At 49.7% G+C, this 59,520-nt stretch overlaps 4 protein-coding genes across 4 annotated transcripts; 2 read left to right on the top strand and 2 right to left on the bottom strand.

Moving 5' to 3' along the window:
• Positions 1-17,419: 17,419 nt before the first annotated feature.
• On the top strand, positions 17,420-20,415 carry ZNF784 (zinc finger protein 784; the record flags this gene model as incomplete). The annotated part of the gene is made up of 2 exons (XM_080702981.1): positions 17,420-17,506; positions 19,528-20,415. Exons 1-2 carry the CDS (start codon positions 17,429-17,431, stop codon positions 20,413-20,415), a joined length of 966 nt encoding a protein of 321 aa, XP_080559107.1. The 5' UTR covers positions 17,420-17,428.
• Positions 20,416-26,501: 6,086 nt separating this feature from the next.
• Positions 26,502-29,666, bottom strand: ZNF865 (zinc finger protein 865; the record flags this gene model as incomplete). The annotated part of the gene is made up of 1 exon (XM_080703759.1): positions 26,502-29,666. The coding sequence occupies one exon, from the start codon at positions 29,664-29,666 to the stop codon at positions 26,502-26,504; it is 3,165 nt and encodes a 1,054-aa protein (XP_080559885.1).
• A 12,649-nt stretch (positions 29,667-42,315) lies between these two features.
• Positions 42,316-43,134, bottom strand: ZNF524 (zinc finger protein 524; the record flags this gene model as incomplete). The annotated part of the gene is made up of 1 exon (XM_080704534.1): positions 42,316-43,134. Exon 1 carries the CDS (start codon positions 43,099-43,101, stop codon positions 42,316-42,318), a length of 786 nt encoding a protein of 261 aa, XP_080560660.1. The 5' UTR covers positions 43,102-43,134.
• A 2,481-nt stretch (positions 43,135-45,615) lies between these two features.
• Positions 45,616-59,106, top strand: FIZ1 (FLT3 interacting zinc finger 1; the record flags this gene model as incomplete). The annotated part of the gene is made up of 3 exons (XM_080702378.1): positions 45,616-45,695; positions 49,747-50,100; positions 57,910-59,106. The coding sequence occupies exons 2-3, from the start codon at positions 49,783-49,785 to the stop codon at positions 59,104-59,106; spliced, it is 1,515 nt and encodes a 504-aa protein (XP_080558504.1). The 5' UTR covers positions 45,616-45,695; positions 49,747-49,782.
• Between the last annotated feature and the right edge of the window lie 414 nt (positions 59,107-59,520).

Raw genomic sequence — 59,520 nt, 5'->3', positions numbered from 1 at the left:
TCTTGGGTTCAATCTTCAGTACCGCAAAGAAGAAGAAAAATAACAGGAAAGGTTTCCCAGAGGTAAAGTCCGAGTTTTGTCTTGAGAGACACATGAATTCCAGGCAAAGTGAACTGTGGCCATAGGGGCATAGAAAAGTGTCCATCCCTCAGAGTAACTGAGCATCATGTGGCCAGTAAGGGATGGTGCTGGCTAGAGACATCCACAGGTACTTGACCTTCCTGCTGTTGGTACTAGGGCATCGTGTTGGGGGGCACACAGAGACACGGATGCTCCAGGACAGTGGAAGGATTATTCTGGAACCAGTGTCCTAAAGGCAGGACAGGAGAAAAACTGGGGGCTGGAGTAAGGCAAGAGTCATTAAGTAGCTTTCTAGAGGAAATGCCCCCCCCCACACACACACACATGGGTCACATAGGAAAGGTTACTCTGGGTAGCAGGAATAGCCCAAGATTTAACAATCACAGGTGTGAAGGTGTGAGGGTATTCAGGGAGGTGTGACATATTGCATTTGGCCAACAGCAAGTGGTGAGCGATGAGTTGAGAGAACTTGGCTGGCCCTGCCTCAGGAAGACCCTCAGATTCCAGGCTGAGAGGGTACAGGGGTATTATAGCTCAGTGGCAGAAGCTTGTTTACTATGCTGGAAGCCCTGAGTTCAATCACTAGGACCAACAACAACAGTAACAAATCCAAGCTGAAGAGTTTAATTTTTCCTCTCGATCTAGGAAGGAGCTATGGATTTTCAGTCAGGAAACAGGAAACTGAGTATTTTGGCAGGGGGATTGAAACCAGGGCCAATTTTTTTTTTTTTTTTTGTATTGGGGAATGAACCCAAGGGAATTTTACCTCTGAGCTATACCCCAGCCCTATTTTTATTCTTCACGCCTCTCCCCCTCCCTTCTCTCTCTCTCCTTCCCTCCCCCACCCCTCTCTCTCGCTTGTGGTACCGGGGATGGAACCCAGGGGCATTCTACCTCCGAGCTACACCCCCAGCCCGATTTTTTATTCTTTAATTTTGAAACAGTGTCTCACTGAGTTGCAAAAGGCCTCACTAAGTAGGTAAGACTGTTGTGAACTGCAATACTCCTGTCTCAGTCTCCCAAATGCTAGGATTACAAGTGTGTGCCACCACATCCAGTTTTTATTCTTTATTTTGAAACAGGGTCTCAATAAGTTGCAAAGGGCCTCACTAAGTAGCTGAGGCTGACAGCCAACCAGGATCCTCCTGTCTCAGCCTCCCAAATGCAGGAATTACAAGTGTGCACCACACTCGGCCTTAATTGGAATTTTATTTTATTTATTTTTTTATTTTATTTATTTATTTTTTTGGTGGTACTGGGGTTCCTGGAAGCCCTTCTACCTCCGGGCTACACTCCCAGACCTCTTTTTACATTTTTACATTTGGAAACAGGGTCTCCTAAGCCAGCGAGCGCGGGTGGCTTCGAACCTGCGCGATCCTCCTGTCTCTGCCTCCCAAGCGCAGGGATTACAAGCGTGCGCCACCACGCCCGGCCTTAATTGGAATTTTAAAATTGTGTGTGTGTGTGTGTGTGCGTGCGTGTGTGTGTGTGTGTGTGCGCGCGCGCACATGCATGCATGGGGCTATTGAATTGGGAACTGAGAATCAGGAGGACACTGGTGCTATAACCCAGAAGAAAAAGAATAAGGTCTGAATTAGAGGGGTGTTGAAGTTTGTGAGAGCTCAAGATGATTATTTGGGGGAATTCCTAGATTGCTTTTTTTGGTGGTACTGGGGATGGAACCCAGAGGCTTTCAACCTCCGGGCTATACTCCCAGACCTATTTCATATTTTATTTGGAAACAGGGTCTCACTAAGTTGCTGAGAGCCTCACTAAGTACCTGAAGCTGGCTTCGAACCTGTGCGATCCTCCTGTCTCAGCCTCCCAAGCACAGGGATTACAAGCATGTGCCACCACACCTGGCTACTAGATTGCTTTTTTCAAATGCAAAACTGCCTGATTTTAATGCCATGACGAATTTCAGAGCTGCAGAAAGGACTTCAACGTGTTCAAATAATAATAGTGTTCCATACTGAATGTGCTAACACACTGTGGCTTGATACTTTCATACATGATCTTTTTTCCCTGAGTGGTAACAGAAAATAATTTCTGTCTTACAAGTGACAACAGGAGGTGCAGAGAGAGTTCACAACTCAAAGGCATGTCCCTTTCTCCCTCCTGCCTTGCTCAAATTGAAAGAAAACTGGGCTCTTTTTCTGCCAAACCATCCAGTTTTATTAAGGCATTTCAATATATTATCCAAGTGTACAATCTCACATGGCAGGATATTCATGTTATTTTAACCCCTGCCTTAACTCCTGATGAATGGGAATGCATATTAAAGGCTGCCCGAGAATGGGCCAACCAGGCCCATTTGACTAACCCTGCCCTCCCTACTGGAGTGGCTGTGGTACCTTCTGGAAATCCCCACTGGGATGACTGGCCAGCCTGAAATGGTGGGGGTGAGGGATTAAAAAAGAGAGACCATATGGTCCTTTGCCTTCTTGACGGTTTGGGCTGCTTCCCATACTGTGGTTAACTACGATAAACTTAAGGAAATCACCCAAGGTCCAGATGAAAATCCAGCCATTCTCTTATCAGCTTCAGGAGGCTTTCACCCTCTATCCTCGCTTCGATCCATCTACTGAGGTGGGATCTGTGGTGTTGGCAACCCATTTCATTGGTTAATTGGCCCCTGACATTTGGAAAAAATTTTAAAAGGCAGAGTACAGCCCTCAGACCCCTGTTTGAGATTTGGTGAACATGGCATTTAAAGGTTTTAATTCCCAAGAGGAACAGGCTGAAGTGGAGTGTACAATCAGGCTCCACCAAAAGGCATATTTGCAAGCCCGTGCCTTGGTAGCAGCCTGGCGGCCAGTGATGGAGGCTCAATCTTCTGGATGATGAGCGCCACCTACGGGTGAAGGACAGCAACGACAACTACCTCCAGAAGCCTGCTTCAGGTGTGGCAAGCAAGGAAACTGGAATAAGCACTGCCCTCAGCCACGCCCACCAACCAGACCATGCCCAGCCTGTGGCCAGTAGGGCCACTGCAAAAGTGATTGCCCTTGGAAAAGTGATGAGCCCCAGGTGCCTCAACACAGGGAGACCACCCTTCCAGACCAGGCCCCGCCACTGGCCCTACTCGGCCTGGCAGAAGACTGACAGCTCCCAAACTCATCAGCCCGATCATCCTCGCCAAGCCCAGGGTATCTCTCAATGTAATGGGTAAGCCAATCTTCTCTTTGGTCAATATGGAGGCTACCTACTCAGTCCTTCCATCCTTTTCAGGTCTCAGTTTTCCTTCTCCAATCTTGGTACAGGGGATCGGCGGTAAGCCCTCCTGCCTGTGGCTAGTGATACAGAACAAAATTGTCCATCCCAAGGCTCAGGTCAAAGTGGTTGTTAACCTAATACATAATTTCCTACACATTGGGCCTACGGCACTTAAACATTTCCTAAACCCCTTGTTTTATCTCCCTTCCTGCAATAGCTGATTAGTAAAGTCAGTGCCCGCTGTTCTATTTGCACCACCATTTCTTCCCAAGGAGGCCCATGTCCCTCTTTTCCTACTCACCAAATGAGAGGACATTTGCCAGGACAGGGGCTGGCCAATTGATTTCACTCATATGCCCTCTCACACAGCAAAAACTAAAACATCTTCTTGCCATGGTGGACACCCTAACAGGTTGGGTAGAGACTTTCCCCTCAAAGTAGGAGAAAGCCAGCGTGGTGGCCAGTGCTCTATGCTCAGACACCAAAATTAGGTTTGGACTCCCTAATTCCTTACAGTCTGATAATGAACCAGCTTTATTTCTAAGGTTACTCAACAGGTGGCACAGGCCTTTGGCATTTCATGGAAGCTCCACATCCCGTATCGACCACAGTCATCAGGAAAGGTATCCCCTTCGGGAACACACTGACCAATATCTCCCCCAACCTGGGGACTGAAGAAGCAGTTCCACACCCGGCAGCCAAGACCCTTAAGTTGAGAGACCAAGTCCTATTCAAATTTCTTCAACCAAAACATCTCCAACCACGGTGGACCAGGCCCTTTACAGTGATCCTCACCACAGTTACTGTGGCCAAACTGCTGGGCGACCCTAACTAGCATCACCTTACTCAGCCAAAAAGGGCTCTGTTACAACAGCCTCATGACAAATTCTCCTGTACAGTGTTGGGGCCCAATAAGCTCTGTTTTTCTTGACATAATTCCCTTTAATGCTTTTATTTCAGCAGGCCTACCTGTTTATGCCTGGAAATTCACCACACAGGAGACTTATTTGCCCCCTCCACAAAACACTGGACCAACCACAAGGTGGGATCAGTGCAGTGCTCTCTCTCTCTGGATGCCAGACAGCCATAAGTTTTTTTTTGTTTTGTTGGTTTTTGTTTGTTTTTTTGTTTTGTTTTGTTTTTTGTTTTTTGGTTTTTTTTTTTTTTTTTGCAGGCTTGGGGATTGAACCCAGAGGCATTTGACCTCCAAGCTACACCTCCTGCCCAATTTTTTATTCTTTATTTTGAAACAGGGTCTCACTGAGTTGCGGAGGGCCTCACTAAGTAGCTGAGGCTGTCCGCAAACCACGATCCTCCGGTCTCAGCCTCCCAAATGCTGGGATTACAAGCGTGCGCCACCACGCCGGGCGCATAAGTATTGAATTCTCTCTAAAATCTGTTACTGATGCTCCTGACACATGTTTTCATTTGACCAGACTGATGCATATTGCCTAAGCCAAGTAGAGGCAACTTCAAGTGACTCTTAAATCTACAACCTCCAAGCTGGGCGTGGTGGCGCACGCTTGAAATCCCAGAGCTTGGGAGGCTGAGACAGAAGGATCACACAGGTTCAAGGCCAGCCTCAGCTACTTAGTGAGGCTCTCAGCAATTTAGTGAGACTCTTTCCAAATAAAATATAAAATAGGTCTGGTGGTGTAGCCCGGAGGTAGAAAGCCTCTGGGTTTCATCCCCAACACAAAAAAAAAAAAAAAAAAAATCTACAACCACCTCCACTTTGGCCTCCCGTTGGTGACAAATTACCTCCTTTTCTAGGGTAGCCCTCCAAAATAGATGGGCTTTGGATTTACTCACTGGAGAAAAGGGTGGTATTTGTCTCTTTCTCAGGGAAAAATGCTGCTATCACATTAATAAATCTGGTCTAGTGGAGGAAAATGTCCAAACTCTGACCAGGTTGAGGATCTAAAAACTTGATATCGACAGTCTACCTCATATCTGGAATGGTTCCTAGAGCCAGTAGCTGCTTGTCTGCGTCCCCTTCTGGGACCCCTTATCATGATTTGCCTTTTCTTTTTGATAGCCCCTTTTCTTCTTATTATTATTTTTTTGGTGGTACTAGGGGTGGAACTTAGAGGCTTTTTTTTACCTCCAGGCTATACTCCCAGATCTTTTTCTATTTTATTTGGAAACAGGGTCTCACTAAGTTGCTGAGAGCCTCACTAAGTAGCTGAGGCTGGCTTCCAACCTGTGCGATCCTCCTGTCTCAGCCTCCCAGCGCAGGGATTACAAGCATGCGCCACCACGCCCGGCTTGATAGCCTCTTTTCTACCCACTTCCAAATAACCCAACCTCTCCTGGCCAAGGACCCCTACAATGACATCCCCTCTCACAACAGGAAGTAGTTATTGACTTGGTCATCAGCCGATATCACCAAAAAGCCAGGATGATAGGTTGGGTCCCTCCCCCTTTCCTCATGGGATCCTGAGGTTGAGACAAGGGGCAGAACCCTGGAAGCCAGAAGAGGAGATAGGGCAGACTCCAGATATTGCGAGAGAACCAGATGTTGTGGGGTAGGCTCCAGATGTCACGAGATGACCTGCATTCTCCCACCTTGCTGGCCCCACCCCAAGACCCTGGCTACATAAATACCCCCACTTCCTCCCTGCAATGCAACTCTGCTGACTGATAGCCCCTCCAATATCAGTCTGCAGACCTGGATCGGGAGTGACAGACAATTTAATATAAGGGGCCTGGTATCACACTCCTTTGCTGGATTTTGCTTCCTTTGTGACCCCCGACTTAATTTCAACATTTCAAGAAGTAAAAAATACGGCTGGGAGCTGCGCATGGTGGTGCATGCTTGTAATCCTAGTACTTGGGAGGCTAAGTCAGGAGGACTGTGCAGGTTCAAAGCCAGCCTCAGCTACTTAGTGAGGCTCTCTGCAACTTAATGAGACCCTGTTTTCAAATTTAAAAATATATAAAATAGGTCTGGGAGTATAGCCCAGAAGTAAAAGACTGCTGGATTCCATCCCCAGTACTGAAAAAAAAATTGGGTTGGGGGTGTAGCTTAGAGGTAGAATGCTCCTGGGTTCAATCCTCAATACTGCAAGAACTAACTAAATAAATAAAACTTACTAAACTATCAAACATAATAAAGTTTAATTTCAGACTTTGTGATTTCAAAAATCAGACCTAGAGCTTTATACATGTGCTTTCTATCACTGAACTGCATTCCCAGCCCAATATATATACATACTGGTACTGGGAATTAAATTCATATGCCCTCTACTACTGAACTACATCCTCCACCCTTTTTATTTTATTTTTATTTTTTATTTTTTTTTTTGGTGGTGGTACTGGGGTTCCTGGAAACCCTTCTCCGGGCTACACTCCCAGACCTATTTTATATTTTTATTTGGAAACAGGGTCTCTTAAGCCAGCGCGGCTGGCTTCGAACCTGCGCGATCCTCCTGTCTCCGCCTCCTAAACACGGGGATTACAAGCGTGCGCCACTACGCCCAGCGAATAATCAATAGCTGTTTGTTTGTTTGTTTGTTTGTTTGTTTGTTTGTACTGGAGTTTCTGGAAGCCCTTCTACCTGCGGGCTACACTCCCAGACCTCTTTTTTATTTTTGGAAACAGGGTCTCTTAAGCCAGCACGGCTGGCTTCGAACCTGCGTGATCCTCCTGTCTCTGCCTCCCAAGCGGGGGGATTACAAGCGTGCGCCACCACGCCCGGCTATTTTATTTTATATAGAGTCTTGTTAAATTGCCAAGGCTTGTTTCAAACTTGGATACTGTGTAGGTTTATACCCTGTGTATGTGTTACTAGGGATTGAGCCCAGAAACAATTTTACCCCCAAGCTATATCCCATCACTTTTTTGTTTTTGTTTTGATTTTTTTTTTTTTGCAGGTCTGGAGATAGAACCCAGGGCCATTTGCCCTCTGAGCTATACCCCCTGCCCTATTTTTTTTTCTTTATTTTGAAACCATGTCCCCCTGAGTTGCAAAGGGCCTCACTAAGTAGCTGAGGCTGTCCGCGAACTGCAATCCTCTGGTTTCAGCCTCCCAAATGCTGGGATTACAAGCGTGTGCCACCATGCCCGGTTTATATTTTTGTTTTGAAATGGGATATTGGTAGGTTGTTAAGAATCTCATTACAGAGCCGGGCGTGGTGGTGCACGCTTGTAATCCCAGCATTCGGGAGGCTGAGACCTGGAGGATCGCGGTTCGCGGACAGCCTCAGCTACTTAGTGAGGCCCTCTGCAACTCAGTGAGACCCGGTTTCAAAATAAAGAATAAAAAATAGGGCAGGGGGTGTAGCCCGGAGGTCAAATGCCCCTGGGTTCCATCCCCAGACCCGCAAAAAAAAAAAAAAAAAAAATCTCATTACATTGCTGAGACTGTCCTTGAACCTGGAATCCTCCTATATCAGCCTCTAAAGTACTGGGATTACTGGTATGTGCCACTGTGCCTGGCTATAACTTTTATTTATTTATTTATTTTTTATTTTTTATTATATCTTAATGGAGTACAAGATGGTATAGACATACATGCACACATAATTCAATTAGCTCTTACCTAATTCCTGCTTCATTCCCTCCTCCTCCCTCCTTCTCATGTTTGGCTTAGTGATTGACTTTGATATGTTTGTTAATGTACATCATGAACATTAGAAAATTTCCCTCTTTCCCCCTCCCATCCCTTCTGTTAGCTCACCTTATTTGCTCATCCATAGTACCTCCTTCTTTGTCTAGAGTTCCTCCTACGAGCTATTTTCTCCCTAGCTTTCACATATTAGAGCATCTGATTTCTTGTTTTTTGTGACTGACTAATCTCATTTAGCATAATGTTCTCCAGTTCCATCCATTTCCCTGTAAATGACGTAATTGTGTTTTTTCCTTATGGCTAAGTAAAATTCCATTGTGCACATATCCCATAATTTTGTAATCTATTCATCTGTTGATGGACATCTTGGCTGGTTCCATAGTTTGGCAGTTGTGAATTGTGCCGCTATGAACATAGATACCCATGCACTAGTTTGGTAATTTGGTTTCCATTCTTTTGGGTAGATACTCAGAAAAGGTATTGCTAGATCATATGGTAAGTTCGCTCCCATTCTTCTGCGGTTCCTACATACAGTTTTAAAAAGTGGTTGCATAATTTGCAGTCCACCAAAAATGTCTTAGAGTTCCCACTTCTCCACATCCTCGATAGCATTTGTTGTTTGTGTTTTGAATGATTGCCATTCTAGTTGTAGTTAGATGAAATCTTAGGGTAGTTTTGATTTGCATCTATCTGGTAATAATGTTGAGCATTTTTCATGCATTTATTGGCCATTTGAATTTCTTTTTTTGTGAAGTGTCTATTTAGTTCACTTGCCCATTTTTTTGACTGGGTTATTTGTTTTCTTTCTTTTTTGTGTGGTACTGGGGATGGAACCCAGGAGCATTCTACCTCCAAGCTACACCCCCCAGCCTATTTTTTAGTTTTTGTTTTGAAACAGGGTCTCACTGAGTTGCAAAGGTCCTCACTAAGTAGCTGAGGCTGTCCTTGAACCGCGATCCTCCTGTCTCAGCCTACCAAATGCTGGGATTACAAGCGTGCGCCACCACACCCGGCTGGATCATTTGTTTTCTTAGTGCTGAGTTTCTTGAGTGTTCTATATAGTCTAGATATTAGTCCTCTAACAAAGGAGTAGGTGGCAAAAATCTCCCATTCTGTTGGCTGGCTATACTTTTAAATACCATTTAAGAGACAGATGTGGTAGTGAATGCTTGTAATTCCAGTACTTGAGAGGCTGAGACAGGAGGATCACAGGTTCATGGCCAGGCTCAGCTACTTGAGGCTCTCCACAACTTAGTGAGACCCTGTTTCAAAATTAAAAAAAAATAGGGCTGAGGGGTGTAACTTGGAGGTAGAATGCCCCTGGGTTCAATCCCCAGTACTGCTAAAATAAATAAATAAATATATATATATATATATATATATATATATATATATATATATATATATATATATAATCTACAGAGCCAGGCATGGTGGCACATGCATCTAATCCCAGAATTTGGGAGACAGACCAAAGGATCACCGTTCACGGACAGCCTCAGCTACTTAGTGAGGCTCGTTGCAACTCAGTGAGACCCTGTTTCAAAATAAATAATATGCTGAGCGTGGTGGCGCACACTTGTAATCCCCACGCTTGGGAGGCAGATCACGCAGTTTCAAAACCAGCCTCGCTGGCTTAAGAGACCCTGTTTCCAAATAAAAATATAAAAATAGGTCTGGGCGTGTAGCCCAGAGGTAGAAGGGTTTGCAGGAACCCCAGTACCACCAAAAAAAAACAAAAAACAAAAAACAAACAAAAAAAAACCCCAATAAATAAATAATAAAAAATAGGAGCCAGAGCCAAGCAAGGTCGTGCACGCTTGTAATCCCTGCACTTGGGAGGCTGAGACAGGAGGATCGCACAGGTTCAAAGCCAGCCTCAGCTACTTAGTGAGGCTCTCAGAAACTTAGTGAGACCCTGTTTCCAAATAAAATATAAAATAGGTCTGGGAGTGTAGCCTGGAGGTAGAAAGCCTCTGGGTTCCACCCCCAGTACCACACACACAAAAAAAAAACCAAAAAATAGGAGCCAGGCATGGTGGTGCACACTTGTAATCCCAGCATTTGGGAGGTTGAGACAGAAGGATCTAGGTTCACAGCTAGCCTCAACTACTTAGTGAGGCCCTTTGCAACTCAATGAGACCCTGTTTCAAAATAACAAATAAAAAATAGGGCTGAGAGTGTTGTTCAGAGGTAGAATGCCCCTGGGTTCCATTCCCAGTACCACAAAAAAGAATAAATAAAATATTTAGTTTAATCTTGAGAGCCAATTACTTTTAGAAAACATTTTATTGAGTATAATTCACATACCTATGGTTCATTCATTCAATGTGTACAATTCAGTGGTTGTGAACATATTCACAGATATGTGCAAATATCACCGTAGTCAATTTTGTGTATGTGTGCTACTGGGCTTTGAACCCAGGGGCATCTACCTCCAAGCTACACCTCCAGCACTATTTTTTATTCTTTATTTTGAAACAGAGTTTCACCAAGTTTCAGAGAGCCTTGCTATGTAGCTGAGGCTGGCAGTGAACCTGTGATCCTCCTGTCTCAGCCTCCCATGTACTGGGATTACAAGTGCCACCATGCCCAGCTATAGTTAATTTTTTTCCAGTACTGGGGATGGAACCTAGGGGAATTCTACCTCCAAAATACACCCCCAGCTATATTTTATATTCTTTATTTTGAAACGAGACCTCACTAAGTACTTGAGACTGTCTTCGAACCACAATCCTCCCATCTCAGCCTCCCAAATGCTGAGATTACAAGCGTGTGCCACCACACCCAGTGTTTAGTTAAATTTATATTTGCCAATTTTATATTTTCATCACTTTAAAGGGAAAAAAGCAGTGAGACACAGTGGCACACTCTGTAATCCAGTATTTGGGAGTCTGAGATGGGAGGTTCAAGGCTGGCATTCAGTACTTAGCAAGACCTTTTTTTTTTTTTTGTGGTACTAGAGATGGAACCCAGGGGCATTCTACCTCTGGGCAATACCCTCAGCCCTATTTTTTATTTTTTATTTTGAAACAGGGTCTTACTGAGTTGCAAATGGCCCCACTAAGTAGTAGCTGAGGCTGTCTGTGAATTGTGATCCTCCTGTCTCAACCTCCCAAATGCTGGGATTACAAGCATGTGCCACTATGCCCAGTTTAGACCTTCTTTTGCAGTACTGGGGACTGAACCCAATGGCATTCTACCTCTAAGCCATACTCCATAACCCAGCCCTATTTTATGACTTATTTTGAAATGGGATCTTTCTAAATTACTCTCTGCTGGCTTCAAATCTGCCATCTTCCTGTCTCAGCCTCCTAAGTACTGGGATTATAGGTGCATGCCATTGAAGTTAGTCTAGGACTCTTCATACCATTTTCTACTGGCTCCATGTAGCCAGACTTCTAGCCTCAGGTCACACAATAGACAGTGCCATGCCAAGCCCAGAGGGATTCATGAACACAGACAAGGGAAATCAAGAAGCCCACAACACTGGGAAATGAACCCAAGGGCATTATACCTCCGAGCTATATCCCCAGCCGGTTTCTTTCTTTTTTTTTGGGGGGGGGTCTGGGGATGGAATCCAAAGGCATTCGACCTCTGGGCTACACCCCCTGCCCAATTTTTTATTCTTTATTTTGAAACAGGGTCTCACTGAGTTGCAGAGGGGGCCTCACTAAGTAGCTGAGGCTGTCCGTGAACCACGATCCTCCGGTCTCAGCCTCCCAAATGCTGGGATTACAAGCGTGCGCCACCACGCCCAGCTCAGGTTTCTTTATTCTTGTTTTTGTGTGGTATTGGGGGTAGAACCCAGGGGCTCTTCTACCTCCGGACTATACACCCACACCTACTTTATACTTTATTTGGAAACAGGGTCTCACTAAGTTGCTGAGAGCCTCATTCAGTAGCTGAGCCTGGCTTCAAACCTGTGGGATCCTCCTGTCTCAGCCTCCCAAGCACGGGGATTACAAGCGTGCGCCACCATGCCCGGCTTTCATTCTTTATTTTGAAACAAGGTCTCTAGAGTGTGGAGGCCTCACTAAGTAGCTGAAGGGGTCCACGAACCTATGATCCTCCTGTCTCAGCCTCTCGAGTACTGGGATTACAAGAGTGTGCCATCACACCCAGCTTGGTTCCAGGCATTATGATAGACCTTAAGATTATGAATCTATGGTATTCTTACTACATCTCTGACAAAAGGATTTTCTGGTACCCACGTTGTTGGTGTCACCAGACACTAAGAGGAGACATCACTTGCCCAAAGTTGCACAGCAAATGATAAATGAGCCTGAAGTTAGGTGTATCTGATTTGAAAACTTATGGTCAGCGCCAGGCGTGATGGTGCATGCCTATAATCTCAGTACTTGGAAGACTGAGACAGTAGGATTGTAGGTTTGCCATCAGCCTCAGCAACTTAGCAAGGCCCTTCACAGTTTAGAGAGATCCTCTTTCCAAAAAAAAAAAAAAAAAAAATGGCAGAGAGTGTAATTCAGAGGTAGAATGCCCCTGGGTTTAATCTCCAGTTAAAAAGAAAAGAAAATTTATGGTCAGTTTGGTATAGTGGCATCCATCTGTAATCCCTAAATTTGGGAGGCGGAGACAGGAGGATTACAGGTTTAAAGCCAACATGCCATAACTTTGTAACATACTGTTTCAAAATAAAATAAAATAAAATAGAGTTAGCTGGGGGTGATGGCTCATGCTTGTAATCCCAGTACTTGGGAGGTTGAGACAGGAGAATTGCAGGTTTGTGGCCAGCCTCAGCTACTCAGCAAGGCCCTCCACGGCTGAGTGAGGTATAAAGAATTAAAAAAAAAAAAAAGAATGTTCAAATAGGGCTGGGGGTGTAGCTCAGAGGTAGAATGTCCCTGGGTTCAATCAATCCTCAGTTAAAAAAAAAAAAAAAGAAGAATTTAAACATGGAAAACAAGCTGGTGTGTGACACACGTCTGTAATTCCAGTACTTGGGAAGCTGAGGCAGGAGGACAGGTTGGATATCAGCCTCAGCAATTTAAGGAGGCCATCAGCAATTTAGCAAGACCCTGTTTCAAAATAAAAAATAAAATAGGGCTAAGGATGTAAGATCCTGTTTCAAAATAAAATGAAATAGCGTTAGCTGGGCCTGAGGTAGAGTGCCCATGGGTTCAATCCCCCATACCAAATAAAAACAAAACAGAAACAGAAAAAACATGCAGAATAACCCAGGTAAAGAGGCATATGCCTGTAATCCCAGTAACTGGAAGATTGAGACACAGGAGGGTCACAGGGTTAAGGCCAGCTTCAGCAATTTAGTAAGGCCCTCAGCAACTTACTTAACCCTGTTTAAAATTAAATCAAAATAGGGCTGGGAATAAAAAAACAAACAGGGCTGAGGGGTGCAGCTCAGAGGTAGAATGCTCCTGGGTTCAATCCCCAGTACATAAATAAATAAATAAATAAATAAATAAATAAATAAATAAATAAATATAGAGTCAGGTGTGGTGGCACATGCCTTGCCTGTATTACCAGTACTTGGGAGGCTGAGGCAGAAGGATCACAGGTTTGAGACCAGCTTCAGTAATTTAGCGAGACCCTCAACAAACTAGTGAGATACTGTTTCAAAATAAAAATGAAAGCTGGGAGTGGTGGAACATGCTTGTAATCCCAGAATTTGGGAGGCTGAGACCAGAGATTTGTGGTTTGCGGACAACCTCAGCTACTTAGTGAGGCTCTCTGCAACTTAGTGAGACCCTGTTTCAAAATAAAGAATAAAAAATAGGTCAAGGGGTGTAGCTCAGAGGTCAAATGTCCCTGGGTTCCATGCCCAGACCCGCAAAAATATAAATAAATAAAATAAATAAATAAAAAATGAGTATGGCGTGGTGGCACACGCTTATAATCCCAGGATTTGGAAGGCTAAGGCAGGAGGATCACAGTTTACGGCCAGCCTCAGCTATTTAGTGAGGTCCTTTGAAACTCTGTGAGACCCTGTTTCAAAATAAAGAATAAACTAAGCCGGGCTTGGTGGCGCACACTTGTAATCCCAGCATTCAGGAGGCTGAAACCGGAGGATCGCAGTTCATGGACAGCCTCAGCTACTTAGGCCCTCTGCAACTCAGTGAGACCCTGCTCTCCATCCTCAATAAATAAATAAATAATAAATAATAAATAAAATAGGGCTGGGGAGGTAACTTGAAGGTAGAATGCCCCTGGGTTCAATCCCCAGTATAAAAAAGGAGAAAAAAAGAAGAGAAGAAAGGAAAGAAAGAAAGAAAGAAAGAAAGAGAGAAAGAGAAATGATGTAGCTCAGTTGTAGAACACCTCTCTCTGGGTTCAAACCTAAGAATCACAAAAATAATAAATAAATAAATAAATAAATAGAGCTAGGACTGTAGATCAGTGGTAAAATGTCCCTGGGTTCAATCCCTAATACCAGAAATAAATAAATAAAATTACATATTCAGGTCTAGGGGTATAGCACAGTGTTAGAATGTGTCTTTAGTACGTGTGAGGCCCTCAATCAAGAAAGGTTTTGCTACAAGCAACAATCTCAAAGTTCAGTGGCTTAAAACAACCAATATTTATTTCATTTTATCTTTGTGGTATTGGGGATTGAACTCAAGGGCATTCTACCTCCAAGCTACACCCCAGCTCTTTTTTTTTTTTCTGTACTGGGGATGGAATCCAGGGGCATTCTACCACCAAGCTACACCCCCAGCCTTATTTTTCTAAGTTGCAGACGACCTCACTAAGTAGCTGAAGCTTTCCCAGAACTGCGATCCTCCATCCTCCTGTCTCAGTCTCCCAAATGCTGGTATTACAAGCATGTGCCACCATGACTGGCCAGTTTTTTTTTTAAACTTGCTAAAAGTCTCATTATGTTGCTGATGCTGGCCTTGAATCTGCAATTCTTCTATCTATCTACCTCCCAAGTGCTAGGATTACAGTTGCTTACCACCATACTTGGCAACAAATATTTATTTTGTTTGTTTGAGGTGGTTTTTTGTCTTTTTCTTCTTTCTTTCTTTTTTTCTTTCTTTCTCTCTCTCGTTCTTTCTTTCTTTCTCTTTTCAGTACTGGGGATGGAACCCAGGGGCATTGTACCTCCGAGCTAACAAGCCTAGCCCTATTTTTTAGTCTTTGTGTGTGTGTGTGTGTGTGTGTGTGTGTGTGTGGTACTGAGGGTGGAACCCAGGGGCTTTTCTACCTCCAGGCTATACTCCCAGACCTATTTTATACTTTATTTGTAAACAGGGTTTCACTAAGTTGCTGAGAGCCTCACTAAGTAGCTGAGGCTGGCTTTGAACTTGTGCAATCCTCCTGTCTCAGCCTCCCAAGGGCTGGGATTACAATTGTGCGCCACCACGCCTGGCTTAGTCTTTTTTATTTTTGAAACAGGGTCTCACTGAGTTGCGAAGGGCCTCGCTGAGTAACTGAAGCTGTCTGAGAACTTCAATCCTCCAGTCTCCCCCTCCCAAATGCTGGGATTACAAGCCTGTGCCACCACACCCGGTTTTTTCTTTCCTTTTTTTTTTTTTTTGACATACAGGGGATTGAACCCTGGAATTCTTCCCACTGAGCTACATCCCCAGCCCTATTTTATTTTTTATTTGGAAACAGGGTCTCACTAAGTTCTGAGGCTGACCACGAATCTGTAAATTTCAAACAAGCATGTGCCACCACACTCAGCAACAAATGTTTATTTCAAGTATTATGTAGCCAAGGCAGGCCAGATCCAGATTTATGCTCATTGCAGTCACTGTGGAACCAGACTGATAGAAACTTCACTTTAACTAACAACCCCCTACCAAAGAATGGTTGTGAGGTAGTTATGGTGTCACATACCTGTAATCCCAGTACTTGGGAAGCTGAGTGAGACAAGATTGAAGTTTGCAGGCCAGCCTCAGCAATGTAGTGAGGTCTCTCAGTAACTTAATAAGACCCTATTTTGTGTGTATATGTGTGTGTATGTGTGTGTGTGTGTGTGTGTGTGTGTGTGTGTGTGTGTGATTACTGGGGATTGAACCCAGGGGCATTCTACCTCTGAGCTACACCCCCCAGCCCTATTTTACTGGAAATAGAGTCTCACTAAGTTGTGGAGGGTCTCAATAAGTTGCTGGGGCTGGTTATAAACCTGGGATCTTCTTGTCTCAGCCTGTCCAGTACTGGGATTACAAGCATGTGTCACCATGCCCAGCTGATCCTGTTTCAAAATAAAAAAATAAAATAGGTCTGGTTGATGTAGTTTAGAGGTAAATGCCCCTAGGTTCAATCCCCAGTACAAAGAAGGAAGGAAGGCAGGCAGGCAGGTTGGCTGGCTGGTTCATTGGTTTTTAATGTGCTGAGGGGGACACACCTCACTTTCAGTTGTATGTCATTTGCCAAAAAAATCACATGACTGCATTTAACTTCAAAGAAAAAATGTAATCCTGAGCCGGGCATGGTGGTGCACACTTGTAATCCCAGCATTCGGGAGGCTTAGACAGAAGGATCATGGTTCTCGGATAGCCTGAGCTACTTAGGCCCTCTGCAACTTAGTGAGACCCTGTTTCAAAATAAAAGAATAAAAAATTAAATTGGGCTGGGGGTGTAGCTTGAAGATAGAATGTCCCTGGGTTTCATCCCCAGTATTGCAAAAAAGTAATCCCATCATATTCTCAGAAAGAAAGAAAATTTGGGGGATGATTGGAACGTCTGTGGGTCTCCTCTGCCCTTTGTGTTGTATGTCTGTGTGTGGTATTTGTGATTGAACCCGGGGGCATTCTACCTCTGAGCTACATCCCCAGCCCTTTTTTAATTTTTGTTCTGAAACAGCTGGAACCTGCAATCCTCCTGTTTCTCCCTCTAAATACTGGGATTACAGTACTTGTACATGTGCGCCACCTGGCTCTGTCTAGTCCTTTCAAGAACTCAGTTTAAGAATGTTTCAGTTTTTCTGTGTCCTTTTTCTCCCGGGGTTTTCACAATACTGCTGTTCAGAGAAGTGCAGTGACTGCCCAGAGGCACACAGCCAGGCAACGGGATGAGTAAACTGAATGGTGGAGAAGAGCCCTGTCCTTGGTGCTGCCGAAAACCCCGCCTTGAGCTCTTTTCTCCCAGGAGCCAAGACTAACTACCTGAGCGTTTGCTTCCTCCCAGGACTACCTGAGCTGCTATTGGCTGAGTGTTTGTCCTGAAACCAACTTTAAAAGGACTGACATCCATAACTTTCGCATCACTGTTACCACGAGCTATGCAGAAAAGGTAACCACAAAAACCTTCCCTGTGAAAACCAAAGCTCTTCAGTACTGGCGAGGCTCCCTGGAGCACGCCTCGGACTGGCTCGTGTTAGTTTCAAAGGGACCTCCGGATTCCTTGCTTGGGGGTCGCCGACAGCTCTCCGCCAGCTGTCTCCTTCCGAGCGGGGACTGCCAGGTGAGTAGGAGAGCTGAACAAACCTCAGCCCCCGGGCACCGCCCGCCCTGGAGAGCCCCGCCCACAAGCCGCCGCGCGCCGCACTGCGCCTGCGCGGCACCTCTACGCCAGCCCGAGCCCCGCCCCCCTCCGGAGCGATCATTGGCCTCGGGGACGGGACTCGGGCACAAGATGGCCGCCGCGCGCCCGGGGCCCCGGAGTCCTAGCTCACCGACCCCGGAGTCGCGATCGCCGGAGCCGCCGGACCTGGTGCGGGCGAGGAAGGGTCCTGGGCGGGGAGCTTGAGGCGTGGAGGTCTCGGGGCAGGGGGCGGGACCTATGAGGCTTGGGCGGGGGTGGTATTGGGCTCTGTCCATGGGGGCGGGGCCTATGGGAGGGGCGGGGTCAGGTGACAGGCGTCCACGGGGCAAGGTTGGATCGCGGGGGAGGAGTTCCGTGATCTTCGCATAATTAAGGTGGAGCCTACAGGGGGCGGTTGGCTCTGGGAAATCACAGGGCTTGTGGACTCGGCTGGAGTTGGGGAGGTGACCTGAAAACGGGAGGATACTGGGTCAAGACCAGGTCACCATGTTGGGGTGGACGGATGATTCTGCAAGGGGTGCCTCTCGAATGTCCAGGAAAAGATTTGGAGAGAAATGTGTGTTCCAGATGACTGGAACCTCCTCCACATTTCCCTTAGGACTGGAGAGTAACTGAGGACACCCACTTGACATTTACTGCGCTCCTGATCTATATTACAGAGAGGGGACCAAGACAAATGAGGCTGCGTCCTCTTGTTTTTGCCATCCTGTGAGGGCAGAGACGGTAAATGAGACTTACTGTGATGTGTTCTATAAAGGAAACAAAAAGTAATCTGATAGAGCAAGGGGGTGGAAGAGCTAAATTTAGACGATTCAGAAATAAATTGGGTGCCAACTTATATTTACACTGGGATTATAAAGATAAGCAGGACTCCGATCCAAGTGGATGTTACAGTGGCAGTTCTGGGTTTTAAGTGCATTTGGAACCATGGGAAGGTTTTGAGTGGGAAGGTGGCAGGATCTGATTTACATTTTCAAGAGACCATTCAGGCTGCTGTAGGGAGGTGTATTTTAAAGGGCAGGAGTAGGAGCAGTAATTCCCTTTAGGAGGTTAATTCAGTTGTGGAGGAAAGAAACAATAGTTTTAAAGAGGGTGGAAGAGAGAAGAGCCTGGGTCCATGATGTGTTTGGGGCAGGAGGGAAAGAGCTGAGGGGGTTGCAGCTGGAATCCTGGAGCTAATAGGGCCTAGCAGGGGAGGGTTGAGTGGGCTGCAGAAGGGTGGACTGTGGAAGAGTGAATGTTTAGATAAGTTGAGGGAAAGCCGGGTGTGGTGGCACACACTTGTAATCCCAGCATTTGGGAGGCTGAGACAGGAGGATCGCGGTTCACAGACAGTCTCAGCTACTTAATAAGGCCCTTTGCAACTCAGTGAGACCCTGTATCAAAATAAAGAGTAAAAAAAGGGGGGGGCTGGGAGTGTAGCTTGGAGGTAGAATGCCCCTGGGTTCCATTCCCAGTACCGCTAAAAAAATAAAAATAAAAAGTCGGGTGTGGTGGCACACACTTGTAATCCCAGCATTTGGGAGGCTGAGACAGGAGGATTGCGGTTCACAGACAGCCTCAGCTACTTAGTGAGTCCCTTTGCAATTCAGTGAGACCCTGTTTCAAAATAAAGAATAAAAAAAAAATAGGGCTGGGGTTATAGCTCGGAGGTAGAATACCCCTGGGTTCCATCCCCAGTACTGCAAAAGAAAAAAAAATTAAAAATAAAAATAAATAAGTTGGGGGAGTTGGGCATAGTGGCACATGCCTGTAATCCCAGTACTTGGAAATCTGAGACAGGAGGAATGCAGCTTCGAGGCCAGACTCAACAACCTAGTGGGACCCAGCAACTTAGTGAGATCCTGTTTCAAAATAAAAAATACCTGGATATAGTGACACACGTTTATAATCTCAGTACTTGGGAGGCTGAGCCAGGAGGTTCGCAGGGTCTGGACCAGCCTCAGCAATTTAGCAAGGCCTTCCACAAATTAGAACCTGTTTCAAAATAAAATATGACTGGGGGTGTAGCTCAGAAGCAGAATGATCCTGGATTCAATCCCAGTACCATAAAAAAAATAATAAAGCTGGGGTGTAGCTCAGGCAGAATGCCTCTGGGTCAACCTCTAGTGCCAAATAAGTAAATGAGTAGGGGAGTGGGGAGATCTCTAGACAGGGTCCACAGGCTCTTCTTTCTCCCCCCTCACCAGGTCCTGGTGCCTGATGACAGCCGCCCCACCACTCCTCCTGGTGACCTCATTGAGATCCAGGTGGTGAAGGTCACAGACACCACGCTGGTACCTGAGCCTCCGGAGCAGGGCTCTTTCCACTGTGCCTTGTGTCCCGCTGCTTTCCGTCTGGTCTCCGAGCTGCTGTTCCACGAACACGGCCACCTGGCAGGCGTGGAGGGGGGCAGCCAGGGTGGGGACCCAAGCCGGTGTCATGTGTGTGGCCACAGCTGTCCCGGCCCAGCCAGCCTCCGCGCGCATTACAGCTTACACACTGGTGAGAGGCCCTATCGCTGCCCGCTGTGCCCGCGGGCCTTCAAGGCCTTAGCGCCTCTGCTCCGGCACCAGCACCGGCATGGGCAGGAGCCAGGCTCAGCCAGTAGGCTTCCACAAACGGCAGCAGCTGCAGAGCCAAGCCCCGGGGTGCCCCAGGAGAGGTCTGAGGTGGTGATGGCTGCGGCAGCTGCCGGCGCAGCTGTAGGGAAGCCTTTCGCCTGCAGGTTCTGTGCCAAGCCATTTCGCCGCTCCTCAGACATGCGAGACCACGAGCGAGTGCACACTGGCGAGCGCCCGTACCACTGTGGCATCTGTGGCAAGGGTTTCACGCAGTCCTCGGTGCTGAGCGGCCACGCCCGCATTCACACCGGCGAGCGCCCTTTCCGATGCACCCTCTGTGACCGCACTTTCAACAACTCCTCCAACTTCCGCAAGCACCAGCGCACCCACTTCCATGGGCCAGGGCCTGGGCTGGGCGACTCTGGAGGCCAGCCGAGGTCGTCAGTGGCCGAGGGGTCAGGGAGTGGGTGTGGGGCAGGCAACACTCTAGAAGAGGGGCGTGTGGAGAAGGTGAAGGTGGACGTTGATCAGTAGGTCAGGAGAGCAGGGCTGGGGTGTTAACCTTAAAGAGTAGGATGGTTTGCCCAGGAGGGGTGGGTGAAAGGAGATTGTTGCAGCTGGTGGTGGGAAGCAGGCGAGAACCCAGTTCTGGATTCTCAGAAACCCATGCCACACCTATGTGAGACTCAGGGGGAAGGGTCAGACAGCCCTGTGGAGACGACTGGACCACATCACTGCGGAGTCTGCATCCTGTAAGTTGTCCTTGGGCAGTAGGCAGCTGACACTACAGAGCCTGGACACTGAAGTGGTGGCGGGGTTAGATGGAAGAGGGGAAATCAGGGTACACCATAGTGTTCCTGGTCCAGCCCTTCACCGGCAGAACCCTGCACTACTTGGGGGCTCCCTAGGGTGGACCATGATGGAATCTTTTGCCTACCTCACTGGATTGCACTGGACCTGGAATGCCTACCCACCCCTAGGCAGAAGATGCCAACCAGGTCATCTGAAAAGAGACTCTGGGATCCTGCCATCTCAAAACCAGATGGTTCCCCAAGTCACGGCTGAGAGCATTCAAGCCTCAAGGATGTAAGCCTGACATTACCGTAGGGTCTTGACCCAAATGCTGCTTCCCCCACCTTATGGTGGTCCCTCCTTAGCCCGTCCAGACCCCTCTTCAGAGACAACTGAGAACACAACCAAACAACTGATGTCCCCTCCCTAAAGCTTTAGGCTCAGAGCCTGTGGTCCCCAGGGCTACAAAGTAGCCTCAGTTTTCTCTAATTTCCTCTGCTTGAATCTGAAGCCAACAGCTTACTGCCTAACCCCAGGAAACATCAGCTGCTGGCAAGTGGTAGGTGGGTTGAGGTGTGGAATGAGAGCAGCCCCTGTAACGGGGAAAGAGGAGGACTGTGGAGCTGGAAGCCTTCAGGCTACCCCTATTAAAGGACTTTTTGAAGGCTTTCTCTCTCAGTCTGTTTGGAGTGTCTGCTTTGGAGTGGTGGAGGGGCCAGGGCAATGCTATCGTCTTGCCACCAGCAGTGTGTGCCTCTTCCCGTGCTTCTGTTTTCTCATCTTTAGAATGGGAGCCAATAGGCTCTGGCTATTTGGAGATGTATTTTCAACGTGGGAGAGGAAGTCTGGCGCAGAGCAGGCACACCTGCTGCTGGCATGCTTGCTGAGTACCTCAGGTGCTTATGGGATAACAAGCTGCTAGCGTCAGTCTGTTCACTCGGCACCATGTGACAACCTGCAGGACACTCGTAATTGGACAAGATTTGTTGTTTCTCCAAAAGAAACATCCATCCTTCCCATCCTCTTGGCACTACTACCCAAACTAGAAGCCTGGAAAGGTTCCTTAAGCCTCACCTGATCACTTACCACTTCCCTCATGTTGAGCAGTTTTTATCATGTTTGGAAACTGAATGCTTCCTTCCATCACTATTCTCACTTTTTTTTTTGGGGGGGGGACACCAGGGTATTCTACCTCCAAGCTGTCCCCCCAGCCCTATTTTTTTTTTTTTTTTGGTGGTACTGGGGTTCCTGGAAACCCTTCTACCTCCGGGTTACACTCCTAGAGTATATATATATATATATATATATATATATATATATATATATATATATATATATATATATATATATATTTTTTTTTTTTTAAATTTGGAAACAGGGTCTCTTAAGCCCAGCTGGCTTTGAACCAGCCTGGCCTCCTGTCTCCGCCTCCCAAGCGCGGGGATTACAAGCCTGCGCCACCACGCCCAGCTTTAATTTTTATTTTGAAATGTAGTCTCACTAAATTGCAAGCCTGCAATCCTCATGTCTCAGCCTCCCAAGTACTGAGATTACAGGCAGGTGCCACTACATCCAGCTCATCATCATTATTGTAGACCACAGTGGTCTCAGCTGCCCCAATCCCTTCAAATTCTACACTGCAGCCACATGTATCCTCAATCCTTGTCACCAACCCACAGTTCCTTGTGGCTTTGAGAAGGGGTCACATTCCTGAGTGCCTACAGGAGCTAAGTGGCAATGTAAATGTAAGGTGGCCAGATTTGATGGGAAAATACCACTGAGACTGAATATGCCGACTGACAAGACACTGGGTTCAGAGCTGGGATTCAACAAGGAGCGGTGAAATTGGCAGCCAATTTGGGAGCATATGTGCCATTGATAGGAAGTGATGGCTGCGGCTCCGTCAGGGTTACAGACTGGGTTTGCTAGAGCTTCCCAATTTTTCAGAAGTTCCACTGGTCCATAATATATGAAATGTGTGTGTATATGTTACTGGAGACTGAAACCAGGGGCGTTCTACCTCCAAGCTATATCCCCAGTCCTATTTTATTTTCATTTTGAGACAGGGTCAAGCCGGGTGAGGTGATGTGCACTTGGCAATTCCAGTACTTGGGAAGCTGAAACAGGAGGATCACAGGATTGTGGATTTGTGGCCAGCCTCAACTACCTAGTGAGGTTCTCTGCAACTTAGTGAGAACCTGTTTCAAAATAAAGAATAAAAAATAGGGCTGAGGGTATAGCTCAAAGGTAGACTGCCCTTGGGTTCAATCCCCAGTACTATTAGAAAAAAAAAAAAATAGCATCACACTAGACCGATGAGTCTGTCGTCGAACCCGTTATACTGTCTCAGCTTCCCAAGTATTGGAATTACAGGTGTGCACCACCATGCCCAGCTAAATGCTTTGATTCTGTATTGTTGCCAACCAAGTCAAGCCAAGCCCAGGGTTTCCAGCATGCTATGCAGACACTCAAAACTTGTGTTGAACCCAGGGACAGTCTACCTCTGAGGGTACTGGGGATTGAACTCAGGGTCATTCTACCTCCAAGTTATCACCCCCCCCCCACCAAGCCCTTCTGTTTTGAAACAGTTCTGCTAGGTTGTTGAGTCTTGCTACATTGCCCTTTTATTTTTTATTTATTTATTTTTTTGGTGGTACTGGGGTTCCTGGAAGCCCTTCTACCTCCGGGTTACACTCCCGGACCTATTTTTCCATTTTTATTTGGAAACAGGGTCTCCTAAGCCAGCGCGAGCGGCTGGCTTAGAACCTGCGCCATCCTCCTGTCTCTGCCTCCCAAGCACGGGGATTACAAGCGTGCGCCACCACGCCCGGCCTTTTATTTTTTATTTGGAAACAGGGTCTAAGTTGCTAAGGCTGGCCTCAAATGTACAATCCTTCTGTCTCAGTCTCCCAAATACTGGAATTATAGGCTGGAGTGTGTGTGTGTGTGTGTGTTGGTGGGGATGGAACCCAGGGGCATTCTACCTCTGAGCTACACACAGCCCTTTTTTTTTGGGGGGGGGTGCAGTACTGGGGATAGAACCCAGGGGCATTCTACCTCTGAGTTATACCTTGAGTCCTGTTTTATTCCATATTTTGAAACAGGGTGAAAATGAGTTGCGGAGGGCCTCACAAGCTGCTGAGGCTGGCTGTGAACCTAAGATCCTCCTGTCTCAGCCTCCCAAATGTTGGGATTACAAGCGTGCACCACCACGCCGAACTCCTATTTTATTCTTTATTTTGAAACAGGGTCTCACTATGTTGCAAAGGGCTTCACTAAGAAGCTGAGGCTGGCTTCGAACCTAGATTCTCCTGTCTCAGCCTCCCAAGTACTGGGATTATAAGTGTGCACCACCATGCCCAGCTTCCTTTGTTTTTTTCGTGGTTTTTTTTTTTTAACGCACAGACAAAAAATGTTTTAGGTGGTAACCTCTGGCGTGACCCTGCATTTCCAACCTCTAGGCTACAAAAATTTCCAAACTCCAGTTTCGGATCCAAGACCCATCAGGATCCAGCCACACATACCAAAACCTCAAGCCCTACTGTCTGCAGCATTAGAACTTGATCACACTGGGTTTGCTGCCCTCCTGTGGGTCACCTCAGACCTGCCTGGGCAGTGCCCCTCTCACCCCACCCCAGGTCATTTCTTTGTTTTCTTCCTTCCTTCCTTCCCTCCCTCCCCTCCTCCTCCTCCTTTTGTGTGTGTGTGTGTGTGTGTGTGTGTGTGTGTGTGTGTGTGTGTGTGTGTGTGTGTGTGGTACTGGGGTTCCTGGAAGCCCTTCTACCTCCGGGCTACACTCCCAGACCTATTTTGTGCTTTTTTATTTTTGGAAACAGGGTCTCTTAAATCAGCGCGGCTGGCTTCAAACCTGCGGGATCCTCCTGTCTCTGTCTCCCAAGCGGTGGTGGTGGGGGATTATAAACGTGCACCACCACGCCCGGCTTTTCCTTTTTATTTGTTGTACTGGAGACTGAACCCAAGGGCCTTTTACCTTTGAGCAACCCCCACCCAGGCCTTTTTTTTTTTTTTTTTTTGCAGTACTGGGAATGGAACCCAGGGACATTTTACCTCTGAGCTACATACCCCCAGCCATATATATGTAAAATATATATATATATATATAATTTTTTTGTGGTACTGGGGTTCCTGGAAACCCTTATACCTCCGGGGTACACTCCCAGACCTATTTTTATACTTTTTTTTTTTTTTTTTTGCGGGTCTGGGGATGGAACCCAGGGGCATTTGACCTCCGGGCTACACCCCCTGCCCTATTTTTTATTCTTTATTTTGAAACCGGGTCTCACTGAGTTGCAGAGGGCCTCACTAAGTAGCTGAGGCTGTCCATGAACCACGATCCTCCAGGTCTCAGCCTCCCGAATGCTGGGATTACAAGCTGGGATTACAAGCGTGCGCCACCACACCCGGCTATACTTTCTTCTAATTTGGAAACAGGGTCTCTTAAGTCAGCATGGCTGGCTCTTAAGGCAGACAGGAGAATACAATCCTCCTGTCTCCGCCTCCCAAGCATGGGGATTATAAGCGTGCACCACCATGCCTGGCCAAGCCCTATTTTTTATCCTTTCTTTGGAAATAGGGTCTCACCAAGTTCCAGAGGGCCTAAGAAGCTGAAGCTGGCCTAGAACCTGTGATCCTCCTGCCTCAGCCTCCCAAGTACTGAGATTACAGGAGTGCATCAGCACACACAGGTTCCCATTTTATTATTGAGGTACCCTAGGATGGGAATCTCAGTTCTACATTGGATTTGCCAAGTGCCCTTGGCACCCATTTGTTCTCCGTGACCAAGCTCCTCTTCTGACAAATGGGGTAACTAAACTCATATCACAAGAGATATATCTTACTCTCCTGAGAACCAAAATAAGAGCTGTGGAAGGGCTTTTGAATCTCCCCAAATCATTGTCCTAGAGGAATATGTGCTAAGAGCAAGCTGTATAATACAGTCTCCACAAGACTACACTATGGTTGGCAAGGGCTTCCCTTCTGGCATACTAGAGGGTGAGGGGCACATCTAATCCCTCCCTTCTCCAATGCCCAGCTCAGGACGTGGCAGACAGGCTTTGGGAAATGATGGCAAGTGAACAAACAGAGCATCCCCAAAAAGGAGTCGAGGTACATTAGCTCAGTTCCGGGGAGTAGATGCTCACCTGCTTTGTCCCTCTCTGCTTGCCCAGCTCATGGACGAATGCTTGGCATGTGCCAAGTCCTCAGTACTCATGTGAGTGTGAGGCAAGAGAGAGGGTAGCAGGAATCAAAATCTCCAAGAAAACAAGTCCTCAACCTCGCCTTATGTAAGGCTTAATGCCCTCTCTGTGGGATGCAAGCAGACTCCAGAGGCCCTGTTGGTAAGATTTATTGTTCTCTGCTCTGTACAAGCCGCGTCTGCCACCCTGCCCCCCACCCCACAATCCAAGAGCACCCAGACCCCTCCTCCCCTCCCAATTCCACGTATATTCCGCTGTCCAGCCAGATTACAAAGGAGGAGGCAGTTCAGATTCATCTCCGCTGAAGAGCTCACTGTGGACAGAGTGCTGCTGGGGGTGGCTGCTGGGGGGTACAAAAGTGGGTTAGACAGAGGATCCAGTTCAGTGTCCGATGGGGTGAGGGGTGGGCCAGAGGTCTAGGATGGGAGTGATTCAGTCTTGAGTTTGTAGGGCAGGGGGTCCTGGAGGAGCTTAGACCATCTTAAGTTCCAAAGTATGGGGCAAGCCAGGGGTGGGGGGCTGAGGGGTTGAACACTCAGGTGAGTAGTCCCAGGACGGGGGAGTCCAGCAGGGGCCATGTAACTGAAGTGGCTGATAGAAACCCTCCAGTCAGGCATCCTTTCCCGTCAAGGTACCTGCCCCTGTTCCAGCCGCCCCCAGACCTTCAGCCTTGTGCACCAGACGGTGTTTCTTCAGGCCGTAGGTGTTGGCAAACCCCTCCCCGCAGGAGGAGCAGCGGAAGGGCCTTCCACCTTGGTGAGCCGCCAGGTGCTTGCGGAAGTAGCCCGGATCCTTGAAGGCCTTGAGGCAGGCAGGACAGCGCAGCTCAGGTCGTGGCGGCTCGTGCGCGCGCTGATGGCGTAGCACAGAGCTCAGGTAGAAGAAGCCCTTGCCGCAGTGCTCGCAACGGTAGGCACGCTCGCCCAGGTGCAGCCGCTGGTGCTCTAGCAGGTTGGAGCGGTAGCGGAAGGTCTTGCCACAGGCACCACAGCGCTGGGGCCTGGCCACGGCATGTAGCCGCCGGTGCTCCGCCAGGCTGGATGACTGTGCGAAGCGCTTGGCACACACGCCACACTTGAAGGCCCGCTCGCCAGTGTGCACGACACGGTGCTGCCGCAGGTACCAGGAGCGCAGGAAGCCTCTGCCACACACGCCACAACGGTAGGGCCGCTGCTCTGTGTGGCAGCGCTGGTGGCGCATCAACAGGGCCGCCTCCCAGAAGCGTTTCCCGCATACCGGGCAGCGGAAGCCCCGCTTCTGCCGATGGCTGCGACGGTGCAGGAGCAGGTCGTAGGCGCCAGCAAAGCTCTGGCCACAGAGGCCACAGCCCAGGGTCCGCCGCACCAGGTGCACGTACTTGTGAGTCACCAGGCCCAGGAAATGCTTGAAGCTCTGGCCACAGGTGGCACAGCTGAAGCGCTCAGGGCCTGAACTGGCACCACCACCGGCCCCACCCACTGACGCCCCACTAGTGTCCTCGCCTCCAGACACTCCGGCCAGTGCAGCCACAGCTGCCCCAACTTCTCCAGCCAATCCATTGTCCAGCACACTGGCTGCATCAGTGCCGCTGGAGCCATCTGAAGATTGAGTGCCACCCTGCGTGGGTGCAAGCAGGCGCTCCGGGGCAGCCTGGTGAACCAGCTTGTGCCACATGAGATTTTCTATGAAGCCAAAGGTTTTGCCGCAGGCGTCGCAGCCATATGGCTTCTCTGACATGTGAGCTTCCTTGTGGCTCATGACGTGAAAGAGATCCGGGAAATGCTCCCCACAGTCTGAGCAGGCGTAACTCAGCCCATCTGCAGACCCGGTGGATGTGGCAGAAGCCCCTGGCCCACAGGCTCCTGCAGCGCCTTGAGTGGTGGGTAGGCCTGTGGCCCCTGCCAGGGCGCAGGGCAGCTGGAGCCGGTGTACCTGGCGGTGGCGGGTGAGACTCTGAGGGTAGCCAAAGACCTTGCCGCAGAGCTCGCACTTGTAAGGCCGCTCGCGGGTGTGCACCACGTGGTGCTTGCTCAGGTGGAAAGACTCCCGGAAGCGCTTCCCGCACACCGGGCACTGGTGTGGCTTCTCACCGGTGTGGATGCGCTCATGGCGCTTTAGGGTCTCGCGGCGCCCAAAGCCGCGCCCACAGATGCCACAGCAAAATGTCTTTCCTGGGACGCCAGCACCTGAGCCTCCAGCCCCGCTGGTCCCAGCTCCGCCAAGGAGGAGCGGATGGGCGCCCAGTAGGGGGACTGGCACCGCACCATACACCACAGCAGCTGCAGCTGCTGCCGCCTTCTCATTTTCAGTGGTGGGTGGGTCTGGTGGCAGGAGGTAGGGGCCAGGGGGAAAGGTGGGCGGGGGCTGTGAGACCGTGGCCACCCCATCCTTGGATGCATCAGAGGTGGCCGACTGGGCGTGTGCAGCCTTGTGCCGGAGCAGACTCTGTGGTGCCGAGTAGGTCTTGCCGCACAGGTCGCAGGGGTACACAGGCCGCGGGCCCCCTGCCCCTGCGTGGGCCGCCTGGTGCTTGAGGAGGTAGGAGGCATCCCGGAAGGCCTTGCCGCAGATGCCACAGGGCAGGCGCAGGAGGTCTGTGGAGTGTGTTTTCACGTGCCGCTTGAGGCTCTCCCTGCGGTTGAAGCTTTTGCTGCACACGGAGCAGGAGAAGGGCTTCTCCCCGGTGTGGATGATCTGGTGCTGGTGGAGGTGGCTGGGCTTCTTGAAAACTTTCCAGCAGAGTGGGCAGGCAAATGGGCCCTCACCACCTGCGGTTGTCGGAGGGGGCAAGCCAACACCGGCAGGGGCAGCAGGGGCGGTGTTCCCATCTGCAGATGTGGCAGGCGCCACAGATGTGGCTGCAGGCCCAGCAGAAACCGTGGCGGGAGTGGCGGTGGCCGCACTGGCAGTAGGTGCAGAGAGGCCCAGAGGAGGGATCGGGCCCACCGGCTGTGGCGGTCCCCCCGCAGCTGGTGGCACATCCTTGTGGCAGCGGCGGTGGCGGATGAGGCTGGAGACATGGTTGTAGGTGCGGCCGCAGACGCCGCACTCATACGGCCTCTCCCCGGAGTGCACCAGCATGTGCTGGACCAGGTGTGAGGACTGCTTGAAGGATTTCTGGCAGACGCCACAGGGGAAGCGCCGCTCCATCAGGTACTTCAGCCTTCGGAAGTAGCCCTTGTCATCCTTGGTGGGGTCGCAGGCGGCCCCTGTGGCGGGTCCCGGTGGGGTCTGCGTGGGAGTGGGGAGCGGCCCCGGGGTCCCTGTGGGAGCACCCAGCCCCGGTGCCACTCCGGGTGCAGATGTGGGCCCTCCTCTTTTCAGGTTCCCAAACAGGTGCTGGTGTCCCGACAGGTCCACGATGCCCCACTGCGGGGCAGGGAAGGCAGCATCAAAGAGAGGAGGAGGGGGCGCCCCGAAGGAGGGTGGCAGGGGAGGGTCCTGTTTCTTGGCTTGGGAAGAGGACGATGATGAGGAAGAAGAGGAGGAGGAAGAGGAGGAGGAAGAGGAAGAGGAGGAAGGTGCCTCTGCCTTGGGTTTAAAGGTAGACTGGGGTGGGTAGTCATACTGGGGGGGTGGAGGCTGGGGTGGGGGCTGGGGCAGTGGGCCCGGGGCGCAGGGCAGGGCCGCCACAGCCTTGGCGTGCTCCCCATATAGTTCCATTGGCTCGAAGCGCTGGTGGTTGAGGAACTCCAGGAAGTCAAAGGGGTAGCTCTGGAAGTGGACCCCGTCCTCACCCCCGATGCCGCTGTTCCCGCCACCCCCGGTGCTGCTGCCTGCTGGGTTTGTCTCCATCTCTGGCGAATAGGGAGAAAGGAGACCCTGTGAAGAAGAGGATGGGGGCTGAGGAAAGGGGCCAGGTACCTGATGGTTAAAAAAAGGGAGCTGCACAGCGCACAGCCAGCTGTCACTGGAGCCACTCGGCTTCCGGCCTTGGCTGCCAGTCCCTAGGTCTTTCTACCTGAAAGGCAACTCTTCCTCTAAGCTTCACTGGCCCAGGGAGTTCCCAATGCCCCCTCTTCTCAACTCCCACTTCCATCTCTCTAGTTCCTTCTATTTCTCCCCCAATTTTTCCAGGGTCCTCACCCTCTGTCCATCCCCACACCCGCTCCTCCACACCACCTGCAGGCCCCTTTCTCTCCTCATACTCTTAATTCCTCCAGCACTCCCGGGGGGCCCTCTGGCTGCAGCTTTCTTTTTAAAACCTCTCAGGCTCCTGGTGTATCTCCTTGCATGTTTCCCACTACCCACTCTGTTTTCAGTCTCCTCAGGTTTTCCCTCTGTAAAATGAGGGTAATAACTGTCTGAGTGATTAAGAGAGTGGACTCTGGAGCTGTAATGCTAAGTTCAAACCCGAGCCCAGTCACTCTTTGACTATGTGAGGCTGTTGAAGCTCTCTGAGCCTCCATTTCCTCTCCTATAAACGGGGACGATGAAGCACATCCCCACCTCCCGTGACTGTTAGGATTCACCATGTTAACAAGTGCAAGGATCTAAGGCAGATGATTGCTGGCACTGAGCACTTAGAAATAGAAGATATTACTATATATTGTTATTACTATCACTTCTAGCAAGAGCAAAGTGAAGTCAGGACAAGCAAAGAGAATTGGAAGTCAGTATTGGGGAAAGAAATGTGTTTGTTTACTTATTTATTTGTGGTTTTGGGGATGGAGCCCAAGGGCATTCTACCTCTGAGCTACACCTCCAGCACTATTTTTAGGTTTATTTATTTTGTGGTATTTATTTATTTTGTGGTACTGGGAGTGGAACCCAGGAGCTTTTCTACTTCCAGACTATACTCCTAGACCTATTTTATACTTTATTTGGAAACAGGGTCTCACTAAGTTGCTGAGAGCCTAAGAAGCTGAAGCTGGCTTCAAACTTGAGCAATCCTCCTGTCTCAGCCTCCCAAGCACTGGGATTATAAGAGTGCCCCACCAAGCCCAGCTTTTAGGTTTATTTTGAAACAGGATCTCGCTAGGTTGACGACAGTATCACTACTTCCTGAGGCTGTCCTCAAACCTTTGATCCTTCTGTCTCAGCATTTCTAGTACTGAGATTACAGGCATGCACCACCATGCCTGGCAACAATATTCTTTTAATATTTATTTGTTTATTTATTTATTTTGTGGGTCTAGGGATGCAACTCAGAGGCATTCAACCTCTGAGCTACACCCCCTACCATATTTTTTTTATTCTTTATTTTGAAACAGGGTCTCACTAAGTTGCAGAGGATCTCACTAAGTAGCTGAGGCTGTCCTCCAGTCTCAGCCTCCGGAATGCTGAGATTACAAGTGTGCGCCACCATGCCTGGCTGCAAAGGCATTCTTTTAATGCAAACTGGAAATGAGCATCCTGCTTGCCTTTGAAAAATAAATTACAGCAAGAGTGCTAGTGCTTTTAGAAGGCAATCTTACACAACCAAACATGGGCCCTGGGCTTGGGAAGACCTGGGTTCTAATTCCATATCTGCCAAGACCCACTCTTCATGATTACAACAGGGCCAGGCCGAAGCCCTGCAGAGTTGGGGGGGGGGCGGTATGAGGAGGGCAAAGTAGAACATAATGGAACACACCCTTCATCAGAGTGTCCACCCTGAGCTGCGTCTACTATCCAAGGCAGTATCACATAACTAGGAGCCTGAGTTCCTTTCCTGGCCCCCAGGCAGGCAGGCAGGCAGGCATTCTCTCGCACCTCCTATAGAGCACCTTTTTTATACCACACTGTAACTGTCTGGGCCAGAATACTGTCTCCCCACCAGAAACTCAGCCACTACAGTTACCGGAGTTCTTATGATCCACTCGGGCCTTGAAAGCACCTCCACTGATCAGGTGGGAAGCCAGTGGGAGAGGCCCCCAGGGCTGTTTCTTGCCCATTACCCCCCCACCCCAGACGGCCCTGCTTGGTGTCCAGTACACTTTAAGAGTTCTATGGCCTCCCAAGGCCAGGCCCTCCAACCTCTGTGGCTGGCTGGCTCCCTCCTCCCACAGGTGAAAGATGTCTCCTCTACCCCACCCCCAGAGCTGGATATTTTTAGTCTTTAGCTCTGGGTGTCCTTGTTCTTGGACTAAGCTCAACATGGCATGCCCTTCACACCTTTTCCCTTTCATCTGCTCTCTGGAAGGGTCAAAGGCATGGTAACCAGAAGACTGGGCACCTTAGTCAGGAACGGGGGTGGGGAAAGCGCAGTTTGGGGATGCGAGGAGCACAGCAGTTCTGGATGTTTTGACTGGAGCAGCTGCTGTCCTTTTCACTTCCGTCTCTGTCAGAGAGCATGTCGGTGCCAGCTGTGGCTGGCTGGGCACCTCCCACAGATTGGCCACCATTCTGAGCGTGTTCTGCCTGCTAACCCACAGATGAGAAGATGGGGCACAAAGAAGCCATGTGAGTTGCTTAAGGCCACAGTCTGTAAAGAGCAACTTAATCAGCCACCACAAAACCCCATCTCTACATCTAACCCCCATGCGTTGTTGGCTAGGAGTGGAGGAAGGGGTGGCACTATAGAGGCAGGACTCTAATTTGGGGTACTCCCTGGGCTATAGGAGATGTTTATATAAGGATCTGTTGAGGGGGTTACTATCTTTTTTCTTTTTAGTACTAGGGATTGAAGCCAGGGGCATTCTAGCTCTGAGCTATGCTCCTAGTCCGATTTTTTAATTAATTATTTATTTATTTACTTATTTATTTTGTGGTACTGGGGATGGAACACAGGGGCCTTCTACCTCCAGGCTACACTCCCAGACCTATTTTATATTTTATTTGGAAACAGGGTCTCTTAAGCCAGTTGAGGCTGGCTTCGAACCTGCACGATCCTCCTGTCTCAGCCTCCCAAGCGTGGGGATTACAAGCGTGCTCCACCACGCCCCGCTGTGAAACCCTGTTTTAAAATAAAGAATAATAAGCTGGGTGAGGTGATGCACGCTTGTAATCCCTGCGCTTGGGAGGCTGAGACAGGAGGATCGCACAGGTTCGAAGCCAGCCTCAGCTACTTAGTGAGGCTTTCAGCAACTTAGTGAGACCCTGTTTCCAAATAAAATATAAAAAAAAGTCTGGGAGCATAGCCCGGAGGTAGAAAGCCTCTGGGTTCCACCCCCAGTACCACCATAAATAAATAAATAAATAAATAAATAAATAAATAAATAAATAAAACAGGGTCTCACTAAGTTGCAGTGCCTCACAAGTCACCAAGGCTATCCACAAACCCTTGATCCTCCTGTCTCAGCTTTCCAAGACTAGGATTACAAATGTATGCCACCACACTTGGCTTATTTTTATTCATTTTTATGTGGTAATTAGGAATGAACTCAGGGGCATTCTACCTCTGAGCTATAACCACAGCCCTGTTTTGTTTTGTGTAGTACTGGAAGAACCTATGGGCTTTCTACCTCCAGGTTGTACTCCCAGGCTGATTATTTATATTATTACTATTATTATTATTATCATCTGCAGTACTGGAGATGAAACCCAGGGGCATTCTACCCCCAAGCTACACCCCTAGCCCTATTATTTTATTCTTTATTTTGAAACAGCTCTGATTTTTTATTTTGAGACTGTGTCTTGCTAAGTTGCTAAGGCTGGCTCCGAACCAGCGATCCTCCTGTCTCATTCTCCCAAGTAATGGGATCACAAGCGTGCTCTACCACATCCAGCTTTATTTTTTAACTTTGAAACAAGGTCTAAGTTGCAGAGGGTGTCACTGAGTTGCTGAGGCTAGCATCAAATCTTCAATCCTGTCTTAGCCTCCCCAGTAGTAGGATGACAGTTATGCACCACCATGCCTGGATTGAATAAAGGCTTTATTTATTTATTTTTGGTACTGGAGATGGAACTCAGGGGCATTCTACCTCTGCGCTATCTCAGCCCCTATTCTTTTTTATTTATCTTTTTATTTATTTTGTGTGGGGGGAGTATAGGGGGTAAAACCCACGGGACTTCTACCTCTGGGCTATACTCCCAGACCTATTTTATATTTTATTTGGAAACAGGGTCTCACTAAGTTGCTGAAAGCCTCACTAAGTAGCTGAGGCTGGCTTCGAACCTGTGTGATCCTCCTGTCTCATCCTCCCAAGTGCAGGGATTATAAGCATGTGTCCCCACGCCTAGCTTATTTTTTATTTTTTTTAGCAGGTGTAGGGATGGAACCCAGGGGCATTCAACCTCCGAGCTACACACCCTGCCCTATTTTTTATTCTTTATTTTGAAACAGGGTCTCACTGAGTTGCAGAGGGCCTAAGTAACTGAGGCTGTCCAGGAACCACGATCCTGTGGTCTCAGCCTCCCAATTGCTGGGATTACAAGAGTGCACCACCACACCTGGCTATTTTTAATTTTGAAACAAGGTCTCACTAAGTTGTAGAGGGCCTAGGTTGCTGAGGCTGGCCATGAACCTTCAATCCTCCTGTCTCAGCCTCCCAAGTATTGGGATGAAAGGCATGTACCATTGTGGCTGAAATCAGGTTTAAAAACCCACATTTTCTGTTTGACCAATTTGATATAATACACCGGGTCCCACTATGTTTATTTATTTATCTTTGCAGTATTGGGGATTGAGACTAGAGGTATTCTACCTCTGAACTATACCCTTAGTCCTATTTTTATTCTTTATTCACTTTTTTTTTTGGGGGGGGGGCAGAACTGGAAATTGAACCCAAGGGCATTCGACCTCCAAGCTACATCCCCTGCCCCAATTTTTCTTCCATCCATCCTTCCTTCCTTCCTTCCTTCCATTCATTCATTTTTCTTTTTTCTTTTGTGGTGCCGGAAATTGAACTCAGGGGCGTTCTACCTCTGAGCCACATCCCCAGCCCTATTTTTATATTCTTTTTTTGTTTGTTTGTTTGGTGGTACTGGGGTTCCTGGAAACCCTTCTACCTCCGGGCTACATTACCAGACCTATTTTATACTTTTTTATTTGGAAACAGGGTCTCTTAAACCAGCACGGCTGGCTTCAAACCTGCACGATCCTCCTGTCTCCCCCTCCCAAGCACTGGGATTACAAGTATGCGCCACCACACCCAGCTTTTATTCTTTATTTTGAAACAGGGTCTCACACGAAGGGCCTAAGTAGTTGAGGCTGGCTGTGAAACTAGATCCTCCTGTCTCAGCCTCCCAGGTACTGGGATTACAAGTATGCGCCACCATGCCTGGCTTTTATTCTTTATTTAGAAACAGGGTTTCACTGTGTTGCAAAGGGCCTCACTAAGTAGCTGAGGTTGTACTTTTTAAAAATTCTTTATAGGCTGGGCATGGTGGCACACGTTTGTAATACCTGCGCTTGGGAGGCTGAGACAAGAGGACCGCACAGGTTCAAAGCCAGCCTCAGCTACTTAGTGAGGCTCTCAGCAACTTAGCGAGACTGCTTCCAAATAAAATACAAAATAGGTCTGGGAGTGTAGCCTAGAGGTAGAAGGCCCCTGGGTTCCACCCCCAGTACCACAAAATAAATAAACAAATAATAAATAATAAATAAATAATAAAATAAAAATTCTTTATTTTGAGACAGTCTCACTAAGTCGCAGCAGGCCTCACTTCGTAGCTGAGGCTGGTTGCGAACCTGCGATTCTCCTGTCTCCCAAGTACTGAGATTGGGATTAACAAGCATGTGCTACCATGCCCAGCTGTGGTCCCACTGTATAAGTGGGGAAAAAGAGGAGCAGAGGGGAAATTCATCTTCCCAAGGTCATGTAGCCAGTGACGGAACTCAGGTATTTAATTTTTTTTTGGGGGGGTGGGGACTGGGGATGGAACCCAGGGGAATTCTATCTCCGAGCTACACCCTTAGCCCTATTCTTTATTCTTTATTCTGAAATTGGGTCTCTGAGTTGCAGAGGACCTCACTAAATAGCTGAGGCTGTCCACGAACTGCGATCCTCCTGTCTCAGCCTCCCAAATGCTGGGATTACAAGTGTGCGCCACCACGCTCGGCTTGAATCTGATTGTTTGAGGACAGGACCAGAGAGCTGATCTGCTGCAACAAAGCTGCCTTGGGGTGAAATTCTGGCCTGTTAGCATCCCTAAGAGTAACAGAGCCATGTGCAAACTGAACAAGTGCTTCCTACAAATACTCTTCTAAATCCGCCTTCCTACATGAGAGTTTTAGTGACTCTGAAATGCAGAGGAAGGAAGTGAGGGCCAGAGAAGTATATTAATCTCCCAAAGTCCTGTGGCAGGTGGCACTGGGGTTCCAGATTCTGTGCTCTGACTCCCTCCAACAGGCTGTCTTTCCATATTTCACCTTCCAAGGTAAGGGTAGAGCCCCCATTCCATCTCTACTGGAGATGTGATTTGCCTCACTCACCTCCCTGCCACCTAACCCCAAGTCTCTCGGTTGAACCCAATGCCAGGATAAGCCACCAACATTTAACTCTAACACGCATCGTGCTAGGTATCTCATGTGGCCTGTCTCATGCAAACTTCACAAAAAACTCAAAAATATGACGGCTCTCATTTACAGATAGGGGGACTAAGGCCAAACTATGACCCTCCTCTGCTAAAAAACCTGTGTTGACCACACCTCATTCAAAGTCAAACCCAAAGTCCTTCTGATGACCTACACAGCCCCCACAGGCACCCAGCTATTCCTCCCATGTGCAGCTCCTTTGCACCAGAGCTGCTGCTTTTGCCTGGAATGCTGACTCTTATGTGGCCACCTCGCTCACTCCTTGAGTTTGTTCCTCTGTTCAGTTCTTCTCAAAGAGCTCTCGGTGACCACCGTGACCTGTTGCTCAGGCACACACTCCTGACCTCAGCAGCTTCATCTCCCTACCATGCAGCATCGGTTAATATACCATAGTCAGCTTCCTTGTCTCTTTTGTGTGTGTGTGTGGTATTGGAGATTGAACCCGGGGGCATTCTACCCCTGAGCTATACCTCCACCCCTATTTCATCTTTATTTGGAAACAAGGTCTCACTGATTTGCTGAGGTTGGCCCCAAACCTGTGATCCTCTTGTCTCAGACTCACAAATAATAGGATTACAGATACATATCATCATGCCCGGCTAAGTTTTTTTGTTTTTTTATTTTGAAGTATTGGAGAATTAATCCAGAGCCTCATCCATGCTAGGCAAGGATTGTGCCAATGATCTACATCTTCAGCCCTTTCAAAAATAATATATATGCCAGGCGTGGTGGCACATGCTTGTAATCCCAACATTTGGGAGGCTGAAACAGGAGGATCATGGTTCATGAACAGCCTCAAGTACTTAGTGAGGCCCTTTGCAACTCAGTGAGACCCTGTTTCAAAATAAAGAATAAAAAATAAGGTTGGGGGTTGGCCGGGTGTGGTGGCACACGCTTGTAATCCCCGCGCTTGGGAGGCAGAGACAGGAGGATCGTGCAGGTTCGAAGCCAGCCACTTAGGAGACCCTATTTCCAAATAAAAATGTAAAAATAGGTCTGGGAGTATAGCCCGGAGGTTGAAGGGCTTCCAGGAACCCCAGTACCACCCAAAAAAAATAAAATAAAATAAGGTTGGGGGTGTCGCTTGGAAGTAGAATACTCCTAGGTTCCATCCCCAGTACATACACACACTTCATATATATATATATATATATATATATATATATATATATATATATATACACACTCATTAAATTGCTCAGGCTGGCCTTGAACTTGCAAACCTCTTGCCTCAGCCTCTGGAGTAGTTGGGGTTACAAGCATATACCACTATGCCTGGCAGAGGCAAGACTTAAGTTTTGTTCACTGTTCTGCCCCCAGGACCTAGAATATAGCTTGGCTTGATAAATATTTGTTAAATAAGCCAGTGAATGAAGCCAGGAAAAGTGGGAGTAACTTGGTCAAAGATAGGAGCCCTAGTAGAACCCAGGGCTCACCCTCTAATCACTCTACTCCTGGGGTGGGGGAGCTGTTAAAAGCAGCCCCCTAGTAACCAGAGTTGTCTAGAAGGAAGGAAATTTACATGCAGATCTGTTTGCTCTGTGGGTTATTGGAGGGACAAGATGACAAGAGATAAGAAGCTTGGGTGAGGCCTTTCTGACAACCCAGCCCCTGTAACTCTATCCTCTTTATCCCACTGTATCTTACTTCACATTAACGTATTTTGGTTGGGGGTACAGTACTGGAGATTAAATGTAGGGGCATTCTACCTTTGAGTATAGCCAGCCAGTAACACACACACACACACGTACGTGTGCTGTGTTTGTTTTACTAAGGATTGAACCCAGGGACATTCGACCTTCAAGCTACATCCCCAGCCCTTATTACATTCCAGCCCTATTTTTTATTTTGAAACAGGGTCTCATTGAGTTGCAAAAGGCCTCATTAAGTAGCTGAGGCTGACTGCAAACCGCAATCCTCCTGTTTTAGGCTCCCAAATGCTGGATTACAAGCGTGCACCACTATGCCTGGCTTTATTTTCTTTTTTTAAAAAAAGGTCTTGCTAGGTTGTTGAAAATCTTGCTAAGTTGCTGACTCTGTCCTTAAACCTGAGACTCCCAAGTATTGAGATTATAGGCATGTGCTACCACACCAGGTTCCTCTAGTTCTATTTTTAAATTTGTAACAGGGTCTCTGTAAACTACTGAGGCTGGCCTCCAACCTGTAATTCTTCTGTCTCAGCCTTCCAACTACTGGGATTAAAGATGTGTGCTACCATGCCTGGTTGTATTTTGATTTTTAACTGCCCTGTTAGATAGCATATCCACTCTATCTGGCCAAAGATTTTTGGCTGCTTTATTCTATTGTGTGTGTGTGTGTGTGTGTGTGTGTGTGTGTGTGTGTGGTGCTGGGGGTGGAACCCAGGGGCTTTCTACCTCTGGGCTATACTCCCATACCTATTTTATACTTTATTTGGAAACAGGGTCTCACTAAGTTGCTGAGAGCCTCACTAAGTAGCTGAGGCTGGCTTTGAACATGTGCGATCCTCCTGTCTCAGCCTCCCAAGCGCTGGGATTACAAGTGTGCACCACCACGCCCGGCTCTGTTTTATTCTTTATAGCATCCCCGAGTGTGAAGCAGGAACTGATAAAAAAAAAAAAGTTGTCAAACAAGTGTTTATGAATGAACAAATGAATGAAGAACCTCTGGGCTTGGTAGAGTTGACAAAGGCCAAATAACATCCAAAGGTCTGCGTGTGTGTGTGTGTGTGTGTGTGTGTGTGTGTGTGTGTATGTGTGTATTATTAAGGATGGAATCCAGGGCATTCTACCTCCAAGCTACACTCCCAATCCTAATTTATTTATTTTTTTATTTGGAAGTGGGGTCTCACTAAATTTCTGAGAGACTAAATTGCTGAGGTCAGCTTCAAATCTGCGATTCTTCTGTTTCAGCTTCTCAAGGGCTGGAAGTACAAGCATACATCCTCTCCCCCATCCCAAGGCTCTTTGAGATCCAGCCTTCCTTCCTCTCATTCTCCCCTTCAGTTCTGCTCCATCCTCACCTCCTCCCCGGGGGCTCTTCTACTCACCATGACCACAGTTACCCAGATTTCTGCGTAGCTAAATTACCTCTCATCTTTCAGGTTTTTCCTCTGAATAGCTCACCAAACTCTCAGAGAACCCACAGAACAGTATTACACCATTTATTTATTTACCTATTTCTGATCTGCCTCCCCAACTAGACCATAAAACCCTGTAAGACAAAACATTGTGGGCATCTTTCTTCTTCACAACTGTATGTTGCTGGACCTAGACATTGAATGTTCATTGGATGAAGAATAAATGCTTACAAAAAAGAGGAGAGTGTACCCTACTGGAGCCAGGGGATCGTCTCTAGGAAATCCAGGGCTACATTATGATCCTGGATATAGGTGGCTGTAGGTGAGGACAGGAGCTGGTAATGCCAGGAGAAGGAAACAGTTTGACAGTGACAGCCTCACTGCCTGGACTGTTCTGGGGCAGAAATACTAAAGGCAGAGGCGGCCATGCTGAGGACAAGGTGGGGGGCGAGGCAATATTTTATGAGAGACTGGCCCTAAGCAGGCCAGTATTTCTGCCTGAAGGGGGAGGGAGAGAGGATGTGGGTATTAAAGAAGAACGCTAGAGGGAGCTGTTCCATCGAGGGGTGTGTTTGAAAGGGGTATTCTTGAGTAGAATTACTGAGGGGGCTGCAGAAGGGGGAAAATGCATTCCTGGCACTGACCTGAATAGAAGGCCTTTTCACACCAACAAAAGGGTCGCCGGGGGTGGACTGCGTGTGCATGGACATAGTGGGGGGCAGTTCTGTCGCAAAGCACTAATGCAACACTCCCTAGTGGCAATCTTTTAAGAGTACCAATCGAGGGTTCCTAAGCAGCTGCCCTACAAGAGGGAGCAATGCTGACGGCGTCGGGAGCCTGTTCTGGAGGAAGCAATGACGGGGGGCTAGGTGGAAAAGATCCTATAAGAAAGCATTAGTGGGGGGGCCCTGGCAGTTGAGGGGATCCTAACAAATGAGGCCGCCTTGGCAGCCGCCCCACCTGGGAGCTTTCATGCAGGAGATACCTGGAGTGGTCTTACGAGGGAGCAGTGGTGGGGGGCCCCGGCTAGGGCCCGGCGGAGAAGCACTGACGCTCTTGGGGGGGTCCTGGGGACCGCGGCAGGCCAGGATGGAGTCCCCCGTCCCCGGACCCGGGGCCGCACGCCCGTCACTCACCGGCGCCGGGGTCTCCGCCGGGGGAAAGCCGAGGAGGCGGAGGAGGCACCGCCGCCGCTCCGGGGAGACCCGAGGGCCCGACCGGAAGTGCCGCCCCCCCCACAGCCCCGCGCCGCCCGCCCGGAAGCGGAAGCAGCGCCCGTTCCCGAGGCGCCGGCGTGGAGAATGGAGAGAGGCGGCGGCGGCGGCGGCGGGGGAGCGGCAACTGCGCCTGCGTATTGTCTAGGGGCGGCGAGCTGGGCTCCCAGCACCCGCTTCTTCTTAGGGCACCGCCCACAGGCTCCGGACATCCGGTTAAGGCACGCCCTAAGCGCCGGACTCGCGCCTGAGCCCCGCCCCTGGCTGCTAGCCACGCCCACCCAAGTAATCATTTATGGCTCCGCCCCCGAAATGCGCCCCCTCATTTGCTCCACTTCCACCGAGTTTCTCTTCTCACTCTTCAAGCCTTTAGAATTCCTTTCCCAAGCTCTGCCTTTAACCTCGTCCCCTGTAAGCCCCCGCCTCTCGGTTCCACTTAAACTGTACCCACCCCTTAGGTTTAGGCCTGCCTCCACCCCCATAGCATTTAAGCTGCAGGTCTCTTCTAACTTGTATGCTAGAGTTCTGCCTCGAACCTCTAAAGCATACCCTTAAATCAGTGGTGCTCTGAAAATGGCGACTCACAACAGTCAGCATCGGTTCCCTGCCCCACACCTACAGAATAGAAACCTGAGAGGTGGGGCCTTGAGATCAACGGGGATTTTTTTTTTTTTTTTTTTTTTTTTTTTTGTGGTACTAGGGATAGTACCCAGAAGCATTTTACCTCCGAACTACACCCCCAGCCCTATTTTTTATTCTTTATTCTGAGACAGGGGCTCACTAAGTTGCGGAGAACCTCACTAAGTAGCTGAGACTGGCTGCAAACTGGCAATCCTGACTCAGGCTCCCAAGTACTGGGATTACAAGCCTGTGCCACCAAGCTTTTGTTTTTTATTTCAAAACACAATTCTCAGCCGGGTGTGGTGGTGCACGCTTGTAATCCCAGTACTTGGGAGCCTGAGACCAGAGGATCGAGGTTCGAGGACAGCCTCAGCTACTTAGTGAGGCCCTTTGCAACTCAGCTAGACCATGTTTCAAAATAAAGAATAAAAAATCAGGCTGGGGAGTGTAGCTCGGAGGTAGAATGCCCCTGGGTTTCATCCCTAGTACCAAAAAAACCCGAAACCAAACACAATTCACTAAATTCTAACGAAACGATCAGTTCTGCTCACCTTAAACTCGGTGATTTCCCCCCTCATTTGTTGGTGCTGGTATCCAAACCCAGAGTTTCGCATATGCAAGACATCCTTACCTGAGTTTTTCCTTCCAAATTGTGGGTCTGAGGAGGCGGGGCAAAAGTGTGGGCTGCAGAATTTCTAATAATTTGGCTAAGATGGGGAGGGCTAACCTACAGTCACGTAGAAATTAAGAGTTGAATGTTTTACTTAGACTGGCTATTTACTAGTCTTAATTTGGTGTTTGGTGAAGAAGGGAGAGGGGGCAAAGACTTCTCCCCTGTCTTTTGGCATCGCATTAATGAGGCATGGGGTTTCTGGAATCCCACGCACTCCCATTAGGCAGTGTAGCCAAAGAACACTAGAAGGGAGAAGAGGCACCATCACGGAACACACACAGGAAGCCAGTAGGCAGGGATTTATTTCCATGGCCCCTGCCTCCAAGGGCCTGCTAGTCCGTGAGAAGGTGCCTGGAGGCTGCAGGACCCAGAAGCTTGAGTCCCCACCCTCAACCCCCTCCCACGATGGGAAGACCACCAAAGGCGAAGGTGCCCGTGCCTCCTTGCCCAGGCCCAGCAGTAACAGCCTGGGATGAGGGTCAGGCGGGCTCCTTCCCTTTGGAACCCTCCTCGTGCGCACCAGCTGTGGCCGGGATGCCCTCGTCGTCCCACGGCGGCTCAGGCCTTGGGTCCGGGGGACACAGGGGCACCCCCACGGTCTCCGGGTGCTTGCGTTTGGAATGGCGCCGGAGCGTATTGGCCTCGGTGAAGCGCAGCCGGCACACCGCGCACTGGTACGGGCGCTCGCCGGAGTGGACGCGGTGGTGGTGCGCCAGCTCGCCCGCCTCGCGGAAGCGGCGTGGGCACAGAGGGCACCGGAAGGGCCGGAGGCCGGCATGGATGTTGCAGTGCCGCCGGAGGTGGCTGGACCGCTTGAAGGTCTTGCCGCAATCCTTGCACTCGTGCGGCTTCAGCTCCGAGTGCGAGATGCTATGGCGCTCCAGATCGGAGAGGTAGGGGAAGGCTCGCAGGCACACCGGACAGAAATGCGGGGCTCTCCTGGGGGCAGAGCCCTGGGGCCCACCAGCCACCAACCCTTCCGACACTGTGTAGGGCACACCCTGATCATCAATCAACAGCAGATCGCTGCCGCCCCCGCTGCCCACAGGCGCTGTCAGCCCCTGCGCCTGCGGGGGCTCTTGCCCCGACTTGGGCGGGCGGCCCCGCTTGCGGGGAAGAGAGGCCTTGATCGTCCGATTTGAGGAGGCTCCCCCAGGAGGTCGGCCTCGGCGGCCCCGGGGAACAGGAGGAGGAAGTAAGGCCAGAGGTTTCTCTTCCTCCCCAGGCAAAGGCGAAGGCAACGGGTCTGGGCTGGGGGTGTCCATTGAGCAGTGAGGGGCTTGGGTCTGGGCACTGGAGCCGGCTAAGAGGAGAGAGGGGCAGCGTCAGTGCGGTAGGGCCTCAAGCACCCCCTATGCACCCCAATATCTCACCCATCCCTCTAAGTCCCTTGACACTAGTACGGTTGATGTTCACCCAGATGGACAATTATAGCCACGCTGGTAAGATAAATGGTTTTGTATGGGTTAGTAAACAGGCACTGCTCTGATACCCACAAATCCCCATGGTCCCCTAACCCTTCCTCTCCATCTAGGAGTTCAAGGTCAACATGAGACAAAATAAAGGAAAAAAGGGTCTCCATAACTTGCTGAGGCTGGGCTTGAACCTGAAATCCTACTGTCTCAGCCTCCCACGTACTGGAATTACAGGAATGTACCACCATGCCTGGCTTCAGAAATGTTCTGGGCACAGTTCTGAATGAAGAAGTGGGGAAAGGGTTGAGGACTGGAAGAGGGGAGTCCTTGGTGAAGCTGGACCCTGGTCTGTGCATGAGAAAATCTATCCATGTTGCTAAATCTGGATTCTGTAGTCAGGCATCCTGAGTTCAGATCCCGAGTTTGTCACTTCCTCTCTGTGTGGCCCTGGGCAAGGTGTTTACTTCTCTGAGTTCAATTAAGTCTTTCTCAACCTACTCACCCAGATGTGCCATGAGGATAATACACATAAAACTGTGCTCAGGAAACAAGTGTCATCATTAGCACCATGGGTAGCTAAGGCTCATACTAAGCCCTCAAATGAGGGTATGTCATTCCCACTTTGAAAACAGGGACACAGACATAGGAAAGCCTAGCTAGCCACCCGGGGTCCCTCTGCAGATCCCAAAGGACCCAGGTAATGAGTAGAAATGGACCCAAGGAGCCAGGGGCCATCCTGAGGTCTCTCAATACTGGGTTTGGATTCAGCTCTGCCAAAAATTAGCATGTCACACTTCTCTGGGCCAGTTTCCTCCTCTGTAAAAGGGATATACTTGGATTGTGGGGGGAGTTAATCAGAATAAGAAAGGGGCTCTAAACTGCCCCTAAAACCTGGAAGTACACAGTAAGCACTTTATAACTACAGCCACTACTACCAACCATTACCTTCCCTGCCCCACTCGTCCTGGGAGCATGGGAACAGTGCGCAACTGGAGGATGTGGCACAGCACTGCTAGAAGAGGGTACTGCAGGTGTCCCCGGTACCCTGGTAGACTGGCTTTCGACGGTGCTGGGAATGGAACCCAGGACCTTCAGCATGCTTGGCAACGCTCTACCACTGAGCTCCCCCGCGCCCTGCTCCCCCTTTTAATGGGCACACAGCCTGAGGTCCAGACAGAAGCAACCCTTCCAGGTCCATATGGCTGACTCCGGTGGGGAAACCTGGACCGGGAACTGGAAGGCGGGGGAGGGGGGAGCCTGGTCCCTCGACCCTCCCCCACACTCACTCCCCGCGGGAACGTGCCCGCGCGCGGGGCGGGCCCTGCGGGGGCGGCATCCAATGAGCGGCGCGGGGGCCGCGGGCCTCCAGGAGGGGGTCTGCGCGCGCGATCCCGGCGGCTCCGCGGGGCGCGAGGTCGGCGCGCGCAGGAGCGAGCGCGGGAGCAGGTGCTGGTGCGCGCCCCGGGCGCGCGCCCGGGCGCCCCTCCCCCTCCCCCCGCCCGGACCCCCGCCTCCCGGGTACCTCATTTGCATGCCGCCTGGGCTCGCAAGTGTGCGCGCGCGCGGGGGGCGACGGGCCGGCGCGTGGGAAGGGGCGGGGGCGAGGGGGCCCTGCCCCTCGGCGGCGGCGGGGCGGGGGCGGCGGCGCGCGGGCCGGCCCCGCCCCTGGGACCCGAAGCCGGCGGTCCCTCCCCCAGCCGCCCGCGCCCGCGCCCGCGGGGAACAAAGGGGCCTCTCTGGGTCCTAAGGCCCGGTCTTGCCGAGCAGGCCAACGCGCCTGCGCACCAGTTTCCTCGTTTGCCCGCAGTGGGAAATAATCTGCCACCACGTCTTCGACCACTTCGAAATGCCTTTCATCACACAAAGCACCCAACTGGGTGACCCAATCAAAGAGAGCTTCCGAATAGATGAGAATCGGGAAATGGCTGCTCAGTGCCCGTAACTAATATGGCGCCTGATAGCTTCGAAGCCCCACGGAGAGCTAAGTGGAGGAGATGGTGCCTGTTTGTTTTAATATCTGTAATGCAGTTGGAACACTTCGGTTTCTCTCTTCTTTCCGGACACACCTCGACATTCTACCAGGAGGAGTGCGGGGCTGGAAAAGGGAATAGTATCTGCCCTCATCTACGTTAGCACGGGCTAGCGTCGACATGGACCGCAGGGAGCCACGAGCCGACCTCGTTGCCCTTACTCTGTATGGCGCTGAGGCTGAACCTCAGCCCCGCCCCTCGCTTGCCCTCACCCAAGATGGCACCATCTGGCTTCTCTAACCTCTAGGGCTGGGAAAGAGGGAGAAGGGCGGGGTAGGGTGGAAAGGGGGAGCCAAGAGGGCGGTAGAAAGGGGGGTTACGAGGGGGAAGGGAGTCGAGGCGGAAGTCGAGGGGCCCCCCGGGTGGAAGTGACGCTGCCCCCGCTGCCCAAAATGTCGGCGCCCAGAGGGAGGTGTAAGTAATTAAAGAGGAAAGCCGACTAACTCCCACGGTCTCCCGGGGCCGAACCAGGCCTCCAGGACCTCGGACCCGTACAAGCGAGGTGGACTCGCCGGGTCCGGGCCCGCAGACCTGTCCCCGCCCTGGGTGCCCGAAGCCGCACCTTCCAGGGTCAGGGGGAGGGGCACAAACGGCCGGCTCTGGGGCCTGGGTCTCCGAGCTCACTGAGCTTGGGGGGGCCAGCTCCGCGGCCTGCGGGGTGCAGGAGGGGCGGGGCTTAGTGCCGGTGGGGGCGGAGCCGGGGAAATGGAGGCGTCTGATTGGGGTGGGGCATCGAACAGAAGTGGGCGGGGCTCGTTGGGAGGAGCGGGGCTCTGGGTGGAAGTGGGAGGGGTTTAATCAAAGGGTGGGATTTGTAGATGGGCGGGGACTAAAGAGGGTAGTGGGCGGGGCCTAGTTGAAGGGTGGAAGGAAGCTGAAGGGGTGAGATTTGGCCTGTGGCTTAGAGAAAGTGGGTAGGTACAGAGGGACTAGGTTCAGATGTGTAATTAGGAGTGTTTCAGTGGAGCTGTCAAGTCTATTTATTTGGAGGCATTCTACCTCCAAGCTACACCCCAGAACTACTTCATTTGGAAACAAGGTCTCGCTTAGGAACCTCTCTAAGTTGCTGAGGCTGGCCTAGAACTTTCAATCCTCCTGTCTCAGCCTCCTAAATCCTGGAATTACAGGTATACACCACCACGCCCTGTTTCTCGAGTCTATAATGAAGGGGAAAGGACTTTGGAGGGTATGGAAGGGGTTTACTAGCGAGTAAGAAAGGGTAGAGAAAGTGACATTACTGGAGTGAAGTGGTCTTGGAAAGGTAGGGCTTACTTGAAAAGTAAGTGCAGATCTTAGTAGAGTGACAAGCTTAGAAAAGTTGGATAATGTGGAAAGCATGTGGGACTGAAAGAGGAAACTAGGAACTTAAAGGATAGTAGTAATCTAAACAGTTCCCTTGTTGCATCTCTGTGGTGTGCTGGCTTACATAAGAACTTAGCACACAGTACCACAATTCTTTTTTGTGTGTTACTGGGAGTGGAACCCAGAGGCATTCTACCTCCAAGCTACACCCCCAGCCCTATTTTATATTCTTTATTTTGAAACAGGGTCTCACTGAGTTGCAAAGGGCCTAAGTAGCTGAAGCTATCTGTGAACCACTATCCTCCTGTCTCAGCCTCCCAAATGCTGAGATTACAAGCATGCACCACCATGCCTGGTTTAGTACCACAATATTTTTAAAATTTAATTTAATTTTTTTTTTTTGGTGGTACTGGGGGTGGAACCCAGGGGCTTTCTACCTCTGGGTTATACTCCCAGACATATATATATGGGAACAGGGTCTCACGAAGTTACTGAGAGCCTCACTAAGTAGCTGAGGCTGGCTTCGAACCCGTGTGATCCTCCTGTCGCAGCCTCCCAAGTGCAGGGATTACAAGTGTGTGCCACCACGCCCGGCTTTAGTACCACACTTTTTTTGTCTTTTGGTGGTACTGGGGATGGAACCCAGGGGCCTTCTACCTCTGGGCTATACTCCCAGACCTATTTTTAATATTTTATTTGGAAACAGGGGCTCTGGTGTCCAGTAAGCCAGCTAAGGCTAGCTTCGAACCTGCGTGATCCCCCTGTCTCAGTTTCCTAAGCACGGGGATTACAAGCATGCGCCACCACTCCCAGCTTTTAGTACCACAATTTTTTTATTTTTTATTTTTTATTTATTTTTTGGTGGTACTGGGGTTCCTGGAAGCCCTTCTACCTCCAGGCTAAACTCCCAGACCTATTTTTATATTTTTATTTGGAGACAGGGTCTCTTAAGCCAGCACAGCTGGCTTTGAACCTGCGTGATCCTCCTGTCTCCGCCTCCCAAGCACGGGGATTACAAGCGCGCCAACCACGCGGCTATATTTTTTTATTTTGAAACCAGGTCTCATTGAGTTGCAGAGGGCCTCACTAAGTAGCTGAGGCTGTCTACCTGTCCGCAAACTGCGATCCTCCAGTCTCAGCCTCCTGAATGCTGGGATTACAAGTGTGCGTCACCACGCCCGCTGAAGTATTCCCACTTTGAGGAGACTTTGGACTGCTTTTCTCTGAGGTTGCAGGACTAGTTCTAGTCTCTCAATCTTTGTCCCAAGTAGTCATCTTCAGTAGGTAGTTGTCTTCAAAGAAGTAGAAGTTAGGCTTTGGGGGGGTTTTTCCCTCTCAGGACCCCCTCCCCTTTTGGGGAGCTGTTCTTTCTCTTGCAGGTCGTGTTAGCCCTGAGAGAAGGCAGAGTGCAACTGAGGGCACGTGGCTCAGGCTACTCTTGGGTAGTGACCTGAAGGCCTCTGCTGGACAGCAAGGCTGACCAGGGCCCCTAGGGGTGACCTGCACCTCTTTTCTGGCAGATTGCGTGGACTCTGGGAGAAAGTAGTTTGCAACCGACGGCACTTGGCTCGGGCAACTCTCGGGTAGTGACCTAAAGGCAGCTACTGGACACCAGAGCCCCGACAGCCCCTTTGGGGTGTTTGGCCACTTTTTCCTATTCCCTTCTGGCAGATCGCGTGGACTCTGGAAGAAAGCAGCCTGCAACTGAAGGCAGTTCGGCTTGGGCTACTCTCAAGTATTGTCCTGAAGGCAGCTGCTGGACCCCAAGAGTTCCGACAGCCCCTTTGGGGTGTTCAGCCATCTTTCCTTATTCCCTGTTGCTTCCAATAAACCTTTTACTCCCCTTCAAAAAGAAAAAAAAAAGCCGGGCGTGGTGGTGCACGCTTGTAATCCCCGCGCTTGGGAGGCGGAGAAAGGAGGATCGCGCAGGTTCGAAGCCAGCCGCGCGCTGGCTTAGGAGACCCTGTTTCCAAAATGAAAATGTAAAAATAGGTCTGGGAGTGTAGCCCCGAGGTAGAAGGGCTTCCAGGAACCCCAGTACCACCAAAAAAAAAAAAAAAAAAAGAAAGGCTTTTGGAGAGAGAGTGACAGGGCAAGAAATATAAGATGTTCAGGGGACAGTGCAGGTATTCAGAAAGGAGTATCAAGAGCCAAGTGTGGTGATGCACACTTGTAATCCCAGTACTTGGGAGGCGGAGACAGCTTCAGCAAGTTAGACCCAGTTTCAAACTAAGGAATGCTCCAAGTGTGGTGGTTTAGTAATCCCAGTACTCGGGAGGCTAAGACAGGAGGATCACAGGTTTGCGACTAGCCTCAGCAAATGTGAGACCTTGTTTTTTTTGTTTGTTTGTTTTTTTGTTTTGTTTTTGTTTTTTTGCAGTTCCTGGGATGGAACCCAGGGGCATTCTACCTATGAGCTACACCCCCAGCCCTAGTTTTTACTCTTTATTTGGAAACAGGGTCTCACTAAGTAGCTGACACTGTCCACGAACCCAGATCCTCCTGTCTGTTTCCCCGAATAATGGGATTACAAGCATGTACCACCATTCTCGGCTGAGACCTTGTTTTAAAATAATTAGCCTGGTGTGGTGGCCCTCGCTTGTAATCCCCGCGCTTGGGAGGCGGAGACAGGAGGATCGCGCAGGTTTGAAGCCAGCCTTGCTGGTTTAAGAGACCCTATTTCCAAATAAAAAAGTATAAAAATAGGTCTGGGAGTGTAACCCGGAGGTAAAAGTGTTTACAGGAACCCCAGTACCACAAATAAATAAGTAAATAAATAAACAATTTAATATAGGGCTGGGGTATAGCTCGGAGTTAGAATGCCCCTGGGTTCCATCCCCACTACCAAAAAAAAAAATGTCGCAGGACCTAAGCTAGAGTGGAAGGGGATTAGGATCCAGAGATGCTTAATACACAGTCAGCAGAAGCGATTAGGAAGTCGTTAAGAAGTGGAGAAGTCGACTGGAAAAGAGGGAGGAAGGTTTATAAGAGTGGGAGGAGCTTTAAGAATGGTGGGCGTGACTTTGGGTAGTGGGCGGGGCTTACAAGTAGGAGGGCCCCCCCCCCCACAGGTGTTGGTTCTGTGAGCCCCAGGAGCCAGGAAAAGGAGGGCTGACCGGGAGGTGACCCCCTCACCTGCTTCCATGTCTCCTGCCCGCTGTAGAAAGAGCCCCCACCCACCATTGCACTGCCTGCCACCATGGATGATGCCCTGCTGCCTGCGCCCCCCACCCCTGCCCCAGCACCCGTGCCAGCACCAGCACCACCTGCCGCCGCCCCCCGCGTCCCATTTCACTGCAGCGAATGTGGCAAGAGCTTCCGCTACCGCTCAGACCTTCGGCGCCACTTTGCTCGGCACACGGCACTCAAGCCCCACGCGTGTCCGCGCTGTGGCAAGGGCTTCAAGCACAGCTTCAACCTAGCCAACCATCTGCGGTCGCACACCGGGGAGCGGCCTTACCGCTGCTCCGCCTGCCCCAAGGGGTTCCGCGACTCCACTGGCCTGCTGCATCACCAGGTGAGTCCCGAAGGCCCTCGCCGGCTTGTCCACTCCACTCGGCCAAAGGCAGCTTGGCCCGAAGCCCTGAGCTGCCTCCTGCCCAAAGAAAGTTTCTTCCCTGCTGGCGAAAGCGCCCTGAGCAGTCAAAGCAGGCCATAGTTCTTTCTAGTCACCACCCTCCACCCCGTACCCAGATCTTGCACGGTAAGTTGTGGCACTGACATGTCCTCCCTCTCATCCCGTGCTGATACCCCAAACACTAGCATCCCTAGCCCTGAGTTTATGCTTCCTTTCTTCAGTAGTTTAAAAATAGCTTTGCTATCAGCCGGGCGTAGTGGCGCACGTTTGTAATTCCAGCATTTGGGAGGCTGAGACCAGAGGATCGCGGTTCGCAGACAGCCTCAGCTACTTAGTGAGGCCCTCTGCAACTCTGTGAGACCCGGTTTCAAAATAAAGAATAACAAATAGGGCAGGAGGTGTCGCTCGGAGGTCGAATCCCCTTGGGTTCCACCCCCAGACCCGCAAAAAAGAAAAAAAAAATAGCTTTATCAACCCCAGCGTGATGGCACACGCTTGTAATCCCAGCATTAGGGAGGCTGAGGCTGGAGGATCGCGGTTCGCGGACAGCCTCAGCTACTTAGTGAGGCCTCTGCAACTCAGTGAGACCTGGTTTCAATTTAAAGAATAAAAAATAGGGCAGGGGGTGTAGCTCGGAGGTCGAATGCCCCTGGGTTCCATCCCTAGACCCTCCCCCCACCAAAAAATAGCTTTATTTGTTGGAGGTGTAGCTCAGTAGTACAGCATTTGCCTAGCATGCACAAGGCCCTGGTTTGTTCCCCAGCACTGCAATAATAATAATAGAGTCTGAAAGTATAGTTCAGTCCCTTAAATTCCATACTAAAAATTAAATTATTAAATTATGATGTGAGACTAGTATACCAAAAAATTAATTAATTAAAAAATTAAAGTTGGACATAGCTTGCCTGTAATCCCAGTACTTGGAGGCTGAGACAGGAAGATCACAGGTTCAAAGGGAGCCTCAGCAATTTGGCAAGGCTTCTAGTAACTTAGCAAGACCCTATTTCCAAATTAAAAAAAAAAAAAAATGCTGTCAGCTGGGCATGGTGGCACAAGACTGTAATCCTAATACTTGGGAAGCTGAGACAGGATGATCACAGATTTAAGGACAGCCTCAGCAATTTAGCAAGACCCTGTTTCCAAGTAAAAAGGGCTGGAGGTGTAGCTCAGAGGTAGTATGCCAGTAGGTTTAATCCTCAGAACCAAATACAATAAAATAAAAATAACTTTATCACATATGCATGTAATTCTTTTATTGCACAATTATGTTGGGTGCTTTCTCTGAACCCATCACTGAGGTTGCCAAGGTAAAATCAATAACGTCTGTGCCTTCAGAGAACTTAACATTTGTTTGAAAGCTGTCAGTAGCCAAATAGATGATAAACAAGAAAGTCATTTCACAGACAAGAATGTCTCAGAAAGGGAGAAGTGTTCGGAAGGAAATAATAATTTTAAAAAATCAGATGAGTAGGAGTAAAGGAGGAAGAGCTACTTGAGACAGGGCGGCAAGGTCAGAGCAGGCCAGTGCTTGAGCTCAGACATGAAGGATGAGGAGGCCCCGGGAGGAGCGTCCCAGGCAGGAAGGATAGGTGTGCCGAGACCCTGAGGTAGGAAGGAGCTTGGTGTGATCGAGGACTGATGGGAGAACAGATGGGTGCAGCAGAGCCAGCTTGGGACGGTGGAAGGAGATGAGGTGGGAGGGGGCAGTGGCTGACACACCTCCAGCTTCTCAGCCCTTGTAGAGTTGGGATTTCATGGCCGTGTGCCGGACGTGCTGCAAAGGTAAGTCAAACTTGACCTGTGTTGTTGGCTTTCCACACCTGGCCCTTCCTCTCTATCGGTCCATATGGCCTCCACCTCAGGCCGGATGACAAGGAGTTCCTTGCCTCCATGTGACATTCACAGCCCTCTGAGGCCTCAGCCCCACTTATCAGTAGGTTATCACCCAACTGAAGCATTTAATGAGTACCTACTGTATGCAGGTACTGTGTTAGATTGTTTGGGAAAAAGAAAAACAGGGTAGCAAAATAGATACAGCATCCCCCTTTCAACGCCTCCTAGCACCAGCAGTCTAGTGACAAAGTTATTAACGAAATAAGCAGGTTAGAGCCAGGCATGATAGCACACCCTTGTAATTCCAGTACTTAGAAGACTGAGATGAGCCGGGCGTGGTGGCGCACGCTTGTAATCCCCGCGCTTGGGAGGCAGAGACAGGAGGATCGCGCAGGTTCGAAGCCAGCCGCGCTGGCGTAAGAGACCCTGTTTCAAAAATATAAAATAGGTCTGGGAGTGTAGCCCGGAGGTAGAAGGGCTTCCAGGAACCCCAGTTCCACCAAAAAAATTTTTAAATAAATAAAAAATAAATAAAATAAAAAATAAATAAAAAAGAAGACTGAGATGAGAGGCTTGCAGGTTTGAGGCTAGCCTTAGCAACATAGCAAGACAGTCAGCAACCTAACAAGACCCTGTTTCAAAATAAAGGCTGGGAGTAGAGTTCAGAGGTAGAATGCTCCTGGGTTCAGTCCCTAGTATAAGTAAAATAAATAAATAAATAAGTAAATAAATAAGTATCCTGCAGAGAGACGATCAGTTTACTGAAAAAGAGAATAGACTTCCCTGTACCACGGTGTACTGCAGTGATATGGCCATGTTTGGAGCCAGAATGGAAGATGGGCAGCTTTCCTGGCTCTGTCTTCAGACCCATGTCCGTGGCAGACATTACTAACCACATTACAGAACTCTCTCATCCACTGACAATCCTTTTTCCTCTTCTCCAAAGGCCTCCAGGCAGACATTACAAATCAATAGGCTTAGCTTGGCATGGTGGCACACACTATAATCCCAGTAGGACCCCAGGTTCAGGGCCAGCTTCAGCAACTTAGTGAGACCCTGTTTTTCTTCTTTCTTTCTTTCTTTCTTTCTTTCTTTCTTTCTTTCTTTCTTTCTCCCTTTCTTTCTTTCTCCCTTTCTTTCTTTCTTTCTTTCTTTCTTTCTTTCTTTCTTTCTTTCTTGTAGTACTGGGGGTGGAACTCAGGGGTATTCTACCTCTGACCTACACCTCTAGCCCAACTTTTTATTCTTTATTTTGAAACAGGGTCTCACTGAGTTGCAAAGGGCCTCACTAAGTAGTTGAGGCTGTCCACAAACCGATCCTCTTGTCTCAGCCTCCTAAATGCTGGGATTACAAGTGTAAGCTACCACGCCCAGCCTTCTTTTTAAAAATTTTTTGCATTATTAGGGATTGAACCCAGGAGCATCCTACCTCTGAACCACACCCCCAACCCTACTTTTTAGTCTTTATTTTGAAACAGGGTCTCACTGAGTTACAAAGGGCAGTACACACACACACACACACACACACACACACACACACACACACAATCAATCGGCTCTACAATAAAAAAAAAAATACTCTTCCTGGCCAGGAGTGGTGACACATGCTTGTAATCCCAGCATTTGGGAAACAGAGAGCAGAGGATCATGGATCATGGACAGCCTCAGTGACTTAGCGAGGCCCTTCACAACTCAGTGAGACTCTGTTTTTGAAAAAGTAAGGCCAGGCATGGTGGTGCACGCTTGTAATCCCAACACTTGGGAGGCTGAGACAGGATCGCACAGGTTCGAAGCCAGCCTCAGTTACTTAGTGAGGCTCTCAGCAACTTAGTGAGACCCTGTTTCCAAATGAAGTATAAAATAGGTCTGGGAGTATAGCCCGGAGGTAGAAAAGCCCCTGAGTTCCACCCCAGTACCACCAAAACCAAAACAAAACAAAAAACCCTAAAAATAAAAAGATTAAAAGAGCCAGGCATGGTGGCGCACATTTGTAATCCCAGCATCTGGGAGGCTGAGACAGGAGGATTGTGGTTTGCGGACAGCCTCAGCTACTTAGGCCCTTTACAACTCAGTGAGACCCTATTTGCAAATAAAGAATAAAAAATAGGGCTGAGGGTGTAACTTGGAGGGAGATGCCCTTGGGTTTCATCCCCAGTACCGCAAAAAAAAAAAAAAAAAAAAAAAAAAAACACGAAAAAAGAAAAAGACTAAAAAAAATAGGGCTGGGGGTGTCACTCTGAGGTACAATGCCCCTGGGTTCCATCTCCAGTACCACAAAACAAAACTCTGTTTTTTCAAGCTCTAAGGTTGAATGTCAGTAGAGACAGGAGTATCACAATTATGAAGCCAGACTCGGAAATTTATTGAGACCCTCAGCAGCTTAGTGAGACCCTGCTTCAAAATAAAAAATATGCCAGGCTTGGTGGCACATGCTTGTAATCCCAGTACTTGGGAAGATGAGACAGAAGGATCACAGATTTAAGGACAACCTCAGTAAGTTCTGAGACTCTCATCAACCTAGCAAGACCCTATTTCAAAATAAAATAGGGCAGAGGGTATAGTTTGGAGGTAGAATGCCCCTGAGTTCATCCTCAGTACCACAAAAAAGAAAGAGAGAGAGGGAGGGAGGGAGGAAGGAAGGAAGCAAGGAAGTAAGCAAGCTGGGTGTGGTGGCGCATGCTTGTAATCCCAGCATTTGGGAGCCTGAGACCGGAGGAGGCTCTGAGGATCATGGTTCGCAGACAGCCTCAGCTACTTAGTGAGGCCCTTTGCAACTCAGTGAGACTATGTTTCAAAATAAAGAATAAAAAATAGGACTTGGGGTATAGCTCAGAGGTAGAATGCCCCTGGGTTCCATCCCCAGTACCACAATAAAAATAAAATAAAATACCTGGGTAGGGGGAGTTCTGGGCACGGTGGCACACACCTGTAATTCTAGTATTTGGCAGGCTGAAACAGGAAGAATACAGATTTGAGACCAGCCTTAGCAACTTAGACTTTGAGCAGCCTAGTGAGACCTTGTTTCAAAACAAAAAAATTAAAATAAGGCTGGGGGCTGTAGTTTGAAGGTAGAATGCCCTTGGGTTCAATCTCCAGTACCAAAAAAAGTATCACATAACTCTCACTATCATGTACAGTTACAATGCAGCAATAATTTTTTTTTTTTAAATCTAAACCTCAGCCGGGACTGGTGATGTGCACCTGTCATCCCAGTACTTGAGAAGGATCATAAGTACAGAAGGATCATAAGTTCAAGATTAGCCTCAGCAACTTAGATTCTCAGCAAAAAAATGCTGGGGGTATTACTCCTGTGTTCAATTCCCCGTACCACACACACAAAAAAAAATTCTAAATCTCAATTCTTTCATTGTATCACCATGGTTCAGGTGCTGAATAGCAGGTATGGCTACTTTATTGGACAGTGTGTGGGTGTAGGAGATGTCCATCATTGCACAAAGGTCTATTGGACAGCTCTGCTCTGGAAAGTTCAAGTTTCATTTACCTTGAAAAGCTACTTCCCACATCAGGTGATTATGAAAGCCCTTCATTATCACTTCCTCCTAATATGTGCTGGTTTAAAGGATGCAGAAAGATTCCTCAGTAATCTTATTTTTCCTGTATTGAGTAGTTATTTTGTGAGGATTTCCCCTGTCCTACAGTAGCACTGTGAGTTGGCTGATCTCACTGTGCCCATTGCACAGGGGGAAAGCAGAGGTTAAAAGATGCAAAACCAGTTGGGCATTGTGGCACATACTTGTAATCCCAGTACTTGGAAGGCTGAGATGGGAGGATTGCAGATTCATGGCCAGCCTCAACAACTTGTGAGGCTCTCCACAACTTAGTGAGACCCTCTTTCAAAATAAAGAATTAAAAAAAAAAATGGGGCTGGAGGTAGAATGCCCCTAGGTTCAATCCTCAGTACAAAAAAAAAAAAAAAAAAAAAAAAAAAAAGCAAAACCTCTTGCCTGAGGTACTATAGAGTAGAAGACAGAGCTGGGATTTGTTTTTGTTTTTGTTTTGGTGCTGAGGGTTGAATCCAGAGGCATTCTACCAAGCTATACCCCAGTCCAATATTTTTATTTGGAAACAGGGTCTCACTAGGTTGCTGAGAGCCTCTCTAAGTTGCCAAGGCTTGTTTTGAACCTGTGATCCTCCTGTCTCACTGGGATTACAAGCATGTGCCATCATGCCCAGCTCCAGAGCTGGGAGTGTGTGTGTGTGTGTGTGTGTGTGTGTGTGTGTGTGTGTGTGTGTGTTACTAGGGATGGAACCCAGGCACTTTCTACCTCCAGGCTACACTCCCAGACCTATTTTATATTTTATTTGGAAAAAGGCCTCACTAAGTTGCAGAGAGCCTCACTAAGTAGCTGAGGCTGGCTTCCAACCTGCCTGATCCTCTGTCTCAGCCTCCTAGACCTGGGATTTGAACCCAGACCTGCTAGTGCCCAGAGTCCTAGTCCTTAACCACTGTCCCAGGGAGTCAACCCCTAAGTAGGATGGTTGAAGAGGAATAAGAGTTAGCCTCTAGTGGTAGTGGCCCATTCCTGCAGTCTCAGGAATTAGGAATCTGAGACAGGAGGATGGCAGGTTCAAGGCCAGCCTAATAACTTAGGACCTGTTGTTAAGGTCGAGAGACGCCCCTTCCCCGACAACAGAGAACTCACCAGAAGCTGTAAAGCACAGGCAGGGTTTATTGTAGCGCCGCAGAAACTGGCATGCCAGGGTCTAATCTCCTTAACCAGCACACAGGCCAGTCCTCAGAGAAGAGACCCCGACCACATTTCAAGCTCTACATTTATAGTTGCAGAAGGGGTATTCACGTGGGGTTCATATCTATTCAAGAAAGCTTGGGAAAGGATGTGGATGTTAGGAGGTTATCTCCTTTGTACCGGGTGCGAGTCCAGATTCAAGAAAGCTTGGGACAGGATGTTAGGATGTTATCTCCCTTGTACCGGGTGCGAGCCCAGATAAGGGAGCGACACAGGCAGGCTTTGAGTTTTCTACTTTTAAACGTAAAAGAAACAACTCTTCTAACATTTTCTAATAACAAAGCAGGTATGGAATAAGCAAACAGTTCTACAGAAGCAGTTTTATAGAAGCAGGAGCTTGCAAGTTTCCTCTAACTTAATTGTATCTCTTAACATCCCAACAACATCTTAATTTTATAAGGAGAAGAGGGCTGGCTCTAGGGGATACAGGTTTTAGATGAATTAACTAGTAACAATAGCTGTGTGAGAGTAAAGCCAAAGGACTAGTCTCAAAAAAACCAACTTTTTGATTTACACTTAATAGTAAACTCCTGTGACTGCTCATCACTTCTCAAGCAGTTTATCATGCCAATAAGTTTCCTGAGAGATGTCTATGTGGGGAAGGACCTTCAGCGAGAGGGCCGGGGCTGCTTCCGACCTTGAAGGCAACTGGGCAAGACTCATAGCTCACTGATTAGAGGAAGTGTGCTTGCCTCCCAGCCTGGCATTCCAAGCTGCTTCTCAGGAGCCAGAGTTGCTTCGTTAACCCTTTAAGCAGAAGCCTGCATCTCAGTACTCTCACAATGTATGATTACAATTCACCAATTAAAAGGGGAGGGGGCTGGCTCTCACAGGCAGCGCTCTTACACTGTATCTAAAAAGGGCCGGGGACAGCTCAGAGGTAGAAGTCCCCTGTGTTCAACCCCCAGTACCAAAGGGGGTAAAAAAGCCAAGAAGTTTCCCAGCTCGAGGGAACAGCGTCTGTAAAGGTTCTCAGGTGGAAGGGACTAGGCCCTCATGGCCCAAAGCAGAGGTTTTGAGAAAGTTGAAAAGGGGTGGGACTTAGGCGCTGCGGTCAAGAGCTGGGCGGCCTCCCTGTGGAAGCCCAAGAATCCATGCGCGGGATAGATCCTGCGGCCTGAGGTTGTGCTCTTCTTCCCGCTCCCAGGTTGTCCACACTGGTGAGAAGCCCTACTGCTGCCTGGTCTGCGAGCTTCGCTTCTCCTCGCGCTCCAGCCTGGGCCGCCACCTCAAGCGCCAGCACCGCGGTGTGCTCCCTGCCCCATTGCAGCCCAGCCCGGGCCTGCCGGCCTTGAGCGCCCCCTGTTCCGTCTGCTGCAACGTAGGGCCCTGTTCTGTGTGCGGGGGTGCAGGGGCCAGCAGCGGAGAGGGCCTGGAGGGCGCGGGCCCGGGCGCCGGCAGCTGGGGCCTGGCAGAAGCTGCAGCCGCAGCCGCGGCCTCCTTGCCCCCGTTTGCCTGCGGCGCCTGTGCGCGGCGCTTCGATCACGGCCGCGAGCTCGCAGCCCACTGGGCCGCACACACCGACGTGAAACCCTTCAAGTGCCCGCGCTGCGAGCGCGACTTCAACGCACCCGCGCTGCTGGAGCGGCACAAGCTGACCCACGACCTGCAGGGCCCGGGTGCGCCCCCCGCGCAGGTGTGGGCCCCAGGGGCCAGCGCCGGGCTTGAGACGGTGCGCGAAGGTGGCGCAGCAGAGGCCGGCGATGCGCCGCCAGCTTGGGACGGCGGGCTGCTCCTGGCCCCTGCGGGAGGTGGCGTGCCTGAGTTGGGGGGGCTGCTCCCTGATGGCGGCGGGGAGGCCCCTGCTCCCGCCACGGCTGCCGAGCCTTCGGAAGAAACCCTGTACCAATGCGACTGTGGGACCTTCTTTGCGTCTGCGGCGGCCTTGGCCAGTCACCTGGAGGCGCACTCGGGCCCAGCCACATATGGCTGCGGCCACTGCGGGGCGCTGTACGCGGCGCTGGCGGCCTTGGAGGAGCACCGGAGGGTCAGCCACGGAGAAGGCGGCGGAGAGGAGGCGGCAGCAGTGGCCCCGGGGCGGGAGCCCACGTCTGGGGAGCCCGCGTCCGGCTCAGGCCGCGGCAAGAAGATCTTCGGCTGCTCTGAGTGCGAGAAACTGTTCCGCTCGCCCAGAGACCTGGAGCGGCACGTGCTGGTGCACACCGGTGAGAAGCCATTCCCATGCCTAGAGTGCGGCAAGTTCTTCCGCCACGAGTGCTACCTCAAGCGCCACCGGCTGCTGCATGGCACCGAGCGGCCCTTCCCTTGCCACATCTGCGGCAAGGGCTTCATCACACTAAGCAACCTCTCCAGGCATCTGAAGCTGCACCGGGGTATGGACTGAATAGCCTGGCCTTGTGCCCTCAACCTGACCAACCAACCCCAGGGATGGGACTACCCCCTTCCCCCACGGGGGACCTTGGAACTTCGTGAAAGTGAGGCCCCAGCCCTCTGAGTCCTGCACTGAGCCCTGAAATGTGGTCCCTGCTAGGAGAGACGTAGCCACCTAGCACGCACGCCCCCCCAGCTGGGGGACCACAAAGAGATAGACCTCTCAGTGAAGGGGTCAGAAACATAATCACTAGGGGATCCGAAGAGACTCCTGAGCTTGAGACCCCAGGAATGCGTGTGGACACTCCCAAATCAACAGGCCTCTAAGATGTGGGGACATAAGAATGAGAAATGGGTCTCCACAAGTATGTCTCGTCTAAGGATCAGAGGTGGGGACCTCCAAGGGAAGACTGCCCTGGTGCTTGAG

Source organism: Muscardinus avellanarius (genome assembly GCF_963383645.1).
Source record: "Muscardinus avellanarius genome assembly, chromosome: 10".
Taxonomy (NCBI): domain Eukaryota; kingdom Metazoa; phylum Chordata; class Mammalia; order Rodentia; family Gliridae; genus Muscardinus; species Muscardinus avellanarius.
The sequence above is the reverse complement of the archived record's forward strand: the minus strand, read 5'-3'. Positions and strand labels throughout refer to the sequence as shown.